At 48.5% G+C, this 71,578-nt stretch overlaps 1 long non-coding RNA gene and 2 pseudogenes across 3 annotated transcripts; all 3 read right to left on the minus strand.

Annotated features, from left to right (window-relative positions):
- Window positions 1–1,288: 1,288 nt before the first annotated feature.
- Window positions 1,289–23,846, minus strand: LOC146398867 (uncharacterized). 2 transcript variants are annotated; one of them, XR_014818265.1, is made up of 5 exons: window positions 23,663–23,811; window positions 3,990–4,169; window positions 3,371–3,662; window positions 2,583–2,713; window positions 1,289–1,870 (listed from the first exon to the last, which is right to left on the minus strand). It is a non-coding gene; the product is annotated as an uncharacterized LOC146398867 (long non-coding RNA). The 2 variants fall into 2 exon arrangements; XR_014818266.1 differs by lacking the exons at window positions 1,289–1,870; window positions 2,583–2,713; window positions 3,371–3,662; window positions 3,990–4,169 and adding exons at window positions 13,381–13,976; window positions 14,854–14,961 and having other exon boundaries at window positions 23,663–23,846.
- Window positions 23,847–30,001: 6,155 nt separating this feature from the next.
- Window positions 30,002–31,570, minus strand: LOC102167680 (large ribosomal subunit protein uL1 pseudogene; annotated as a pseudogene).
- Window positions 31,571–57,589: 26,019 nt separating this feature from the next.
- On the minus strand, window positions 57,590–58,450 carry LOC146398868 (small ribosomal subunit protein eS6 pseudogene; annotated as a pseudogene). Its single transcript, XR_014818267.1, has one exon. The product of XR_014818267.1 is annotated as a small ribosomal subunit protein eS6 pseudogene (transcript).
- Between the last annotated feature and the right edge of the window lie 13,128 nt (window positions 58,451–71,578).

Genomic DNA, 71,578 nt, shown 5'->3' on the forward strand with positions numbered 1-71,578 from the left:
CAGAGATTGAACCCACAACTTCATGGTTCCTAGTCGGATTCATTTCTGCTGCGCCACGACGGGAACTCCTAAAATTAAATGTCTTTTTAAAAGAAAAGAAGCCATAATGAGATGGCTCTCGGACTGTGCGCAGAGAGGGCCACTGAGCAGAGGTGGGGACATCAGGGGCAGCCCCAGATGTGTGCAGAGACTCAGCACCCCGAGTTGGAAAGGGAAAGGCGTGAAGAACACTCATTCTGAGATGCACGGGGGGGGGGCCCCCGGGTAACCTCTGCCGTCACCCTTGTGTGGGACATGAAGAGAAACAGACACTGCGTTTTTAAGAGGCCACCACCTCCCCTCTGGCAACACAGGATGTTTGCACATCCCGGGAGGGGAGGCCACTGTCCTCGGATCGCACCCTCTGCTGACCGTCAACGCCCCATCAGCCGTGATTTCACCCGATTAATAGATAACCACAGAAGAAGAGAAATCCTTCCACAACCTGCCCATTGCCTCAATTTCCAAATTCCTTTACACTGAAAAGGAGCCAGGTTCTCCACCCCGCTATAGGGTCAAACCACTCCACAAGGTGAGCAAAAAATACAGCAAAAGCAGCCCCCGTGTCTCTCCCCCCCCCCCCCCCCCCCGTTACCTGCTTTACATAGTCTAAAAATATGTAGCTTATTAATGACTGATTTTCCAACCTCTTCAATAAGCCTTTTTATTAGCCTGACACTTCTTCACGTCCCTGTGTCAAACCCTCTCTCCCCGTGTGAGGTTCCTTTATGGTATTTAATATAAAGACAGGACCGTATTTCTCTCCCTCACAATAAGAGAACGGATTGTTTTAAGGGTTATACGGCCTCGGTGTGATAAAGACAGGAGGAACCTTACAAAATGATAAATATTTTCATTAAAAAACTTTAAAACTAAAAGTTCAAAGATATGTTCTCCTCTCTTATTTCTTGTCAAAACATGACTTAAGACCCAAAACTAATCTACTTTCAATTTTATTCCATATTTCAGCGCTGTCATAGTACTCAGCAGAGAGTTTTGGAATACGATCATTTTTTATTTTGTTGATGTTACCGACAGCTTTATTTCACAAAGCAATCTGATGCTATGTCTACCCGTGGCAGGGCACAGAGGTCAAATAGTCTATCCTTACAGGTACAGAGCTTATTAAACGGCGCGTCTATTAAACCCGATGGACAATATAAAGAAACATTCCAGCCAAATACTTTAAACATAGTTCAATGAAGATATGGCCCCAAAGGGTAGTAAATAATTTAAACGGAGCCCGATAAGAAATTTGTTATGGTTTTTACTAGCATCTCCAAAATTATATTTCAAACAAAGTGCTTCAAGAATAGAAACACAAAAGCTGCAGAGAACAGCCTGCGTTCCACGGCAAATGTTCACGCAAATCCAGACATTAATACATCAACAGCAGTTCCATGGTCAAGTTCATTTACAATAATCTAGGCGTAAATATTATGTAATCGTGAGTTGAGATAACCGCTTTTTAAAAAATAATCTTCCTGTCATTTTTATTGCTGTTTTGGAAAACAGCTGATTTTTAAATTCTATGTACGGTAACATTAATGCGTGGTGAAAGGTCATCGTAGATAGAATTTTTTTTTCTTTTTCTTGTTTTTTTCTTTTTTGGGCCGCACCTGCAGCGTATGGAAGTTCCCAGGCTAGGGGTTGAATCAGAGCCACAGCCACAGCAATGCCACATCCTAGCCATGTTTTCAACCTATACCACGGCCCACGGCAACGCTGGATTCTTAACCCACTGAGCGAGGCCAGGGATGGAACTGGTGTCCCCACGGATACTCTTCAGGTTCATTACTGCTGAGCCACAACGGAAACACCAACTTCACTTCTAAGAGGAAAAACTGCATCAGAAAAGTAGAATCAAAATAACGTGGAGGAGTTCCTTGGTGGCTCAGTGGGTTAAGGATCTGTCACTGCTGTGGTGCTGGTTCGATCCCTGGCCAGGAAACTTCTGCATGCTGCAGGCGCAACCATAAATACATACATACACAAAGTGGAATATTATATTATTTTTATTTTATTATATATGTATAACTATATTGTATTATGTTATAAATATAATAATAATGTGGAAAATATTTGTCTAGTTATTACAAACTATTAAAAGATTACATAATACTTGATATGAGAATCTAAATGAGACACAAAGGTTTAGAAAAAGAGTTGTGATGATTCAGGATTTTCTTTTTTTCCCTGATATGGTATCTGGTAACCCCCCCCCTTTTTTTTTTTTTTTGGTCTTTTTAGAGCCGCACCTGCGGCATATGGAGGTTCCCAGGCTAGGGGTCCAATTGGAGCCGTAGCTGCCGGCCTACACCACAGCAACACGGGATCCGAGCTGCGTCTGCGACCTACACCACAGCTCATGGCAATGCCGGATCCTTAACCCACTGAGCAAGGCCAGGGATCAAACCCTCATCCTCAGGGTTCCTAGTCGGATTGGTTAACCACTGAGCCACGACAGGAACTCCAAGAACTCATTTCTTATCTTCATATGCAAGCTGTGGGGTTTCTACCAAGATGACAAACAGAATCAGTACCTTTTAAAAGGTGTGTCATCAATAGTGTTTCTTAATCTTGCTACTGGCTCCCTGGGCTCGCCCCAGACAAAGGGTCCCTAGTCTGTTACCCGGAATGAGACGACTTGATCCAGCATCATTAGCAGACTCGCCTGGTACGATAATGAATACGATACACACACATAAAACATGAGTTGTGAAAGTTGACAATTACCTTCTCCCAGAGCATCACTCCGAAGCCACTGTCCTTGCTTCTGCACGCGGTAAATCATCTACCTCAATGTGTTTGCACCCCATCATTTTTTAAAGTCACAATCTTTGGAGTGTCAACTTGTCAAGGGTCAAAGGGAAGAGCAGGCAAGATTCCCAAATCAATCTGCTTGTAGAAACTGTCTCATTTCATTTCAAATTACCTGCTGTGGTTGAAGCCGACTATGGACAAACCGCCTTCCTCCATAAACCATGACAGCCCAGGTCGAACTCCAGCCATCACTCAGGAGGGGCCAGTGAGGCCGCTTCTGTCATTAACTACTTTTAAACGGCCGTGCGGGGTTAAGCGATTTTGCAGGGCAGCCGCAGGTATAAATACTGTTTGGACAGTTTAATGTCAAGAGACAATTCCTCTGAGATTAAAACTGTGTAACCCCATAGAACAGGTGTCGATACGAGCATTCAGGTCCCAGGATGGTTACCGCGAGCCATGCCTGGATACGTGTTTCGTGTAAGGGACCCCACAGGATGCCCCAGATGGTACCATCCCCCTCTCATAGCCCCCCCCCCACCCCGGACAGTATTCTGAGGATACTAACAGTGACTCCAGGCACTCAGAGGGCCGCCCCTCCACCGGTGTTCTTGGAGGGTTTACGTTTGTCCTTGAGAGGCGGACTGGAAAATAAGGGCGCCCTGCTGCTGTGGGCAGGCACCTGCCTGCCGGCGCCTCCAGGGCCTCACAGTCAATTGGAATCTCACATGTCTAAGGCTGGCCATAAAATCAGGGCGGTTGGTACAGCAACTGGTGCACGAGAGAGCCACGATCGAAGAAATAAGGCTGACACGATGATCCTTCAGAGAGCTCGTTTCTTGAGGCCAACGCTGTAATATCTAAAGATGATGATAATTAATACTTACCCAGGGCAAAAATAAATAAATAAAAAACAAACAAATAAATAAGGAGTTCCCATTGTGGCACAGTGGAAACAAATCCAACTAGGAACCATGAGGTTTCGGGTTCGATCCCTGGCCTTGCTCCATGGATTAAGGATCTGGTGTTGCCGTGAGCTGTGGTGTAGCTCACAGACACGACTCAGATCCTGTGTTGCTGTGGCTGTGGCGTGGGCTGGCAGCTGTAGCTCCGATTTGACCCCTAGCCTGGGAACCTCCATATGCCACCGGTGCAGCCCTAAAAAGCAAAAACATAAAAGAAAATACTTATCCAGGGCTTAGGACATACTGGGCATGAGCTAAGAGCTTTGCATGCATGGCCTCCTTTAAATCGCACAATCTGGGAGCTCCCCAGGGGTTTAGAGGGTTAAGGATCTCGCATCATCTCTGCTGTAGCTCAGATCACTGCTAAGGCATGGGTTCAATCCCAGGCCTGGGAACCTCTTCCTGTCAACAAAGAAAAAAAGAAAAGAGATCACACAGCTGAATGAAAAATCTATTTTCTTTTTACAGGAGACCCGTGGACCAGAGCTGGTGATAATTAGCCCCAGGTCACACAGCTAGCGATAATGAAGAATGGAACAAATTCCGGGTCTCATGCAGGGACTAGGACAGTCAACCATGATGCTAGAGCACCTCTGTCAAAACAATGGCCCCTGCAAGAAGTTCCACTTGCTGGACTTAGGAAGCAATTATATCTACGCCGGCTCAGCTCTCTTCTCAGGCATCAGCTCCGCGCAAAACTGAGTCATTAAAAGAAGATGTTGCTAAGTTACGCAGAGAGCCCCAGTGAATTAAATCCAACTGGTATACGAATAACATGAAGACATTCCGGGGGCATGCGGGCATGGATAGTTTTAAGAAAATCCGTTCAAACACCCTCAGTGTCCATGTGTTTTCTCTAAAAGTGGTCCACCTGGGTCAACATCACACCACGTTTAATTTTCTAGCCCAATTTTCTAGCCAATTTTAATTGTCTTGCAGCACTTCACAGCTGCAAGTCTCCAGCCTCACTTCAAAAGGCACACCCAAAAAAAAAAAAAAAAAAAAAAAAAAGAATAATTTAGGAGTTCCCGTTGTGGTGCAATGGTTAACAAATCCGACTAGGAACCATGAGGTTGCGGGTTTGGTCCCTGCCCTTGCTCAGTGGGTTAACGATCCGGCGTTGCCGTGAGCTGTGGTGTAGGTTGCAGACGCGGCTCGGATCCTGCATTGCTGTGGCTCTGGCGTAGGCTGGCAGCTACAACTCCGATTCAACCCCTAGCCTGGGAACCTCCATATGCCCAAGAAATGGCAAAAAGACAAAAAAAAAAAAAAACAAAACAAACAAAAGGCACACCCTCCTCCACATTGCACATCTACTCTACTCCTATACCTCAAGCAAAAGTTTTAAAATGAAAAAGAAAAGAATGAATACAGGAGTTCCCATTGTGGCCCAGCGGTTAACGAATCCAACTAGGAACGATGAGTTTGCGGGTTCGATCCCTGGCCTCTCTCAGTGGGTTAAGGATCCGGCGTTGCCATGAGCTGTGGTGTAGGTCACAGACTAGGCTCAGATCCTGTGTTGCTGTGGCTCTGGCACAGGCCAGCAGCTATAGCTCTGATTGGACCCCTAGCCTGGGAACCTCCATATGCCGCAGAATGTATATTATAATATATAATTATATATAATATGATATGATATATTATATTATATATAATTATATGATATATTATATATAGATATATTATAGTATATAATATATCTTATTATATATATTATATTATGTTATCTTATGATATTGTTACATTATCATATATAATGTATATATATTATAAGATATAAGATAATATAATAATATATCTAAAATACTTGGTATAAGAATTGCCACTGTAGCTCAGTGGTAACGAATCCAATTAGTATCCATGAAGATGCAGGTTTGATCCCTGGCCTTGCCCGGTAGGTTAAGGATCTGATAATGTTGCTGTGAGCTGTGGTGTAGGTCTCAGATGCGGCTGGCTCGAATCTGGCATTGCTATGGCTGTGGTGTAGGCCGGCAGCTACAGCTCTATTGTAACCCCTAGCCTGGGAACCTCCATATGCCATGGTGCAGCCCCAAAAAGACATATATAAAATAAAATAAAATAAAATACTCAATACAGGAGCTCCCTGGTGGCTCAGCAGGTTAAGAACCTGGCATTGTCACTGCTTGGGTTCTATCCCTGCCCCCAGGAATTTCAGCATGCCTTGGGCATAGTCAAAAATCAATCAATTAATTAAAATAAGATAAAATACACAAGGCGTTCCCTCTGTGGCACAGTGGGTTAAGAATCTGACTGCAGTAGCTCGGCTCACTGCAGAGGCCTGGGTTCCATTCCCGGCTCAGCACGGGTTAAGGATCTAGGATTGCTGCAGCTGAGGCTCAGATTTCAACCCCTGGTCCGGCAACTTCCTAAAAGAAAAAAAAAAAAAGATGCATATCAGAGACCAACATTTGTCATGGGTGGAACAGGGAGCTGCCCAGGTCTGAGGGGCTCTGCTGTCAATGTCACGTCACACACATTACTTCATTTAACCTCCGAGGTTAGTCTCCTCCTGCGGTGAGGACTCAGAGACACTGGAACTGGTGCAGGCGCTTCAGCCCTGGAGCCTAAGTGTCCATCCTCCAACCCAGGGGACTCGTCCCCAGAGCTGGTGCTCAGAGACATGCAAAGTGAAATGAACTGACCATCGCTAGTGATGATAAGCCACAACAAACTAGCCCCATCTCTGAATCCTCACACACACGGCGTTTGTTAAACCTACAAGTAAGGAGACCAGGTCTATGGAACTCCTATGGAAGTGATATTTTTAACACAGGATCGAGTGTGTTTTAGATAATAGATCAACAAAATAAGAACAATGCCGATTTTATTGTTTTATTATTATTAGTTCCATGCTTGCCAGCCAGAGTTAGCCCAGGGTTATTAACTTGCAAAGCCCCTGGTGGGGGAGGCTGGGGGCTCCTCTTGCCTATGGAGGGGGCAGGAGCTGAGCTTCCAGATGCGGGACTGGAAAGTCAATGCTGGGACCTGAGAGAAGCCCACAGGGGGCAGCTGCAGCTGGAAAGGACCCTTCCCCCCCAACCCCTGCAACCCAGGGATGTGGTCTCTAACCTCGTGGCTCCCCCCACCCCAATTGGGGGAGGGGCACCTTCCCACAACAAGGCTGCTTCTCCTTCCTCCTCCCCCACCTCCTGCAGGGGTCCCCCCAGCCAACCTGGAGCTCCCTCTCCAATCCCTCTGCAAATTCCCACACCGCCTCTGGGCATCTTCAACACACAGTTTCGCCTCCAGGTCTCTGAAAACAGGCAGAAGCCAAAACTCAGCTGTTGGGCTCTGCTGGGTCTCCCCACCTACCCCCTGATGACCCCGCCCTCTGCGGGCCAGGCACGGCTGCAGGGTGGTGAGGACACAGGACAGCCACACCCGAGGCTTGCAGAAAGTTGGCTTTCCTCTTCCTGCCCCTCCCCGTCCAAGGTCAGATCCTGGACACGACTTTCAGAGCATCCCCTCCCACGGCCCCCGGGGACCCTTCATGAACATCCTCGCCAGGCACTTCTGTTTCTGTTTCTTTCTCTTTTTTTTTTTAACCTTCTTAAACGTTTTATTTTTTTCCAATTCTTTTTTTCTTTTTAGGGCCACACCTTTGGCATATGGAGGTTCCCAGGCTAGGGGTCAAATTGGAGCTACAGCTGCCAGCCTACACCACAGCCACAGCAACGTGGGATCCGAGCTGTGTCTGCAACCTACATACACCACAGCTCACGGCAATGCCAGATCCTTAACCCACTGAGTTAGGCCAGGTATCAAACCTGTGTCCTCATGAATGCTAATCAGATTCATTTCCCCTGAGCCACAACGGGAACTCTGCACTTTTTTTTCCCCAATTTTTTCATGCACTTTTTTTTTTTTTTGTCTTTTTTGCCATTTTTGGGGGCCGAACCCGCAGCATATGGAGGTTCCCAGGCTAGGAGCCCAATCGGAGCTGACCTACACCAGAGCCACAGCAACCCGGGATCCAAGCCAAGTCTGCAGCCTACACCACAGCTCACGGCAATGCCGGATCCTCAACCCACTGAGCGAGGCCAGGGATGGAACCTGCAACCTCATGGTTCCTCGTCGGATTCGTTAACCACTGCGCCACAATGGGAACTCCTATGCACGTTTTTTTTATTAAAGCATCATTGATGGCACTTCTGTTTCCAGTCTCTCCTTTCCCCTGCCTTTCCTCTTCAGCCTAAAAATCGGACTCCAGTGTTTTCCTTCTCTTCAGTTGTGGAGCGTCCTCTCAGGCTGCCCCGCCCCAGCAACCTTCCAGGCTCTCCCAACTCGTTACTCTGAACACTACTGAAGAAGTGAGTCTCCCACCCTCACCTGCACTCTCCCCCCCACCCCCCCCAATGCACTGGCAATATCCACCCACCCAGAGATGGTCATTCAGGATGCCCTCCAGCGTCACCTGACTTCCCTACGTTGGCGATGCCTCTGTCTACCAGTGGGCACCTTTCACCACTCTCCCTTCCCTGGCGCCACCCCTTTTAGACCCCCTCCTGGACCCCCCTCCTCCCACCGCATGAGCAGCAGTGTCCACCTGGGCGCCCCTAGGCCATCAGATCTGGCTCTGGACACAGGCTCCCCTTGACCTACAAGCTCTTATCCCCTCGGATGCACCCCCAGACTAGAATCACTCAGACAGTGGGTCATGTCCTATCAGCCTTTGACTTAAGTAAACTCACTCAGTACGTTTGGCTTTTTGGTGGCACCAAGGCATATGGAGATGCCTGGGTCAGGGATGGAATCCTTGCCCACAGCAAGGACTATGCCAGGTCCTCAGCCTGCTGTGCCACCAGGGAATTCTAGCCACCAGGGAACTCCTCACTCAATATGTTTTTAAGAAAAAAAGAGAACAATATAAATGGCCCAATCAGGGAGTTCCCATCAGGCTCAGTGGTAACGAACCCAACTATTGTCCATAAGGACTCGGGGTCGATCCCTGGTCTCACTCAGTGGGTTAAGGATCCAGTGTTGCTGTGGCTGTGGTGTAGGCTGGCAGCTGCAGCTCTGGGAACTTCCATGTGCCACAGATGAGGCCCTAAAAAAAGCAGGAAAAAAAAAAAAAAAAAGGCCTAGGTGTTTCCACCAACCAAGCACCCGTGACTTTGGTTCCCTGGGCATCCCACTCCCTACATGCCTCTGGACAGGGCATCTTGTGTTTCCATGGAAACCCCTGGCCCTGAACGCAAGCCAGTGACTTCATCTCAAGTTCAACTCAAACTCTGGGGAAGCTGTACCAGTGGTGGACTTGGGCGTCGCCCTCCAACCCAGAGCCTTCTCAAGGGCTTTCAAGTATAATCAATGCCCTCTCACCTCATACCTTAACCTGATCTTAGCGCTGTAAGGTCTAAAGTCCGAGAGAAGGTGGAACTGAAGTATACCCCGAATTATTCCCTGGAAAGTCTCGTGAATGGTCCATAACACACATACCACTGTCCCGAGACATACAATCCTGTACAATAACGTGTATCTTAACAGCGATGTCCCAGGTGTCAAAAAGAGTCTGCAACTTCCTTTGTGGTTGACCAGTTCACATTCAGAGTCCCTATTGTAGGAACAATGCAGAGGCGAATTTGCAGGTGCAAATGACATTATACTGAGCAAAGCTTCCTGGCTCTCTGCAGGGCTCAAAAAAGCTCCACAGAGAAGACGGGCTGGAGCTGACACCTCTTAAGTGCCCAGTCAGAGAGTCTGAAAGGACAGAACGAGCATAATTTGGACCGAAAATACCCAGTAGGCTCTGAACCGTGCAGGCGTGAAGGGGGAGGCGTGGGTGAGGAGCTGCAGAGGGTGGGAGTGGGGTAGCTCAGAGGTGGGCAGAGGTGGTCTGAACAGGTGGGCAGGGCCTACCTGTATAGAGACCCTCCCCCCACCCCCACCCTGCCCCGCTCTGCCCCGCCCCGCAGGGCCGGGGCAGAGCCTAAGGTCCTATGCGCAAAGCTGAGGACTAGAAATTGACTCTGGAACCTCTGGGAAGCTCTTGCAGGGGAACAAGGACGGAGGTGACAGGGTAGGATGGGCACTTCCAGGTCTGGAAAGAGCCTCGATGCAGGAGTGGACACAGACAAAGAAAGCCTTTAGGGGCTTGGTGAGAGGTGACCGCTCCTTAGAGCTGAAATAAAGACACAGCTATTTGAGCCTCAAGGTAGTTTGAAGGGAAATAGTCTTAAATTTAAATATATCCAGTTGAGACCACTCTCTCTCGCCCTTTGAGACAGACCAAGTCCTATCAATGGAATGTGCGTCTTCTAGGCTCCTCTCGCCTTCTGATAGGTCACACTCCCTCTCTATAAATCTGCTTCTTATCTATAATTCATTCATTTATTCATTCATTTAATTAAATCAAAATATAGTCAGTAATTTGATGATTTGCTGCTTTGCAGAGATTAAAATCAGAAAGTATTGGGGAGTTCCCATCGTGGCTCAGAGGAAAAGAACCCGACTAGCATCCGTGAGGACGCAGGTTCGATCTCTGGCCTCGCTCAGTGGGTTAAGGATCCGGATTGCCGTGAGCTGTGGTGTAGGTCACAGACGACTCGGCTCGGATCTGGCGTTGCTGTGGCTGTGGTGTAGGCCAGTGGCTACAGCTCCGATTTGACCCCTCGCCTGGGAACCTCCATATGCCGCTGGTTCAGCCCTAAAAAGACATTAATTAATTAATTAATTAATTAAATGGCTGTGTCAGTGGAATGGATAAAGAAGAGGTGGTACATATATACAATGAGCTATTAATCAACCATAAAGAAAAAAGAATGAAATAATGCCATTCGCAGCAACCTGGATGCAACTAGAGATTCTCATACTAAGTGAAGGAAGCCAGAAATGACAAATCTCATAGGATATTACTTATATGCACAATTTAATTTTAAAATGATAAAAATGAACTCATTTACAAAACAGAAAGAGACTCATAGATTTTGAAATCAAACTTAGGGCTACCCAAGGGGAAACATAGGAGAGGACGATAAATTAGGAGTTGGGGATTGACAAATACATACCCCTGTGTATAAAAGAACCAATGGATAGCACAGGGAACTCTACCCGATATTCTGTAATAACTTACATGAGAAAAGAATCTGAAAAAGAATGGCTATCTGTATACATGTACCTGAATCACTATGGTGTACACCTGAAACTAACACAACATTGTATACCAACTATACTCCAATAAAATTCAAAAAAAATTTTTTTAAATCTTAGGAGGTGGGAGTTCTCATCATGGCTCAGTGGTTAATGAATCTGACTAGGAACCATGAGGTTGCAGGTTCAATCCCTGGCCTCGCTCAATAGGTTAAGGATCCGGTATTGTGGTGAGCTGTGGTGTAGGTCGCAGACGTGGTTCAGATCTGGTGTTGCTGTGGCTGTGGCTGTGGCGTAGGCTGGTGGCTACAGCTCCAATTAGACCCCTAGCCTGGGAACCTCCATATGCCATGGGTGCAGCCCTAGAAAAGACAAAAAATTAAAATTAAAAAAAATAAAAATAAAAAAATAAATTTTAGAGGAGTTCCCATCATGGCTCAGTGGAAACAAATCTGACTACCATCCATGAGGACACAGGTTCAATCCCTGGCCTCGATCAGTGGGTTAAGGATCCGGTATTATCATGAGCTGTGGTGTAGGTCAGAGATGTGGCTCAGATCCCTAGTTGCTGTGGCTGTGGCATAAGCTGGAAGCTACAGCTCCGATTTGACCCCTAGCCTGGGAATTTCCATATGTCGTGGGTGTGGCCCTAAAAAGACAAAATAAAGAAATAAATAAAAAATGTTAAAGGCTATGTCCACATTAAGTAAAACAGATGGAGTAGGAGATCCTGCAAGTACAGGGACCTGCTGGCCATGGTAGGGACCTTCCCAGATGGATCTGGGTAGAAAGAGCATCTCTTCATCATCGACCTCAGGGAAGCAGGCAGAGTATGCTGTCCCTGGTGGGAAAAGTGGTACCCATTTCCTGTGGAAAGACAGTGAGGTGAAACAGCAGAACGTGTTCCTGAAGATTTCTGATGAGGATGGTGGCGAAGGGGAATAGCAGCCTTGTTTCCAAGGAGAAACTCCTCCCAGCCCAGCAGTACCACCATGCTGGCTGTTAAAATACTGAAACACTTGAGGCGTTCCCCGATGGCTCAGCGGGTTAAGGATCCCGTGTTGTCACTGCTGGGGCCCTGGTTACCACTGCGGCACGTGTTCGATCCCTGGCACAGGAATGTCCACATGCTGTGGGTACAGCCCAAAATTAGTTTGATTGATTAATTAATTAAAATACTAGAAGGGCAGTTGATAAGTCCCCTCCCGGGGCCAATGGCTCTTCACCTTAAGCCTGGGACCCTGAGACCAGCCCATGTCCGCAACCAGAGCCTTGAGTCTGACCCCTGGGGCTCCCGGGACCTGCTGCCTCCAGTGCAGACCCACGTCCTCAATGCCAACAGGTTGATGCCTGCGCCATAGAGATTGTCCAGTGGATCTTTGCCCCAAGTGAGAGCAGACCTCTCGTGGAGAAGCAGCCTTGAACAATTTCCCACGATCCAGGGAGCACCGGGGAGGGGAGCCACCAGGGAGGAGCTGGGGGCCAGAGCCACCCCTCCAGGACTGGGCCAGCCCCTCCTGTGTGCTAAATGTGCGAGGCACCACATCCACCGAAAGCTGGACCAGGAAAGTCACCTGGGACATCATCAGTGTGATGCTGGGACATCATCAGCATTACCTGCAATCATTTTATTATTTTATTTTATTTTATTTTATCTTTTAGGGAGGCACCTGCAGCATATGGAGGTTCCCAGGCTAGGGGTCCAGTCGGAGCTGTAGCCACCAGCCTAAGCCAGAGCCACAGCAACTCGGGATCCAAGGCACGTCTTCGACCTACACCCCAATTCACAGCAACACCACATCCTTGACCCACTGAGCGAGGCCAGGGATCGAACCCATGTCCTCATGGTTGCTAGTCGGGTTCATTAACCACTGAGCCACGACGGGAACTCCCGTAGTCATGTTATTCCTCTTGCACCTGTCCTAGGGACCACGACGGTTAGGCAGAAGTAAACAAAGTAGAAGATGAGAGCTGCTGAGATCTGCCCTCGGATTACTCTGCATCCACCCAAATCACGGAAGGATTAGCGAGCTTCCATCTGACCCAGAAAGGATAAAACCAAATGGACGGTGGCCGTAGAATCAATTTATAACCATCCTCTTAAGAGATGCTGGATTTGGTCAAAGGCTGAATGTTGAGGGAAAAAGCCAACTATGGCAGGAAGTAAATAAATGTAAGTGGTTTGTGTTTGCTTATTCATTTAGCAAACTCTTCTGAGCCCATCGTGGCGCCAAAGAAACCTCTTACGCTTTTTTGTTTTAATGGTTACACCTGCAGCATATGGAAGCTGCCGGGCCAGGGACTGAATCCAAGCCATATCTGTGACCTACGCCACAGCTGCGGCAACACTGGATCCTTTAACCCATTATGACAGCTGAGGCGCGAACCCGCCCCTCCACAGCAACCCAAGCCCCGATAGTCAGGTTCCTAAGCCCACTGCAATGCAGTGGGAACTCCGAAACCTCTTATACTTTTAATATTCAGTCTAGAAACATAAACATTCTTTAATACATATCATAATTTATTTTGGAATATCAATTTTGCAGTAATTTTTTTTTTAAGAGGGGCATTTAAAAGGCAAGAGAGGGAGTTCCCATCATGGCTCAGTGGTTAGCAAATTCGACTAGGAACCATGAGGTTGCAGGTTCGATCCCTGGCCTTGCTCAGTGGGTTAAGGACCCGGCGCTGTGGTGTAGGTCGCAGACGCAGCTCGGATCCAGCATTGCTGTGGCTGTGGCATAGGCCGGCGGCTACAGCTCCGATTGGACCCCTAGCCTGGGAACCTCCATATGCAGCGGGAGTGGCCCTAGAAAAGGCAAAAAAGGACAAAAATAAATAATAAATAAAAAGAAAAGGCAAGAGAAGGAGTCCGAATTGTGGCTCAGTGGATTAAGAATCCAACTAGTATCCAAGAGAACGTGGGTTGGATCCCTGGCCTTGCTCAGTGGATTAATGATCTGGCGTTGCCGTGAGCTGTGGTGCAGGTCACAGATGCGGCTTGGATCCTGTGTTGCTGGGGCTGTGGCTGTGGTGTGGGCGGCAGCTGTAGCTCTGTTTCGGCCACTAGCCCAGGAACTTCCACATGCCCCGGGTATAGACCTAAAACGAAAAAGAAAAAGAGTTTAGATTGGTGAATTTTGTCATATGTACTGTACCACAATTTAAAAAAAAAAAAAAAGTAAGAGAATACCACCTGGTCTGGTGCCCACAGCTCTCAGAGAATCTCAGCATCGTCCCTGCCAAAGCAGCAGCCTCCCCAATAAAGTGCAGCCCCTCCCAAAGCCATGGCCTCCCCCAAAAAGCATCAGCCCCCCCCCAAATCAGCTGACCCCCCCCCAAGCAGCGGCCTCTCATTCCTCGTCCCACAAACAGTACTACTTCCTCTTCAGCTGGGCTTTTTTTTTTAAAAAGAACTCTCTGATTAGGCTTTGACTCTTCAATCTTTAACTTCTTTAGTCACACTGCAAAGACTTCTGCAAAATATTTATGTTCCTGATACTCGACATAAAGAAACTAAGGACAAATGACTTTTTCCTTAAAAAATAAGGCATGGAAGTTCCCGTTGTGGTGCAGTGGAAATGAATCTGGCTAGGAATCATGAGGCTGTGGGTTCGATCCCTGGCCTTGCTCAGTGGGTTAAGGATCCGGCGTTGCCATGAGCTGTGGTGTAGGTTGCAGACGCAGCTCAGATCTGGTGTTGCTGTGGCTGTGGTGGAGGCCAGGGGCTACCACTCCGATTCGACCCCTAGCCTGGGAACCTCCATATGCTGCAGGTGCGGTCCTTAAAAAAATAAATAAAATAAGGCAAAGTTTAGCTCTGCCTTTCCATGCAAGCTTGTCATGAGGTCCAAGCCAGAGAGGCTTTGGGTAAAAGACCATTTGACCTAAAGGCTGTGGGGCTGGCCAGCTCTGGGGAGGGGAATGCAAAGAGCCAAAAGGATGGGGTGTGTCCGTGGAGCCCAATACTGAAACCCACATTGAGTTTCCCCACTTTTCATGCCGGGTTGCCTGCACACGTGCGCGTAGTAAAACAGCCACCACCGCATTTGTTCACTGCCAGGAATAGAAACAGCTCATTTCTTGTCTGTGGAAAATACGGAAAATTCTCTCACACACACAGAAAAAGGAAAAAAAAGATACAATTGTAGATTTCCTATAGATTTCTGAGTCAAAAACAACATCTCAGGCTGCTATTTTAAAACCAAATTAGAGAACTTTTTAAGACAGGAAACGGTCTGAACAATGACACCTTATTTCCTGAAAATGACAAGTCATTTCTACACATTCCCACGTCGATTTCACCAGAGCCTCCGGGCAGCAGCCCCCACACCAGAGTCCCACGCCATGTACATTTGCATATGCATGTGTATTTGCATATGCATATACATTTGCATGTGCATAAATATTTGTACATGCAGGCACTGCATGCTGAGGTCCTAATATTTTGAGTGTGATGGAAAGGATTAAAGGAGCTAAAATACAGGAAACATTAACCCTGGAGAAAGGTTTATAGGATCCAGTTTGATTTTTACTGAGATGTCACTGTAACTAATAGCCAAAAGGCTCTCAGAAAACTCCAACCTAATTTCGTATTAATTTCATAATTATTAATTTCTACAAAGCTTTCCTAATAAAGTCTTTACAGAGCCTGGAAACATGGGGTTACCCTCACCTCTTCCAGCCTGGAAACAGCAGCAAATTGACACAAGCCACAGACCTTCCCGTAGCTACTCAAGTGGCTGGAATTTTTTTCCCCCTTTTGGAATACTATGATTTTATTTTGTTTCAAAAAACAAATGATTCTTCTAAAACCTCCCAGGGCTGGCCCATATTGGTGTTCTTGTGGGTTGTTTTTAAAATTGAAGTATCATTGATTTACATCGTTTCAAATCAGAGTTCCCATCATGGCTCCATGGAAACAAATCTGACTGGCATCCGTGAGGACCCAGGTTCAATCCCTGGCCTCGCTCAGTGGGTTAAAGATCCAGCGTTGCAGTGAGCTGTGGTGTAGGTTGCAGACTCGGCTCGGATCCCATGTTGCTGTGGCTGTGGTGTAGGCCAGTGGTCACAGCTCTGATTCAACCCCTAGCCTGGGACCCTCCATAAGCCTCAGATGTAGTCCTAAAAAGCGAAAGAAAGAAAGAAAGAAAGAAAGAAAGAAAGAAAGAAAGAAAGAAAGAAAGAAAGAAAGAAAGAAAGAAAGGGAAATAAATGATCAGTCTAAGATACCAATTTTCTCTTTAGCATGTACCTGAGGGCGTGACCAAAAAGCCATTATAAAAAAGTACCCACATGGCTTTCCGATCATGAAGATGCCATGAGCTTGGCCTGTCCCCATGGAAGCCTGAGCTCAGGACGAAATTGCCTGCATTCAAATTCCAAGTTCCTTGCTTTACAGCTGTGTTACGTTGGGCCAGTTCCTTCCCCTCTCTGAGTCTCTGTATTTTCATCGGTAAAATAGGAGAACAATAAAAGTATCTACCCTTTGAAGAGAAGGTTTTAATAAGATTAAAACAGCAGCAGTGCAGCTAAAAGCACAGGGGAGGCTTGTCCTGGACATTTAACCACGCTGGCAGCTGTTACTCCTCTGAGCCTGCTCCTTGGCTAACATGGTTTTAACAGCTGAGCCAGGGGACAGGAAATGGAAACTGTGGCGGAAGAGGAAAAGGGGGGGCCTCTGTGGGTGTTTTAGATGCACTTACGACACGAGGAGCAGGAGGCAGAGAGGCACAGGGCAGAGATCAGAGCTTGAGGCTTGTCAAGTGACATGTGAGCCCGAAATGAAAAGGATGAGAAAATCCTCTTCTAAGGAGCAGGTGTCCATTTGTCAAAACCTGTTCACATGCCTGCCTTGTGCCCATCCTGCCAAAGGTCAAGGTTCAGCCCCCTGGATGCACGTGGCTTCTTCCCATTGAGAGATATCACGTGCCACTTTTTTTTTTAATTAATTTATTTTTGCTTTTGAGGGCTGCATCCGTGGCATAAGGAAGTTCCCAGGCTAGGGGTCAAACTGGAGCTACAGCTGCTGGCCACAACCACAGCCACAGCAATGCAGGATCCTTAACCCACTGAGAGAGGCCAGGGATAAAACCCAAATCTTCATGGATACTGGTTGGGTTTGTCACTGCTGAGCCGCAATGGGAACTCCCCACCTTTTTCTTTTTTTGTCTTTTTGCTATTTCTTTGGGCCGCTCCCATGGCATATGGAGGTTCCCAGGCTAGGGGTCCAATCGGAGCTGTAGCCGCCGGCCTACGCCAGAGCCACAGCAACGCAGGATCCGAGCTGCGTCTGCAACCTACGCCACAGCTCACAGCAACGCCGGATCCTTAACCCACTGAGCAAGGGCAGGAACCGAACCCGCAACCTCATGGTTCCTAGTCGGATTCGTTAACCACTGCGCCACGACGGGGACCTCCCTGTTTTTTGTTTTTGGCTTCATCGCAGCACAGAGAAGTTCCCAGGCCAGGGTTGGAACCGCAGCAGCCACCTGAGCCCCCGCAGTGACAACACTGGATCCTTAACCTGCTAGGCCATAAGAGGGACTCCATCACATGCCACCTTGACAGAGAGGTGCAGGGCTGAGGGGTTAATGCAGTCACCACTACTGGGCCCACTTGTCCCCAACGCTCTGGACACACTTCCACCAACTTTGGGGATCAGTCAGAGCTGAACCCTTCAATGTATTTGGTGGATTCATAGATGCTCAAGAAACACTTGTCACGGAGTTCCGTCGTGGTGCAGTGGAAATGAATCTGACCAGCACCCATGAAGATGCAGGTTCCATCCCTGGCCTCGCTCAGTGGGTTAAGGATCCGGCGTTGCCGTGAACTGTGGTGTAGGTCGCAGATCCCATGTTGCTGTGGCCGTGGTGTAGGCCAGCGGCTGTAGCTCCGATTTGACCCCTAGTCTGGGAACCCCCATAGGACATGTGTGCACCCAAAAAAGACCAAAAAAAAAAAAATTTCTTCAACGTCTACTGTTTGTCAGCCAAGTGCTGTAAGGACACACGGGGACAGAAAGCAGGCAGAATCCCTGCCTTAGGGTCACCTGTTCTGAGCAAGAGAACCAGATATTAAGCAAGATCATTTCAGGGTAAGTACTTGGTATAGAGGAAATGAGCCGGAGGGTGAAATAGACCGGGGAGGCCACTTGAGGGAGGCCAGGGGCTCTGCGTGTTCCCACGTGTGATCACACGCAACCCTCGGACCGCCCAGCGGAAAGGGGAGAAGTGCTATTTAGGTCACTCAGGCAGCACACCCCGGGTCTCACTACTGGGAGCTGGAAAAACCAGGTCACAAACCAGGACCTCTGTCTGCAGTCCTGTCCTGCGTGGAGCAGTGGGAGAGGAGACTCACCAGGTAAGAGTCAGGCGTTCCAGGTCCAAATCCTAGTTCAGACCAAATCCAGGAGTGCCCCAGGGGTTTAGCCGACTAAGGATCTGGCATTGTCCCTGCTGTGGCTCTAGTCACTGCTATGGCATGGGTTCGAGCCCTGGCCTGGGAACTTCCACATGCCACGGGCTTGGCCAAAACAAACAAACAAACAAACAAAAAACAAAACAAAAAAACAAGTCTTAACTCCTTGGAGCCTGTTTCAAAGATGGCACACGAGGATGCTGCAAGCATCACCTCAGGACCCGCAGGCACCATCACTGAGCTGGGTACACTTCAGGTGTTAGTTCAGTGGATGCTTTGGGTGTTAGTTCAGGTGTTAGTTCAGTGGAGGCTTTGGGTCCATTAATTCCCATTACCTGCAGCACGTGGTCCTCAGTGAAGACTCAGCCTCTTGTGCATGCAGCCTCCCCACCCCCACCCCTCTGGGCACCCTCGACACTTAATTTTTTTTTTTTTTCTCTTTTTAGGGCCGCACTCGCAGCATATGGAGGTTGCCAGGATAGGTGTCAAATCAGAGCTGTAGCCACTGGCCTATGCCACAGCCACGGCAACGCCGGAGCCTTAACCCACTGAGCGAGGCCAGGGATCAAACCTGCGTCCTCATGGATACTAGTCGGATTTGTTTCTGCTGAGCCACAACGGGAACTCCAAATTACTTATTTTATATTTGCCTTATTTTCTTCATTTTTAAGCTTAATTTTAAGCTTAACTCCCTGCACTTAATTTTTATGACAATTAACCTAAGGGCTCAGAGCATGAGCTTTGCAAATTAAGCTTGAGGGATGGGTGGGGGCAAGGGGGGAGGGAATGCCAGCCCAAGGAGATTGGTTTTGTTTTGTTTGGGCCGCATCCATGGCATGTGGAAATTTCCAGGCTAGAGTTCGAACCGTAGCCACAGTTGTGACCTGGGCCACAGTTGCAGCAAAGCTAGGTCCTAAACCTGCTGCACCACAAAAGAACTTTCCAAAAGAGGGTTAATGCTACAAATTCAATTTCGCAGACACAACAAAGCAGCCAAATCTGGGGACTGTCATGCCTAGTCCAAGATCTGCCTATATCCTTGGGAAAGGCCTTATGACAAAGTTTTCATTTGAAAGTGATAAACAGGAGTTCCCGTCGTGGCGCAGTGGTTAACGAATCCGACTAGGAACCATGAGGTCGCGGGTTCGGTCCCTGCCCTTGCTCAGTGGGTTAACGATCCGGCGTTGCCGTGAGCTGTGGTGTAGGTTGCAGACGCGGCTCGGATCCCGAGTTGCTGTGGCTCTGGTGTAGGCCGGTGGCTACAGCTCCGATTCAACCCCTAGCCTGGGAACCTCCATATGCCGTAGGAGCGGCCCAAGAAATAGCAACAACAACAACAACAGACAAAAAGACAAAAAAAAAAAAAAAAAAAAAGAAAGTGATAAACAGAAAAAAAAAATCTCTTAGAGTCCAGTGTCAGTGTCAATCCTATCCTTGTCTCACGACTGTCTACATTAATCTTATATTTAGCAAAACCCAAGAAGTGACGTGTCTGGCAGCTTTTCTACAATAAACATTGCAAAGGATTTTTCAACTAAATTAAAAAGTTAGAGCCCTGCTTGGCACGAGTCTCCAGAATTGCTCATGGTTCTACTGAGAGAAAGAGCAGGTTAAGCCAGGAGTTCCCGTCATGGCCCAGCAGAAACAAATCTGACTAGCATCCATGAGGATGTGGGTTCGATCCCTGGCCTCGCTCAGTGGGTTAAGGGTCTGGTGTTGCCATGAGCTGGGGTGTAGGTCATAGACACAGCTAGGATCCTGCATTGCTGTGGCTGTGGTGTAGGCCAGCAGCTGTAGCTCCGATTAGACCCCTAGCCTGGGAACTTCCATGTGCTGTGAGTGCAGCCCTAAAAACCAAAGGAAAAAAAAAAAAAATAGACTATGGACATGGCACACATTCGGCAAAGAGCATAAGGTATGAGATTGGGGGAGGGGGCGCTAAGAGGAAATGCAAAGAAATGAAATATTAGGAGTGGCCAAAAGAGCTTTTTCTGGAAAATAATGAGTGTGACAATGGTACAGCTATTCAAAGAGCATTTGGGAGTTCCCTGGTGGTCTAGTCATTAGGATTTGACCTGGGTTTGATTCCCTGATCTAGGAACTGAGATTCCCACTCAAGCTGCTGCACGCCGAAGCAAGAAAAAACACACAACAAAACACTGAGCATGGAATGCTATGGAAATCTCTAAAGAACCGAAGTTTTCTATCAAGTCACAGGGTATCAGGCGAGGAGGTGACATTCCCCAGTGCGGATAAGAGACTATTCATGAGGAAGCCCCCAGGGAAGGGCAGGGTAGGGGGCTGGTTCCCAGGCCCGAGGGGATAGGAAGGGAGCGGTCACTGGCGCCTGAGAGGGTCACAGGACACGCTGAGAGGAGAAGGGACCTTGACACAGGTACACAAGGACACAGCCAAGCTGAGGGGACGCCCCAGAAGGGAACTGAAGAGATAAACCTCAGACCTCATGCCCCAGCCTCCCTGCATCCACTGAAGCTCCCACTGGCCAAACCCAACTGGAAGCCAGAGAGCCTGGTGGTCAGTGGTCCATGCATGTCAGATGCCCAGGGTGGGGTGGGGTGGAGGGGTGAGGGCAGTGGGAACAGAGGGCAGACAAAACTTCAGCACACAGGGCATTCTGTTTCTCTGCATGCATTTTCCATTTATGCATCTCGGGGGCACCCAGTAAAACATTAACCTTGAGTTCCCTGGTGGCTCAGCGGGTTAAGGATCCTATGTTGTTGTCACTGCTGTGGCTCAGGTCACTGCTGTGCCTGGGGTTCCATCTCTGGCCCTGGAACTTCCACCTGCTGCAGGCAGATGGGAGTCCATTAACCTTGAAGGGCACTGGCCACCCTGAGTAATGAATCTAGGCCTCGTGGCTGGTGCTTAGAAAAACTGCCGAACCATGAGCAGCAACATAGGCAGACTCCTTTATCAAACTACAAATATTTCTAAAATCTCTGTCACTGTGTCTCAATTCTAATATATTCCCAACGTAATATATTCTATTCTTTTTTTTTTTTTTTCCTGTCTTTTTAGGGCTGCACCCACTGCATATGGAGGGTCCCACGCTAGGGGTCTAATCAGAGCTATAGCTGCAAAGCCTATGCCAGAGCCACAGCAACGCGGGATCCAAGCTGCGTCTGCAACTTACATCACAGCTCATGGCAATGCCAGATCCTTAACCCACTGAGCAAGGCCAGAGATAGAACCGGCAACCTCATGGTCCCTAATCGGATTGTCAACCACTGAGCCACGACAGGAACTCCCCCATTTTCCATTCTTTACAGCTCAACTCATCTCTTACTTTCCCCACCCTGAGAATGTTCTGCCCCCTTCCATTTCCCAGAATCACTCATTCTCCTTTCTGCTTGAGTCCCGAATCTGCAAAGAAGGTGGTGCCCAGAAAAAAGTGAGGGACTAGGTGTTCCAGAAGAATGGCCCACCCATCTTTGCAGGCCAGTTCTGTACGTGGCATCTGCACCTGCAAACTTGTGCCTGGACTTACCATCCCCTCTCCATGTAATCAGAACCCCAAGAGAGAACACCTGTACCTGGAAGTCCAGCCCCGGGGCCCTGTCCTCACACTCAGCTGAAAATCTCACCTCTTACTTGGCTGAGAAAGTGGAAGCCATGAGAAGAGAACAGCCCGAGTCGCCCCCATCACCTTACAAACCTCGCACTCAGCCCAATGGGCTCTGCCCCCCTCCCCCCACCTACCCCCCCACCCCACTACTGTGGACTGTCGAGCCCCTCCCTCAAGGCAAGCTCCCCTCAAGAATGGGGCTGACCGTTCCCTGCATGGCTGATGTAAGGGGCTGTCAGCGTTCCTTGGCTCACGGTGGCTTCAGTCCCCTGTCTGCCTGGCTGGCCACGCAGCCTCCTTCCTCTGTGTCCTCGTCTCAAATCTCCTTCCACCAAGGACACTCGTCACTGGATTCAGGGCTCGCCTGAAGAATCTCCTCATCTCAAGATGCTTAACTTCTGGAGTTTCCGTCGTGGCTCAGAGGTTAACGAATCCGAGTAGGAACCATGAGGTTTTCGGGTTCGACCCCAGGCCTCGCCCAGTGGGTTAAGGATCCGGCGTTGCCGTGAGCTGTGGTGTAGGTTGCAGACGCGGCTCGGATCCCTCATTGCTGTGGCTGTGGTGTAGGCCGGCGGCTACACTTCCGATTAGATCCCTAGCCTGGGAACCTCCATATGCTGCAGGGGTGGCCCTAAAAAAGAAAAAGAAAAAAAAAAAAAAGATTCTTAACTTCTTCATATCAGCAAAGACCCTTTTTCCGAATAAAGGGAACATTCATAGGTTGCTCCAGATCATTCATGAATGACCTTAACTTGGCTACATGGTCACTGCCTGCCAGCAAATAAATGTGCAAGTCCTGACCTACTGGAAAAGCACCACTGAAACAGTTGACTGGGGGCAAGGACCCTCTCAGATGCTAAAGCCATGGGTGAAAGTTCCCTGGAAGGAAAGATATTCACACAAACCCTAAGAAGTATCACCAGCAATTACTTCCTAATTACAGAAGGTACAGCTCTGTGAAGCTGGGGAGCCAGCTGAATAGTTTTTTTCTTTTTCCTTTTTGGCCGCACCTGCAGCATGCAGAGGTTCCCCAGCCAGGGATGGAGCCCGTGCCACAGCAGTGACAGTGCCGGATCCCCAACCCGATGCACTACCAGGAAACGCCAAGACTTACTTTATAACTGGGGTGGTGGGCCAGAGTGGGGAGAATAATGAGAATATTCAAAAAGGAGAACAAAAGGAGTTCCCAGTGGCTCAGCGGGTTAAGGGTCCAACCCTGTCACTGCTATGGCTTGGGTCCAAATCCTGGCCGGCGGAACCTCTGCATGCTGCCAGCATGGCCAAAGGAAAAAAAAAAAAGGCAAACAAAAAAATACATTCATATTAAGTATTAATAGAGGAGTTCCCATGGTGGCTCAGTGGTTAAGAAGTCTGACTAGGAACCATGAGGTTTTGGGTTTGATCCCTGGCCTCGCTCAGTGGGTTAAGGATCCTGCGTTGCCGTGAGCTGTGGTGTACATCGCAGATGCGGCTTGGATCCTGTGTTGCTGTGGCTGTGGCGTAGGCCGGCAGCTGCAGCTCCGATTGGACCCCTTGCCTGGGAACCTCCATGTTCCGCGGGTGCGGCCCTGGAAAAGACAAAAAAAAAAAGAAAGATTCAAAAAGAAAAGTATTAATACAGGTTAGATTATGTGAGAATTTCTGACTTTTGTTAACATTCTTAATTCGTTACAATCCATATGCATTGATCACCTGTACACACCCCCAAATCCCCCATCTGAAAAAAATAAATAAAAGGAATGATGGACTATTTAACGGGGTGGGGGGGGAGCGGAATACTCACCTCACGTTCACCCTCACTCCCAGCATGACTCCTATCCACCTCACCTGGTGGTTTGGGGGAGTCCTCCTGTAATCTTTCATCAGCCACAAGGAACAGGCCTGGTTGGCGGCTGACCGCCTCCCTCCCTCTCTCTCTCCCTCTCTCTGACTTCTGCCCGGGCCTGGGGAACTGCCTTCCAGACACTGAGACCCCGCCCCTAGCTGGGCGGGGCTGTCCATCAAAACCCAACCCCACCCACCCGTCCCGCCCCTCCGATCCACCCGCCCTTCTCTGTAATCTTTTTCATCGCCCCTGACTAGGCTCTGTGCTTCCCTGAACCCAAGGCTATTTCATTTCATGCCAAAAATACTCACCCTGAGGTCATTCCTACGGACAAGCTCAGGGGACGCTCTACACCCTCTGAACTTATTGCAAAATTGCGTGCGTGCAGATGTGTGCCTTGTTCTGGGAAAGCAGACCCACAATTTCACCAGAGTCTCAAATCTCCCGTGACCCAGAAGAGAGCAAGAAACACCATTTAATTCTCATTTGGTCTTAACATGCTACCCATTCCACTGTAACTTCCAGGATTTACCCAGTGCCTCGTGCCCTTGGTGTTGGAGAAGAGACCAGCTTTTCTCTTTTCAGCAGGCTGCTGGATTCAACTCAGTGGAGTCCACGTGCTGGCCCTGACCAAGTGGAAAGGGGACATTTTTTAAAAGACGGGAAAGAAAACATTAACTCAGAGTTTCAGGATGGCTCGGCGGGTTAAGGATCCAGTATTGTCACTGCTGTGGCATGGATACAATCCACGTGCAAAAAAAAAAAAAAAAAAGAGAGAGAGAGAGAGAGAGAAGGAAGGAGGGAAGTTAGGGAGAGAGGAAGGAAGGAAGGAAGGGAGCCTAACTCCTCCAGTTTAAAGATCCTATCACAACCCAAACCAGAATAAAAGTGAAAGTGAACTTCGCACGCATTTCTGAGCCTCCCACGAGGCTGGGATTGAGGACCAGGCTGCATTGCATCCTGTCTCCTGACTCACTTCTGACTTCAGTAACCGTTCCTCTCAGACCCACTGCACCTCACTTCCTGCTTGTGCAACTTGGAAAAGTTCTTGCCCCTTATCTGGGGAATGAGGAGGATGGAAAGGCAGCAGATGACGCCGGATGCTTCTCGGACACATCACCAGCATCCCCGCTAATCTCCTCATCCCAGAGTCTGTGGTTGCATGTCCTGAGGGGCTGCCCCCCCTGAGGTCTAAAATATGCCCAGAGGTGCTCAGAGTTAGCAGGGATTGGTAGAACCCTGGGCAGGTACACAGCCTAACCATACCCCCGAGGTGCATTTCTCAGCACTCTTAACCCATGTTCCCATTTGATAAACATTAGGAATCTCACTCCCCTTTTGTTTATTTCTTTATGTCATTTTTGACACACACACCCCCCCTCGGTTCATGGAGTTCCCAGGCCAGGGATCAAGCCACAGTCACAACCTAAGCCTCAGCTCTGGTAGTACCGATCCTTAACCCACTGTGCCAGGCTGGGGATCAAACCCGAGTCCCAGTGCTCCCAAGACTCCACCGATCCTATTGCACCATAGCGGGAGCTCCCCACCCCCTAGAGTTTGTATGATGAAAACAAGGGTCTGGCATTCCCGGGTGGTGGGTTAAGGATGCTTAAGGATCCGACATGGGCACTGCAGCAGCTCAGGTCGCTGCTGTGGCGCAGGTTCCATCCCTGGCCCAGGAACTTCTACATGCCTCAAAAAAAAAAAAAAAAAAAAAAAAAAAATAGAAAAATGAAAAGAGGGATCTGGGTTTTTTCCCCTTTTACAGCACAGGCGCCTACAATAAATACTACTCAGTGAAAAGGAATGAACTAGGGATTTGTAACAGCTTGGCTGAACCAAATGTATTGTTCTACCAGCTGGAAGAAGCCAGACCAAAAAGAAGAAGAGGAGGTGAGATATGAGTTCCTCTCATACCAGCCCCCACCCTCCACCCCACAGGCGCCTCTGGGTGGGGGAGGGAGCGGAGCTGGAGGGTTCCTTCTTGACGGTGATGTTTGACCAAACTTGCCACACATGTGCATTTACTGTATGTGAATTCCACATCAATGAGGCAGTTTGGAAAAATTCTATCATGCCCCTGAATTTCCTAGAGAAGATTGAACATTGAACATTGTCCACCCTGCCCCATAAAACTTGTTCTACAAGTGAGTTCAGGAGTTCCCATTGTGGCTCAGTGGTAACAAACCTAAATAGTATCCATGAGGATGTGGGTTCGATTCCTGGCCTCGCTCAATGGGTTAAGGATCCAGCGTTGCCGTGAGCTGAGGTGTAGGTCGCAGACGCAGCTCAGATCCAGGGTCACTGTGGCTGTGGGGTAGGCCAGCAGCTACAGCTCTGATTTGACCCCTTGCCTGGGCACTTCTATATGCTGCACAAAAGACAAAAAAAAAAAAAAAAAAGAGAGAGAGAAAAAAGGTAAGTTTGTGGACACCTTGGGCTGTTTGTGAGTCCTTCCAGAGCCCCCAAGACTCAGCACAGAGAGCAAGCACTTAATCTCAGTACTCTTCTGCAGACCGCCCCCCCAAACACACACACATGCCCATTTTGGTCCTAATGGGACCTCCCGCCTCTCCCCCTTTTCACTCCTTCAGAGGCTGAGCGCATTTCCTCCTTGGGTCCCACTCACCACTTCGTACTGAATTTTTTTGGAGTTCCTGGACCAGGGATCAAATCCCAGCCAAAGTCGCAACCTCCCTCTCTCCCAACTGGGGCCACTGCTGATCCTTTAACCCGCTGCGCCGGGCTGGGAATTGAACCTGCCTCCTGGTGCTGGTAGAGGCACCACTGATCCTGTTGCACCACAGTGGGAACTCCTGTACCGACTTTATCTGTTCAGGCTTCTGGTTTCCCACCCACACCCTCCTCTCCCACCAGACTGTACACCTAGAGAGATTCCTTTTTGCCTTTTTTTTTTTTTTCTTTTTTAGGACCGCACCTGCAGCATATGAAAGTTCCCAGGTCTAATCCGAGCTGCAGCTGCTGGCCTTCACGGCCACAGCAATGAGGGATCTGAGCCATATTTGCAACCTACACCACAGGTTGCAGCAATGCCAGATCCTTAACCCACTGAACGAGGCCAGGGATTGATCCCACATCCTCCTGGATACTACTCAGGTTCTTAACCACTGAGCCACAACGGAAACTCCTAAAAGGATTCTTTTTTTTTTTTTTTTTGCTTTTTAGGGCCATACCTGCAGCATATGGAGGTTCCCAGGCTAAGGATCGAGTCAGAGCTAGAGCTGCTGGCCTACACCACAGCCACAGCAACACTAGATCTGAGCCATGTCTGCAACCTACACCACAGTTCATGGCAATGCTGGACCCTTAACCCACTGAGTAAGGCCAGGGATCAAACCTATATCCTCATGGATACTAGTCAGGTCAGTTAACCGCTGAGCCACGAGGGAACTCCCCCTGAAGGGATTCTTAACCTTTTTTGTGCCCTGGTTTCTTTTGAAAGCCTTGTGAAACTTCCTGTAAAAGACACAGACATCTGCAGGAAACTAATTAGAAAATAGTTATCAAAAATAAATAGTGAAGTATAAATTTGATGTACTTAATAACATAAGTGCCTTTATATTCAATGATAAGATCTAGGGGTAGGTCAAGTAACAACCATTATGGCCTCACTTAGTGGGTTAAGGATCCAGCATTGCCATGAGCTGTGGTGTAGGTCACAGACAAGGCTTGGTTCCAGCGTTGCTGTGGCTGTGGGGCAGACTGGCAGCTGCAGCTCCAATTCGACCCCTGGCCTGGGAACCTCCATATGTCCCAGCTGCAGCCCTAAAAAGAAAAAATTAAAATTAAAAATAACCAGCGTTATTTCAGAGCAGTGATAAGTATGCACAACACTTTGGGAGAGCTGCAGATGGCTGTAACACAACATGAAAATACGTGTGATTTCCTGATGACAAGCACAGGCACAGCTAATGCGACTGGTTTTCCACTACCATTCATCTCTGAAGGAAATACTACATGTGGAGTTCCCGCATGTGGCTCAGCAGAAACAAAGCTGACTAGCATCCATGAGGACTCAGATCCGATCCCTGGCCTCGCTCAGTGGGTTAAGGATCCAGCATTGCCATGAGCTGTGGTGTAGGTCGCAGACGCAGCTTGGATCTTATGTTGCTATGGCTGTGGTGTAGGCCGGCAGCTATAGCTCCAATTCGACCCCTGGCCTGGGAACCTCCATATGCCTTGGGTGCAGCCCTAAAAAGACAAAAAAAAAAAAAAAGAAATAGTACATTGCAGCTGGCGGTTGCTGAAGATATAATCTCTTCTCCATCCAAGTTCACCAAGCCCCTGAACTCCAGCCAAGGACAGGGATCCACGTCTGCCTGCGTAAGAACTGGTAGTTTGAGAGGCCCTGAAGGATTTGTCTTTGTGTTCTCAACAGTCTTAGCACACGGGGGAATTTGAGATCCAGCTACAAAACACTGTCGTAAGAACAACAACATTGAGTGTGAATTCAGAAACAAAGATACTTTCTCCTGCTCAGAACTGTTAGCGTTACTCCTGGATACTTACGCCCAGTAGATCCTGGAAAACTATTCACTGACTGCAGAGGGGCTTCAACGCATCTATGTGCAGCCACATCATTCTCCGGCCACCTGCTAACAAAGTCTTTCAGTCTCCAAGCATTCACAGAAAACCAGGAAAAGAGAATAGGGAATCCATTCCCTCGCCACGACCTTGTCACCTGCAATAAGACCTTCAAAAGGAGCAATATAAGAAATACCCTCTTTGGAGTTCCCTGGTGGCTCAGTGGGTGAAGAATCTGGCATTGTGGAGTTCCCATCATGGCTCAGTGGAAACGAATCTGACTAGTATCCATGAGGATGCAGATTTGATCCCTGGCCTCGCTCAGTGGGTTAAGGATCTGGCATTGCCGTGGGCTGTGGTGTAGGTGGCAGATGCAGCTCGGATCTGGCGTTGCTGTGGCTGTGGTGTAGGTCACAGATGTGGCTGGGATCCCACGTTGCTATGGCTGTGGTTGTAGGCTGGCAGCTACACCTCCAGTCCGACCCCTAGTCTAGGAACCTCCATATACCTCGGGTCCAGCCCTAAAAAGACAAAAAAAAAAAAAAAAAAAAAAATCCAGCATTGTCACTGCAGTGGCTCAGGTCACTGCCATGGTGCTGGTTCAATCCCTGGCTCATGAACTTCCACGTGCCATGGGTTTGTCAGAATAAATAGATAAATAAATTCCCTTTGCGCAGTCTTCTTCCTCCCACTGCTGCAGAAAATAAGGCAAGATGCTTGTTCCAACCACACCTCTTACTATTACTAAATACTTCCTTTCTTCTTAGTTGTTGCACTTGTTGTTGAGAGAGCTTCTCCTAAGAGTGTAAATCAAACTACTGAAATGGGTTCAAGTGAATTAGAAGGACAGTGCGGCACCGAGGGGGGACCCCAGTGCACAGGGAGTATTTACAGGACCCCTAGTCCCAGGCTGCACAATGGACCTTCACCCCAGAGCCCAGAGGGCATGTGGAGCCCTGGCCGGGCTGGGGGGGACAGGGGGTGCTCCTCGGCCTCCCCGCTTTGACTCATTTTCTTCAGCACTTGAGGCGGGTCAGTTCCTTAACTTCCAGCATCCTTCGGATAAACCAAAGTGAATCCAAATATTTACCTTAATCCCTCTTTTTCCTCCTGCCCCCCGCCCAAATGGAGGGGCTGCTCTTACCCCAGTCCAATTCAAGGCTGCGAGTAAGCATGTTGCCCCTCCCCAGCCATCCCTGCCCCCCAAGATTGAACACGAGCTGCAGAAGGAAGCGCTTTGGGAAGCAGAGTGTCCGAAGCGGCTCTGGGCTGGATGGACAGCAGGTGCATACCCACGGGCCTCCTGCAGAGCCCGGGCACCTGCTCTGTGTCCCAGGAGGACCTGCTCTGTGGTCCCAGGAGGCGTCCTCTCCATCCTCCAGTTGTTCTTTGGGACATATGGCGGGGACAGTCCTCTACCCTCCACCCTCCGTCTTTTTTTTTTTTTTTTTTTGTCTTTTTGTCCTTTTTAGGGGCCGCACCTGTGGCATATGGAGGTTCCCAGGCTAGGGGGTCCAATCGGAGCTGTAGCTGCCAGCCTAGGCCAGAGCCTCAGCAATGCAGGATCCGAGCCATGTCTGCAACCTACACCACCACTCACGGCAATGCTGGATCCTACCCACTGAGCGAGGCCGGGGATCGAACCCGCGACCTCTTGGGTCCTGGTCGGATTCGTTAACTACTGAGCCACAATCAGGAACTCCAATCCTCAGTCTTCTCCCCAGCTTTTGACCTTCCCATCCACGAACATGCTCAAACGGATGGCATCTTAGAGGAGCAGCAACAACCTTCATACGGCTCCTCCCCAAAGTTACCCAACCTCTGCCCTGTTATCTGTTCCGACTTCTGAAGATCGTGGCCCAAGGTCAATGTCTTCACTTCCTCCCTCTCACCTCCCTGAACTCTGGGACAGCAATGAATTTATGAAAACGTAGGGGGGTGGGGGTGCCAGGTTGATGACTTCATTAGGCAGACTGGTCCCTGAGGATGGAGGGTGGCTTTGCCGCCTGGCCCGCATAATCCCGGGAGATGTCTGACATCCCCTCCTCGTGGAAGCAGCACCCCCCACCCCAGCTCTCATCCTCCCTACCTCCCTCCCAATTTCTTTGGCATTTTCCTTACATGCTGATAATTCTTTTTTTTTTTTTTTTGGACTGGGGGGTCTTTTCTAGGGCCGCACCTGCGGCATATGGAGATTCCCAGGCTAGGGGTCTAATCAGAGCGGTAGCCACCAGCCTACACGGCAACGCCGGATCCTTAACCCACTGAGCAAGGCCAGGGATCAAACCCACAACCTCATGCTTCCTAGTCAGATTCTTTAGCCACTGAGCTGCGACGGGAACTCCCTTTATTTTTTTTTTTAGGGCCTCACCCACAGCATGTGGAGATTCCCAGGCAAGGGGTTGAATCAGAGCTCAGCTGCCGGCCTACAGCACAGCCACAGCGATGCCAGATCCGAGCCTCATCTGTGACCTACACCACAGCTCGAGGCAATGACAGATCCTTAACCCACTGAGCGAGGCCAGGGATCAAACCCACATTCTCATGGATACTAGTCAGATTCGTTTCCACTGGGCCACAACGGAAACTCCTTCCATGCAGAAAATTCTAATTTTCCTTTTTTTTTTTTTTTTAACGGTGGCAGATGGTTTATTGGGCTGATTCTCTGTACAGGCACTGACTTGCCCATGGCACTCATAACGTACAATGCCTGGACATTCTACCAATTTTTCTTAAGCAAAGACACCAGGAAGTTGGCAGCTCAGTGGATGCTGGACATATGAGCTCATCGCCTGTCATGTTCACGTGGCCAGCAGCCACTGCCAGACACAGCACCTTCTAGACGGTGGACTTGAAGTCATCAGCTTTGGCCACCGTATTCTCCTTGTGGGTCCGCAAGGAAGGGAACTGGCCAGCCTGATTCAGACCTGGGCCCAGGATTCGTGGGATCTGCTTAATGACAGACTCTGAAGCCAAAATGGCATCATACGTCTTGGCCAGCTTCTCGACGGGTTTCTTATTCTTGTTGAGTTTCTTCAGGGTCGCGATGTCCATAAGGAGGACATCCACAGCCTCGGCCTGTCCCCAGAGCACATGGAGAACTTGGGGTGGGGAGTAAACTTAAGCCTGACGGCGTCCGAGACTCGTTTGTCCCTTTGAGGGTCATAGCTCCTCAGGCTGATCTGAAGCTCCACCGTCTCCAAAACCTCCCGGTTCCTGCATAGCCTTGTACAGGGCGTCTTGGGAGACTTTGCTGCTCATGGTGTCTGGCGCAGTGATAACTGGACAAGAGTAATTCTTCTTTAGTCTCTGGTCTCACTCAATCTCACCATTCCTTTTACGAGATCTAATCCATTGCGTTTCAAGCTCTTGCGCTCATGAATTGCCTAAAATAAAAACTGCATGCTCGTAGTAAGGTCAAACTTTTTTTTGTCTTTCATCTTTTTAGGGCCACACCAGAGGCATATGGAGGTTCCCAGGCTAGGGGTCCAATCGGAGCTCCAGCTGCCGGCCTACACCAGAGCCACAGCAACTCGGGATCTGAGCCTCGTCTGCAACCTGCACCCCAGCTCACGGCAACGCCAGATCCATAACCCACTGAGCAAGGCCAGGGATTGAATCCGAAACCTCATCGTTCCTAGTTGGATTCGTTTCCACTGCACCACAATGGGAACTCCAAGCAAGGTCAAATTTGATATTCACTATTTTTTTTTTTTTGCTGAGGCATGAATGGCTTGATGTGGGATCTCAGTTCCCAGAACAGGCTTTGAAGCTGAGCCACAGCAGTGAAAGCACCAATTCCCAACCACTAGACCACAAGGAAACTTCTGACATCGACATTTTTCTTTTGTCTTTTTAGGGCTGCACCCACAGCATATGGAGGTTCCCAGGCCAGGAGTCGAATCGGAGCCACAGCTGCCAGCCTACGCCACAGCCACAACAACGCAGGATCCAAGCTGTGTCTGCGACCCGCACCACAGCTCAAGTCAAGCTAGATCCTTAACCCACTGAGCGAGGCCAGGAATTGAACCTGTGTCCTTAGGAATGCTAGTCAGATTCATTTCTGCTGAGCCACGACAGGAACTCCTGACATCTACATTTTTAACGCAAGTTTAAATAGTTGCAAAGCATCTAGTTTATAGCGTTTGGCACATGCACAGATTTTTTTTTTTTTTTTGACCGCACCCACAGAAGTTCTGGGACCAGGGATTGAACTTGAGCCACAGCAGTGCCAACGCTGGATCCTTAACCTGAAGAGCCACCAGGGAACTCCCAGATCTTCTTTAATAGAATCTGAAGTTGTACATCCTTCTTTTTCCTGTTTTGATTCCCATTTCCATTCCACTTACCTTATAGATTTTTTTAACAGCTTTATTGATTATAAGTCACACAGCCTACAATTCATCCTACATTCGTTGAAGTGTATAATTCAGTGGCTTTTAGCATATTCATAGGGTTGTGCTATCCCCATAGTGGATTTTTTTTTTTTTTTAGGGCCATAGCCCCAGGATATGGAGGTTCCCAGGCTAGGGGTCCAATCAGAGTTGCAGCTACCAGCCTACACCACAGCCACAGCAACACTGGATCCAAGCCACATCTGTGACCTACACCACAGTTCATGGCAACGCCGGATCCTTAACCCACTGAGGCCAGCGATCAAACCCTCATCCCCATGGATAATGGTCAGGTTCTTAAGCCGCTGAGCCGAAGTGGGAACTCTCCCCCCACAGGTGACTTTAAAACACTTGCATCACCCCAAAAGGAACTCCATCCCCACTGGCAATCACTCCCTGTCCCTTGCTCCCCCACCACAGCCTTGAGCAACCACTAACCTATCTTTTGTCTGTAGGTTTGCTTACCCTGGTCATTTCAGACACAGCCAGTCATACAATATGTGGGGTTCATGCCTTGCTCCTTCCATGCAGCATGTTTCCAAGGCTTATCCTGTAGCATGATCCATGCTCATCTTTTTGACCGGCCAGCACGGTGCCATTATATGGCTAGAGCATACTCTTCCGGCCATTTGTCACTTGGTGGGCATTTAGCTGGTTTTTACCATAAATAATGCTGTTGTAGACATTTATATACAAGGTTTTTTGTGGTACAGCTTTTAAACCAAATATACTTTATGCTTCAACGTCTTTTATCAATAGGCTTTTTTTTTTTTTTTTTTTTTTTTTTTTTTTTTTTTTGTCTTTTTGCCTTTTCTAGGGCTGCTTCCGTGGCATATGGAAGTTCCCAGACTAGGGGTCCAATCGGAGCTATCGCTGCCAGCCTCAGCCACCACCACGCCAGATCTGAGCCGCATCTGCGACCTACACCACAGCTCACGGCAATGCCAGATCCTTAACCCACTGAGCAAGGCCAGGGATTGAACCCGCAACCTCATGGTTCTTAGTCAGATTCGTTAACCACTGTGCCATGACAGGAACTCCTCAATAGCCTTTTTATATATCTCATCCACAAAGTCCAAACACAGTTCAAAATTAAAATTTCAGGAGTTCCTGGAGTTCCCATCATGGCTCAGTGGCTAATAAACAGGACTAGTATTCATGAGGACACGGGTTCGATCTCTGGCCCCGCTCCGTGGGTCAAGGATCCCGCCTTGCCATGAGCTGTGGTGTAGGTCACAGGAGTGGCTTGGATCTGATGTTGCTGTGGCTGTGGTGTAGGCTGGCAGCAACAGCTCCGATTTGACTCCTAGCCTGGGAACCTCCATATGCCACAGGTACAGCCCTAAAAAGACAAATGACAAAAAATTAAAATAAAATATATATTGCAAAATTTCAGGAGTTCCTGTTGTGGCTCAGTGGAAACGAACCTGACCAGTACCCATGGGGATGTGCATTCGATCCCTGGGCTTTTCAGTGGATTAAGGATCCATTATTGCTGAGAGCTGTGGTGTTGGTCGCAGATGAGACTCTGATGTTGTTGTGGCTGTGTAGGCTGGCACCTGCAGCTCCGATTTGACCCCTAGCCTGGGAACCTCCATATGTCACGGGTACAGGCCTAAAAAAAAAAAAAAAAAAAAAGTGAAAAATAAAAATAAATAAATAAATAAGTGAAGAAATGAAGTATTCTACTTAGAGCAATGTTACTCAAATCTTTGAAATCTGTACATGTCACAGCCTCAGAATCACTTTGTTATCTCTCATCGAAAATTACATTTAAGGAGTTCCCTGGTGGCTTGGCAGGATAAGGATCTGGCATTGTCACTGCTGGGGCTCGGGTTCCATCCCTGGCCCTCAAAGCTCTGTATGATGGGGACGAGGCCAAAAAAAAAAAAAAAAAAAAAAAAAAAAAATCACATTTAAGTCTCCCCCAAGCATGGTGAAAACAGAGGCCCGGAGTTCCCACCATGGCTCAGTGGTTGATGAACCGAACTAGTACCCATGAGGACGCAGGTTGCATCCCCGGCCTCGCTCAGCTGGGTGGGGATCTGACGTTGCTGTGGCTGTGGTGTAGGCTTGCAGCTACAACTCTAACTGGACCCCTCGCCTGGGAACCTCTATATGCCACGGGTGCAGCCCTAAAAAGATTTAAAAAAATAAAAAGGCAAAACAAACAAACAACTCCCCTAGGAAAAGAAAGAGAGCAGAGGCCCAAAGTGCCTGACTAGTCTGAGGGGTGTAGCCGGGTCCAACCCCACCCTCAGGTACCCCCCACCCTAGAAATTCCATTTCATTCACAGGCAGCTTAGAGGCTCCGTTGGTCCTCTGGCCCCTCCCCCAAGGCTTTCCCCGCCCCAGTTCCCAAGCATTCTCATTCCCCCACCACCACCACCACACACACACACACACACACACACATACACAGCCGCCGGAGCAATAAGCCACAGAAGCAATCCCACCTGGTCTCTGCCTAGCGGAAATCCTGTCGTCTGCATGTCAGGCACCTCCTCTGGGAGGCAGCATGAAGCCCCTTCTCCAGCTGTTTCCTCTGCCTTGAAACCCCTCCCTCCTGAGGCCCGCATGGTGAAGCCACGCAACACCTGCAGGAGTTCCCGCTGTGGCCCGGTGGGTTAAGGATCTGACTGTAGCAGCTCAGGTCGCTGTGAAAGTTCAGGTTCCATCCCCAGCCCAGCGAAGCATATGAAAGCATCTGGCGCAGATGCTGCAGCTCAGATTCAATCCCTGGCCTGGGAACTTCCATATGCCGCAGGTGCGGCTATAAAAAGAAAAAATAAACTTCACATCTTTGTTCACATCTCATTTTTCCAAAGCCCTGAGCTGAGGTGGGGCTCGGATGCAGGCCCCTGACCCCGAGCAGCCCTCTGCTTCACGGGTGTCTCAGGATGCCCTGCGGTGGGACCAGTCACACATGGGCCTCTGAGGCCACGAGAGGAAAACGCCCACCTCATGAAGAAAACATTCTCCTGTCACCTGTCCCAGTCCACAGGCTCCACATACCTGACTCAGAACCTTGTCTGCCAGGGAGTTCCCTGGTTGTCTAGCGGTTAAGACTCAGCACTTTCACAGCTGTGTCCAGGGTTCAGTTCCTGCTCTGGGAGCTAAGATCCCACATGGAGCTGCTAAAAGCTGCAGCCCAAAGAAAAACAAAATAGGGAGTTCCCATTGTGGCTCAGTGGGATAAGAACCCAACTAGTATCCAAGAGGATGCGGGTTCGATCCCTGGCTTCGCTCAGTGGGTTAAGGATCTGGTGTTCCCATGACTGTGGTGTAGGTCGCATAGGCGGCTTGGATCTGGCATTGCTGTGGCTGTGGCATAGGCCGGCGGCTACAGTTACAATTCAGCCCCTAGCCTGGGAACCTCCATATGCTGCAGGTGTGGCCCTACAAAGAAAAGAAAGGAAGGAAGGAAGGAAAGAAAGAGAGAGAGAGAGGGAGTTCCCTTTATGGCTCAGTGGTTAACAAACCTGACTAGGATCCATGAGGACACAGGTTCGATCCCTGGCCTTTCTCAGTGGGTTAAGGACCTGGTGTTGCCGTAGCCGTGGTGTAAGTCGCAGTCGCAGCCCGATTCCTGAGTTGCTGTGGCTGTGGTGTAGGCCAGCGGCTACAGCTCTGATTGGACCCCTCGCCTGGGAACCTCCACATGCCGCAGGAGCAGCCCTAGAAAAGGCAAAAAAAAAAGAAAGAAAGAAAAAAAGAAATACAAAGTATTCCAACTTTTATCTTTATTTATAGTCCGTATTCCCATCAAGAGGTCTATAACCTCTCTGATTCTAAGGAAACTCTAGCTTCCGGCCACTTCCTCTATTAAATACAGTTGTAGCAACATCTCACTGTCTGTTCAATAACTACGTGATCAAAATAGGAAAGCAGACTTCCTGAACGTTCCCCTAAAGTTAGACATCAACTCTCAATCCCTGTTTTATTACCGTATTTCTTTTTTTTTATTATTAATGCTTCAGAAGAAAATTAATGTCGAGGCTCTCGAGCATGCCAAGCTTCAGAAGGACGGCAAAGACTTCGTTTCCCCCTTTTTCTAAATAATGCAAGACAGCCGCTTTACCATTCCTATGTATTTTCACTTTCTAAGCACGGGAAGGAAGATTTAAAGAATGTCCCCAACACATTACCAAGCAGAAAGAGGACTTGTGGGACTAGCAGAAATCCCTGAAAACAAGTTGAAAAGGTAATAATAAGTGACTCTGGAGCTAGGCATTATCCCCTACCAGTCTGTTTATTCGTATTTAAATCAGCGACATACCAGCTCACAGGGTGATTTTCTGCAGGACGTTTCCAGGGTGCAAAATGTTTGACCCAGCAAAGACCAGGTGACTCAGCATATATTCGAACTGCAGACCTCAGGTTTAGGGAGTGAGAGGCTTCCTCTCTTCTTGCAAATAGTGCTGAGAAGGTACTAGGGAGGGATTTTTTTTTTTGCTTTTTTTAAGGTCAAAGAATTGAAACATGTGCCTCTCTAAGTCTCCCAAAAAAGAAAGGGGGAAAAAAAAAAAAAGACAAATACAGAATGGAAAAAAAGAGAAATCAGATTTTCATAAAAACAATTCTAATCTGCTAAAAAAAAAAAAAAAGACTGTTGGACTTAACTATATTAGCATTTAAATTGCCCCAGTGGGACCAGGACAGGGGGTGAGGGGAGAGGTGGCTCACAGAGGCCGAAAAGCTGGGGCAGCCTATAAGGTTTGCCCCTCTCTTTCTCCTGTTGATTACCTGGAGCTGGTTTTTTCTCCACCAGCAGGATGCACAGACCATGGTGAGAATAAAACAAGCCTGGAGAAATCAAATCTTGTTTACAAAAAGGCAAAGAAACTCATTTTCTTTTAAAATGTACAAAGACTATAAAGCTGAGAAATTGAGAATTCGGAGCCCTGCGCTTTCCTAGTTGTGTATGTGCTAATGGTTCCCAAACCTTGCAGATTTTCAAAACCACAAGGGAGGTTTTTATAAAAGTAGCTTTATAGTCTCCTTCCCGCCCCGTGGTTTTTTCGTTTGTTTTTTGGGTTTTTTTTGTTTGTTTGTTTGTTTTTTAGGAGTGTACCTGTGGCCTATGGAGGTTCCTAGGCTAGGGGTTGAATCAGAGCTGCAGCTGCCAGCCTACACCACACCACAACGCCAGATCCGAGCCTTGTCTTCCACCTACACCACAGCTCATGGCAACGCCAGATCCTTCACCCACTGAGCAGGGCCAGGGATCGAACCTGCGTCCTCATGGACGTGAGTCAGATTTGTTTCCGCGGAGCCACGACGGGAACTCCCAAAGACTACTTTAAAACTTAGGAGGGTGCATCTTCTTAGGTGAGAACTGTTTAAATATTAGTGAAACTCTTTTTCTTTGTTGGGGGAGGAGGGTCTCTTTTGGGCCACACCCAGGGCATACAGAAATTCCTGGATCGAACCCCAGGCCACAGAGGTTGACAACTGGGATCCTTAATCTGCTGAGCCACGAGGGAACTCCTATACCAGAGACATTCTTAACTTTTTGTTTTGTTTTGTTTTTTGTTTTTTAGGGCCACACCCATGGCCTATGGAGCTTCCCAGGCTAAGGGCTGAATCGGAGCTACAGCTGCCAGCCTACACCACAGCCACAGCAGCACCAGATCTGAGCTGCCTCTGCGACCTACACCACAGTTCACAGCAATGTCAGATCCTTAACCCGCGGAGTGAGGCCAGGGATCGAACCTGCATCTTCATGGATGCTAGTCAGATTTGTTTCTGCTGCGCCATGACAGGAACTGCTTAACTGTCAAAATTCCCAATGAAACTCTAACTTTCAAAAGTTATTTTAGGACGTGACCTTGCCTCCCAGTTCCTGTTTACAGTGATGAACCACACTTATCTTTGTTCAAAACAGTCTCCTTGGCCAGGCCCCGGGCTGGTTAATTCCCTTCCATTCGCTTGGATCGGTGTTACAGCGAGCTCTGGAGCACTTACAACCATCCCCATTTTTACAGATGAGGAAGTAGAGGCTCCCAGAAGCAAACCGTGCCAGTGAGAAAGCCCAGATTTAAGCCCAGGGCTCTTGCTGGAGTGGTGGTTGGCTGGTTATCGGGAGGAATTGACATGTGAGATTCGGATCCGTGGAATCCTCAGACCCTCCGGCCTGGTGGCATCATCACACATTTGGTCAACGCTGGCTGCCCTGGGCATCGGGCCAGCTGCCAGGCAGTCACGGAGAGAGCCAGTGGTTCCTCGCCTTGGAAGGGCCTTGCCAGCCCCTGCATGGCGTGGACCAGGGCAACAAGGGAGGATGCAGGGGCTCTCCAGGGCTTTGTTCAATCCTCGGTCTCCCAGGGTGCACTCTGGGCGTGGGCACAGTTGTGTCAGCCCCTCTGATGCAGAAAAGCACCCACCCAGGTTCTGGGCGCAGGGCCCTGAGGTGCAAGCTGGGAGGGGCTGCCTGGGGCCCCCTTTGAAAGGCTGCACAGAGGATGTGGCTTAGAGCTGAATGTTGAAAAGGATGAAAAGATTTCGCTCAACAAAGAGGCGGAAGGGTGTTCTAGGCCCTAAGTGGCCAGTGCCAAGCCTGCCTTGTCGCCCTGTCTGGCAGGAGGGGTGAGGTGACAGGAGGAAGGAGGGGGAGTCTGGGAAGAGACCTGGAGGGGATTCATGCTCCCCACGGACTTTAGACTTGAGCAAAGACGCAGAAGGAACCCGCAGTGGTTTTTATGAGCAGAGTCGCAGGAGTGCATTTGTATTTCAGAGAGAACATGTGGGGGCGTGGGGGGGGGCAGCATCAGGGCACAGGTTCTGAGATCAGGTGGGAGCCTGGTGCCATTAGTGGGGCCAGATCTGCCCAAACTGGATCCTGATCCTGAGATCAAAGGAGAGACCTCACTGCCGAAATGCCTGAGGTCAGGCTGAGGTGGAGGGGGTCCTTGAAGGCTGGTCCCAGGCCCCCAGCCTGGATCCTGAACAAGTGTGGGGGCTGATCGGCCCCAGGCTTTAGGGGAAGTGAGGGGGGAGGAGGAGAGAGCCCAGGTTTTCTCCAAGGTTTCCAGGCGAGCGGATGGAGGCACACGTGGTCCCCAGGCTGTGCGCACAGCGGGGACCACAGCGAGGACCTGGCCTGAAAGAGAAGGCGAGAGCCGAGCTGTGAACTTGGCTGTGAACTTGGCCAGCTCAGGATGCCCACGAGGGTTTGTTTTCTTAGCGGTTAGTTGCAAATACAGATGGAACAAGGGGTCCAGTCTGGAAGAACAGATTCCTGAGTCATTCGGGATCCTGTTGGCAGCCTCGGGAATGGAGTTTCAGGGAACAGGAATTCCTAAGGCATGTGGATGGGTAACAAAAGCAGCAAACAGAGAGCCAGTCAGCACAGATGCACTGAGGGCCGGGACCTGCCCATCGCCGCCCTGGAACCCAGGAGCCAGAGCTGAGGTTACGCGCACGTGGCCTGAGAGCTTCCAAACTGGAGGCTCCTTCCAAGCCTTTTGTGTATTACCCCTTTAATTCTTCCAGCAACTCACTGTTTTTATCCCCAACTTAAAAATAAAGGAGCCACAGATGTGGTGGGTAACCAGCCCACACAGCTAGTGAGCAGGTGGAGAATCCCTTGACCTGGCAGTTGAGCTCCAGACAGAGTCTGTTCTCTGATCTCTTCCTGCACAAACTGTCTCCCTCTGGGGCAAAGGCTGGGGGAGCATGCGAGTCAGAGAATGAAGAAACAAGGACAGGACAGCACGGAGGGTGAGAGCACAAAGGCTGTGTCTAGGAGTTCCCGTTGTGGCGCATCAGAAACGAATCCAACTAGGACCCGTGAGGTTGGGGATTCGATCCCTGGCCTCACTCAGTGGGTTAAGGATCCATTGTTGCCATGAGCTGTGGCGTAGGTCGCAGACGTGGCTCAGATCTGGCGTTGCTGTGGCTGCGGTGTAGGCTGGCAGCAACAGCCCTGATTGGACCCCTAGCCTCGGAACCTCCATATGCTGCGGGTGCAGCCCTAAAAAGACAAAAGACAAAAGACAAAAAAAAAAAAAAAAAAGGCTGTGTCTAGAAATAGCAGTGGTTGCCGTTTGCTATACTATACTATTATTTAAAGCATGGCAGCTTCAGAGAGATGTGGTCAGAAGCCCTAAATTTAAATGTCGACTCGCTAGGGACAAGTAATGACCTCTATGAAACTCAGTTTTGTTTTTTTTGTTTTTTTTTTGTTTTTTTCCATCTGCAAGATAAATCTAACCCAAAACTCAAAGATTAATCCTGAAGATAAAGGGACAACACTCACATGAAAATATACTTCATTCGCTCTATACAATGTTATCTCTGCAGCTGGTGATGCTGGAGAAAGGTCCCCCAGAGCTGATAACACACCATCACTTCTTCATAAAAAGCTGAAGCTGAAGCTCAGGGGAAATGAATCTGACTAGTATCCATGAGGATGAGGGTTCAATCCCTGGCCTCGCTCAGGGGGTTATGGATCCGGCCTTGCCATGAGCTGTGGTGTAAGTCGCAGATGCGGCTTGAATCTGGAGTTGCAGTGGCTGTGGCACAGGCTGGTGGCTACAGCGCCAATTGGACCCCTAGCCTGGGAACCTCTATATGCCGGGGGTATGTCCCTAAAAAATAAAATAAAATAGGTGCCTCAGTCGATTCCCTTAACACACACACTTTTGTAAGGTCCCTAGAGAATTCACTTGGTGTCTTGGTTTGTTTATGACACTTATACAAACCCAAAGGCAATTCCCAGGACTCAACCGAAGTTAGTCTCCCCTTGGAAAGGCAGGTGCCTAAATTTCCGTACACATTTCTAAAAGGCCTGGGGAGTCTGATCTCTGGTAATCGATCCACCACTCTAGTAAGAGGACTTGGGAACAGTCTCCTTGCAGTAAACAACATTGATGAAGAGAGCAAACAAGGACCCACGTTTCCACTGTTCAAATAAAAAATTTCCAACTTAAACCTCTATTTTGAAATCAAACTCCCCGGTCTTACATAAACGGCCAGGTATCCAAAGAATGCATTTGTCTGGATTCAAGTGTGCTGCCTGCCATGTTTCACATTTACACGTTTGCCTAGTGCCTCCCTCCCCTTTCCTGATGTGTTTTGCAACCGATGAAAATGTCAATAGTCTCAGCTCTTCTGTAAAGAAGGAAACACACAACAGTGGGTCACTGGTCAGGGTGACTCACGGACAGAGTCAATAGGCGACCCATGAGCCTGCAGCCTGGCATTCCCAGTTCCTAACAGCACCCGCTTCCACTAACCCCCGGAAGGTACCCCCCCTCGTCCCCCAAGACGAGGCTTCTTGGAGGCCTGGGGACCAAAGAGTCCCCAAAGTGTTCTCCTCGAAAAGTCATCAAGCACCACAGTTTGGGGCATTTACCTTAACTTCTCTATTCTGATCTATGGACGTTTCCTGTCTAGAAAATGGACATATTCAGAAGCTCTTCTGTCTCCAGCGTTGAATAACTGATGCCTCTAAATTCCTCATGCCCTAAGGGACAGGTTGTGTTTGCTTGTTTTTTGTCTTCTTAGGGCCACACCCGCAGCATAGGGAGGTTCCCAGGCTAGAGGTGGAATCAGAGCTCCAGCTGCCGGCCTACACCACAGCCTTGCAACTCGGGATCCGAGTAGCATCTTCCGCCTACAGCACAGCTCACGACAATGCCAGATCCTTAACCCACTCAGCGAGGCCAGGGGTTGAACCTGCAATCCTGATGGATGCTAGTCGTGTTTGTTAACCACTGAGCCACGACAGGAACTCCCTAAGGGACCCTTCTTTTGATCCAACACAGCACCAGGGTAAACAAATCTAGAGATAAGCCACTGGACCATATTTCCTTAAAAAGTAATTAGAGTAGCGAAAGAACAGGGTATAAAGTATGGACATACCTCCTTTCATTGTTTTTTGCTTTGCAGACAATGTGTTTTTTACAAATGAAAGGTTTGTGGCAGCTCTGCTGTCAGAGGATGATTAGCCTTTCTTTATCAATCAAGTCTTCTTTGTTGTTGTTTTTAGTTTGGGTTTTTTTTTTTTTGGACCACAGGCATACAGAAATTCCTGGGCCAGGGATCGAACCCGTGCCACAGCTATAATCAGAGCCACAGCAGTGACAACATTGGAACCTTAGCCCATGGGGCCACAGAGAACTCCCCATAAAGTATTTTTTAATTAAAAAAAAAAAAAAAAGGAGTCCCGTCGTGGCGCAGTGGTTAACGAATCCAACTAGGAACCATGAGGTTGTGGGTTCGATCCCTGCCCTTGCTCAGTGGGTTAACGATCAGGCCTTGTCATGAGCTGTGGTGTAGGTCGCAGACATGGCTCGGATCCTGCGTTGCTGTGGCTCTGGCGTAGGCTGGTGGCTACAGCTCCGATTCGACCCCTAGCCCGGGAACCTCCATATGCCTCGGGAGCGGCCAAAGAAAAGGCAAAAAGACAAAAAAAAAAAAGGTAGCCAGTAGTCAGAACTAAAAGCTGGTGTGCTTGGTTCCAGGCTTCAATCTTTAGAATGTCTGAAACTAAGGGATTCCACCCTTTAACATTTGCTTTTGGTTTTTTTTAGGGCCACATCTGCAGCATGTGGAGGTTCCCAGGCTGGGGGTCAAATTGGAGCTGGAGCTGTAGGCCTACGCCACAGTCACAGCCACACAGGATCCAAGGCACTTCTTCGACCTACACCACAGCTCACAGCAATGCTGAATCCTTAACCCACTGAACAAGGCCAGGGGTGGAACACAATTCCTCATGGATACTAGCAGGTTCATTACCGCTGAACCACACAGGAACTCCTAATATTATTTACTTGTTTTTTTGTTTTGTTTTGTTTTTGTTTTTTGGTCTTTCTCTCTTTTTTAGGGCTGAACCTGCGGCATGTCAAATCGGAGCTGTTGCTGCCAGCCTACACCACAGCCACAGCAATGCAGGATCCAAGCCAAATCTGCGACCTACACCACGGCTCACAGAAATGCTGGATCCTTAAGCCACTGAGCAAGGCCAGGGATCGAACCAGCAACCTCATGGTTCCTAGCAAGATTCGTTTCTGCTGCACCACGACAGCAACTTCACTAGGCTGTATTGCTGCCTTATTTTATTTCCCTTAAAAAAGTAATTGTTGGAGTTCCTGTTGTAGCACATTGGAAACAAATCTGACTAGCATCCATGAGGATGCAGGTTCCATCCCTGGCCTTGCTCATTGGGTTAAGGATCTGGCGTTGCCATGAGCTGTGGTGTAGGTCGCAGATGAGGCTCTGATCTGACGTTGTTGGCACTGTGGTGTAGGCCAGAGGGTACAGCTCCTATTCCACCCCTAGCCTGGGAACCCTCCACATGCTGAGGCTTCAGCCCTAAACAAACAAACAAACAAAAAGTAATTGTTTACCTATCAATGAGTGGGAACACTGAAATAGCAAAGGAAGCTACCATTCATTATCAGCAGGTCCTTTCCTGAAGCAACAAAATCAATCAAAAACAACCTATAAAAATAATGTCATGTCTGATACAAGTTCAAGCCGTCATCATATTCGTTAATTAAAATGCCATAAATCTTTCTTTCCTGCTGCCACGATATTCTTAAACTGGCGTACAAAGCGCCAAAACACACGTCAACCACAACATGCACAAATCCACCAGTCCATCTCGGTCCATTAGTCTTGCCAAGGTCAGTACCGAGTATTCCTGAAATTTTCCCTGGTAGAATGAATAGATGTTTTGTAAGGATTATCTATTCAGGCAGAAAAATCGGGGTGGGGGTGGGGTGGGGGGCTGCGAATGAAAACAAGAAACAATTAGCTATTCAGCTGGCACAGAGCACATTCCAAGTAAGAAATCCTTTGTTTGTTTTTATTTTGTTTTTGTGTGTGTAGCCTACCTTGGGACTCCCACACCTGAAAAGAAATACATCTTGTAAGATTTTTCTAGAGCTTTTCCACAGCCCTCTGTGGACCCGCTGAAGTCAGTCCGCTTTGGCTGTCCTAGGCAGCCGAGGGCTGGAGCCCGGAGCGGTCTATTTGCATTTCAACACCCTTCTTTTGTTTTCAGCCCCTCCGGAGGCTTAACCCGTCCAAACAGCAGGTAAGGTAGTTAGTTCATTCGAAAGGCCCTAGAAAACTCCAATGAGGGAACTTGGGCACACAATGCGCTTATTTTAGCTAAAAACTGCCTCCTACTTGGGGAGCCCTAGGAAGCCCAAGCTGGAGCATCGTGTTAAAAATTGACCTTAGGGAGTTCCCCTTGCGGCGCAGTGGTTAACGAATCCGACTAGGAACCATGAGGTTGCGGGTTCGATCCCTGGCCTTGCTCAGTGGGTTAAGGTTTGGCGTTGCCGTGAGCTGTGGTGTAGGTCGAAGACCCTGCTCAGATCTGGCGTGGCTGTGGCTGTGGTGTAGGCTGGCAGCTACAGCTCCGATTCAACTCCTAGCCTGGGAACCTCCATATGCTGCAGATGTGGGCCTAAAAAGCAAAAAAAAAAAAAAAAAAGAAAAGAAAAGAAAAAGAAAAAAATTGACCTAATTCTCTCTGTGACCTAGAGGGAAAGAGTGATGGAGATGCCGAGGTGGGAGAGGAAGACAGCGGCCTGGGACCCAGCTCTGCCTCCAGGAATCTCTCCTGAATAAATTAAATCCTCCTGAATAATAATAAATAATAATAATAATAAATAAAATCCCTCCTGCTTAGCCGTTAATGTTCGGATGCGGATAGGAAATGTCCACATGCCAGTAGCGCATCTGGTTCTCTGGGCAACAGCAAAGCTAAAAGAGAAATGCGGGCTGGGTGGGAGGAACTGGAAGAAGGGGTGGGGATCCGGCCATCCCAGGCCCTGGGGACTCTCACCCCAGAGGGTCTGGGTCTGTAGTCCGGCCCCGCCCACTAGGATGACTGCACGGTCAGGTGACCGGAAGGCCGCTTTTGGAAAGTTTGCAGTTCCACCAGGTTTTAGCAGAGAAGTATTTGCAAGACTGAACCAAAGGCCTCAGGAGCCAGGTTGAACGTCAGTGTTTGGGAAAAGACAATCATTTTTGGTTTTTGTCTTCTTAAGGCCACGTGCAAGGTATATGGAAGTTCCCAGGCCAGGGGTTGAATCAGAGCTGCAGCTGCCGGGCTACACCACAGCCACAGCAGCAGGGTATTCCAGCTGCGTCTGCCGTCTACACCACAGCTCACATCAATGCTGGATTCTTAACCCACTGAGCGAGGCCTGGGATCCAACTGGCAACCTCATGGTTCCCAGTCGGATTCGTTTCTGCTGCGCCACGTAGGGAACTCCCTGGGGTGTTTTATTTATTTATTTATTTATTTATTTTTGATTTGTGAAAATTAGCGTTTAAAAACTTTTTCTTTTATGGAAAGGAAGGCCAAGTTTTTTATTTGCTAGTTTTCAGAACCTGCTTTTTAAAAAAATACAATGATTTTTATTTTTTTCCATTATAGCTGATTTACAGTATTTCTGGGGTGTTCTATTTATTAATTTATTTATTTTTTGGCTGCACACGTGGCACATGGAAGTTCCCAGGCCAGAGATCAAACCTGCACCACAGCAGTGACCTGAGCTACTGCAGTGATAGTGCTGGATCCTTAACCTGCTGCACCACCAGGGAACTCCAACGCCATGCTCTTGGGATCTTGGTTACCAGACCTGCTTACGTGGAAGCCACACAGAGAGTATAACCTTTGAATGCTGGCAAGTCAGCCTAGAGGGAAGATACAGCCGCCTAGACTTCAAAGGCCTGGCGTGTCACCACCGTCTGTGAAGGTACCGAGCCAGGCATGCAGCTCTTGGATTTGCATCTCTCTCCCAGCCTGGATCTCCAGTTCCACCTGTTCTCAGAAACGGTGGCGCCCTAGTCTGGATCCCTCCACTTTCTTTCCATTCACGGGTCCTCTGCTTCCTGTTTTTTTGTTGTTGTTTTTTTTTGTCTTTTTTTGCTATTTCTTGGGCCGCTCCCACGGCATGTGGAGATTCCCAGGCTAGGGGTCCAGTCGGAGCTGTAGCCACCGGCCTACACCAGAGCCACAGCAACTCAGGATCCGAGCCGCGTCTGCAACATACACCGCAGCTCACCGAAACGTCGGATCGTTAACCCACTGAGCAAGGGCAGGGATCGAACCTGCAACCTCATGGTTCCTAGTCGGATTCGTTAACCACTGCGCCATGACGGGAACTCCTGCTTCCTGGTTTTTTACTTTCCCTATATTCAATTTCAAGTCTACAATCTGTTATAATATCCCTTAAGCTCCCTTCCCCTCGGTATTGCCTAGAAATCCATCCAGGAAGCCGTTGGCCCTGGAGGAGCCTGGCCATCTCCACGCCCCCACCTTTTTGGTTTAGGGCCGCACATGTGGCATCTGGAGGTTCCCAGGCTAGGGCTTGAACCAGAACTACAGCTGCTCGCCTACACCACAGCCACAGCAACGCCAGAGCCAAGCTGCATCTGAGACCTACACCACAGCTCATGGCAACGCCAGATCCTTAACCCACTGAGCGAGGCCAGGGATCAAACCTGTGTCCTCATGGATACTAGTCGGGTTCATTTCTGCTGAGCCACATCGGGAACTCCCTGGCCATCTCCCCTTGAGCGGCCAACTGTGCTGGAAAACCCCAAAAGGGAGGTGGGTTTACAGTCACCAGAGTCAAAGGGTCAGATGTTTCTCCTTTCAACCCACTGGCCACCATCCTTAACCTTCCAGCGCACCTGTCTGGCCCCTCACCTCTTTTGAGCTGAGCGCACCACGACCTTCTTCTTCCACCCCCCACCCCCACCTTCCCTTCCGGTTCAGGATGCCCGGGACCCCCAACCCTGGGCTTTGTGTTCTCTCCCCACAGTCATCCACAACTCCCCCCCCCAACCCCCGAGATGGAGAATAATCACCTCCATCTCAAGTCACACATCCACTCCATGAGGAAAGCCTACTGGTTCTGCCTTCAAAATATATTCCCGCCAGCCGTTTTTCATCACCAGCGCTGCTCCCATCTCATCCAAGACGCACCCAGACCATTAAAGCCCCGGCTCTCACCGCTTCCCCCTGTCGGTCCATTCTCAGCACAGAGCCTCCAGTGATCCTCCCCACCCCCCCCCTTTTGTTCTGCTTTTTTTTAGGGCTGTACCTTCGGCGTATGGAGGCTCCCAGGCTAGGGGGCCAACAGGAGCTACAGCTGCCGGCCTACGCCAGAGCCACAGCAACTCGGGATCCGAGCCTTGTCTGCGACCTACACCACAGCTCACGGCAATGCCAGATCCTTAACCCACTGACTACGGCCCGGGATCGAACCAGCATCCTCATGGATATTAGTCAGATTCACCTCAGCTGCACCACCAGAGGAACTCACTGGCGATCCTCTGAAATCAAAACTCAGCCTGTTCCTCTGCCTGAAACCTGCCAGTGGGCAAACCTCTCCACTGACTCAGAGTAAAGCCGGAGTCCCGGCACCGCCCAGGAGACTCTCAGCATTGCCCAGAAGGACCTTCCAGGTCCCGGAAGTCACGCTCCATTCCTCTGAATATAGCGCACTGGTAGCCACTCCATGCGCTCACTAAGCCCTTGAAACTACAACTGAGGATATAAAACTTCTTTTTTTTTTTTTTTTTTTTTTAGGGCCGCACCTGCAGCATATGGACATTCCCAGGTTAGGGGTGGTATCGCAGTTGCACGTCTTCACCACAGCCATAGCAACACGGGATCCTTAACCCACTGAACAAGGTCAGGGAACGAACCCGCATTCTCATGGATACTAGTCAGGTTCTTAACCCACCCAGCTGCCATGGGAACCCCTAAATTTTTAATTTTTAAAAAAACAATTAATTTACATTAAAATAGCCCCCAGGGGCCACCATCCTGGAAACCATAGCTGTATGTGAACCCCGACCCCCTTCCTGACACTTCCTGGAACAGTAAAATCTCCCTTGCGGGGCCACTCCTCGGCTCAAAAATCACCCTGGCTTCCCTTCTCCCTGGAAGTAAAAGCCAAAGAATGTCCTTATCGTAACTGACAAGGCTTTTAAGACCTGGCCACCCCACCCATGCCCTTCCTTATCCCACCCGCTCCAGCCACAACGCCGGCCTATGCATTGGATGCTCCCAAGGCCGCTGCTAACTCGGGGCCTTGGCTGACACTGTTCTCCCAGCAGGGAGCTTGTCCCAAGCTCAGGGCCCCCCCCCGATCCAGCACTTGCTTCAGGACAGGCCCCCCGCCCCCGTCTGCCCAGGAGAAGGGCGATCCCACCCTGCAGGACCTGAACGCCCCACCCAGAGCCCACCCTCCGCGCTTCTTCAGAGCGCTATCTCCTTCTGATAAATCATGTTTGTTTACTCCTTAATCATCTGCTTCCCCCGTCCCCCCAGCGGGGCAGGGCCTTGGCCTGTTTTGTGCACAGCAGGATTCCTAATACCTGCAGCAGGCCTGGCACTCAGTTAAAAAAAAAAAAAAAAAAAAAAAAAGCTGAATTTGAGCAAAGAATGTGGAATGTGGGTGGCTTTATGGAGCTCAAGACTGCTTCCAGCAGCGTCAGCCCTTGCTCAGGGCCTGCAGCTATGTCCCCAGGGAGAGGCGAGTTCTGGGTTCCTCTGAATATAGTGCCCTGGCCTGCAGGAGGGCAGCTGGTGCTTTAACCGCACTGGTTCTAATCTCCGGCAAAACGCCTTTTTTCCCGGGGCAGGAAGAGGGAGGCCAGGGCACTGCTTAAGTCCAGCGGGAGTGACCTTCCCCTTGTCTCTCAAGGTGCGCTCTCCACAATCCACAGAAAACCCTGCTAAGGGCGGCTGCCAAGAGAGGCATTCCGGTGACCACAGAGCTTTGTGATTAGATCTCGGGCCGATCTTAGGCCTTCTTGGGAGGAAATGAGAATGATTACTTTTATAACAAGTCTAAATGAAAAGCCATTCAGTATCTGCTCAGGGGAACTGAATCCTACTCCTGCTTTTACCCACCTCCCTCCTCTAAATGGCCCGAGGCTTTCTTACTAAGCTGCCTTTAGATTGGCCAAAGGCTACGCTAAAGACAACGTTGTTGGCCTTCATGGTTGAAGATATTGCTAGGGAGAGCCCAATTTTTTTTTTTTTTTTTTTTTTTTTTGGTCTTCTTAGGGCTGCACCTGCAGCCTATGGAAGTTCCCAGGCTAAGGGTCACATCAGAGCTGAAGCCGCCGGTCTACACCACAGCCACAGCAATGAGGGATCCAAGCCTCATCTGCCACCTACACCGCAGGCCACGGCAACGCTGGATCCTTAACCCACTGAGCGAGAACAGGGATGGAACCTGCATCCTCATGGATACTCGTCAGGTTCGTTACCAATGAGCTGCATCGGGAACTCCCGAGAGCGCTATTTTTCATGCTCACATTTTTGCTGTCAGCAAACCAAGTCATGACCAGTCAATTCCAGACCAGTCCCACAGCCTGGGTCAACTTCCTCTTAACCTGCTGGACAGGAGTGAGTGCTATTTTTTTTTTTTCCTCTCGGTTTTATGTTAGCATGTTAATGAGGCGCAGGGAAGACCTAAGGAAATTCAAGCCATCCATCCTCACGCGACACACCCCGAAGCCAAAGCCGGGGTGGGCACGGAAAACTGGAAACATCGTGTGTGTGTGTGTGTGTGTGTGTGTGTGTGTGTGTGTGTGTGTGTCTCACACCCTGATGGTAGCAGGGGTGAGTGGGGAAACTACATCCTGGGCTACAAAAATGAAGATATGATTGGTGTCACCCACTGGACCGAGAACCTGACAATTTTTAGGGACTTTGGGACGCTTTGTTTCCAAGAGGCTTGCTTGTCAGAGGGGAAAACCCAGGTCATGCATTTTCCTGCAGTGCACAGGGACTGTGATGCAAGCAGGTGCCTTGCTGCCCTGCAGTCCCTGTGTTTTCAGCCAAGCCTAACGGTGATCCTCTAATCGGTGGAGGGGTGGGGGAGAGAATTTCCACGGGGGCCCTGCCTCTGACTCTTCTGATGCTATTCACGGTCATGAATTGCAAATCACTTTACAAAATTACTTCTCTCAAAATACCCAGACACCTGGCCACAGGCTGCGAACCTTATGCTAAATTGGGCACCTTGATCAAGCTCATCCTGTGACTTCGACCACGCGGCTGCCTTTGACCACAGCCACCGATATCTCTGCCAAGAGAAACAGGAACGACTCTGGGAACCGAGTACGAACTTGGGATGGGTCCAAACTTTTCCAAAGTGATGCCTCTGCCGCTGGCAAGATCCCACGGCCAGGACATTTTTCTCCACATGTCAGCTCTGTGTAATGAGAGCAATTAGAAGCACCTCAGATGTGCCCAGAACTCTGTCTGCCTAATATGGGCATAATCATTAACTCCCTCCCTGAAATGCAAGCACTGGCTCATGGCTGAGGATTCACCTTTAACGTTGTGCAAAGCAAAAGGTCAAACCTTTTGTAAAGCGGTTGAACAATGTGTATCAAAGAGTCATGACAAGGTCTGTTCCTTTTGACACAGTCATTTGCAAGATGCGGGACTCTTATCTTCAGAAGTGATCCGATGTTCAGAACCAAACCTGAGTCAATCTAAACGCCCAGGAGTAGCCCATGTGCTCATCATGATACATCTTCCTGGTGAAACGGTACAGAGCTGTTAACAGGAAGTGTGAAGTGTGTCACAAAACAGGGGAAGGGCTGAGGTCATTGTCACAGTCAGACACGGGGACATGGAAGCCCCTTGGCTCAGGTCCCCAGTTGAGCAGGGATGGGGGTGGGGGGGCAGTCTATATCTAGAGAGGACGCAGTTGGGGGAAATCAGTGGGTCCCCCTCCACCCCCTTCGGCCACCTCCTATTCCAGAGGAAGCAAGTAAGCCCCTCCCAGATGAGACTTTGGATACTGGACCCAAAGGCAGAAGAGCACACCGCTGCTGGGAGACCACTGTTCTGTTGTTTGTTTTTCTTGGACCCACCCACAGCTCTCTGCAGATGGATGGGGCTGTGAGGGTGGCCCCCAAAAGGGGCTAATCATCCCCCATTGTCCTGCGCAGGACCAAGTCTTAACATCGACGACACAGGCGTCCACACGGCCAGGAGTGTTTTCACGCGAAAGGGGACAGAGTGTGTATTTGTCATAAGGAGCATTAAAAAGGGGACAGGAATCCTAGTTCTAGAGAATCTGTGGCATTGTGTTGAGGTCCAAACGTTCCCAAGAACTCAGAAACCTGTCTAGAGAAGAACTGCTGTTGCAAAGCTAATGCTTAGTGACCTCGGACATGGTCATCTTGGTGTGTCCGGGAAAAAGAAGAAATGAAAACAGCCCCCATTTTCACGACTGATATATGTGAATTAAACTGTTTCTAATGCATGCTTTTTTGTTTGTTTGTTTTTTTTAGGACCGCACCCGCAGCATGTGGAGGTTTCCAGGCTAGGGGTCTAATCGGAGCTGTAGCTGCCAGCCTACACCACAGCCACAGCAACGGCAGATCCTTAACCCACTGAGAAAGGCCAGGGACCGAACCTGAAACCTCATGGGTCCTAGTTGGATTCTTTTCCACTGCGCCATGACAGGAACTCCTCTAATGAATGCTTTTGTAGATAATTCCTTTTTTTTTGCTTTTTAGGGCTGCCCGCTTGGGATATGGAGTTTCCCAGGCTCGGGGTCGAGTCAGAGCTGCAGCCGATGGTCTACACCACAGCCACAGCAACAAGGGATTTGAGCCTCGAGCTGCGCCTGTGATCTACACCACAGCTCACAGCAACACCGGATCTTTAACCCAATGAGCAAGGCCAGGGATGGGACCTGCATCCTCACGGATCCCAGTCGGGTTAGTAACAGCGACACCTTTCTGTCGCTAATTCTTCAGAGGGAACAGTTTTAATTCTGCAGGATCTGTTCTTCTTGATCAAGCTCTTCCCAAACCATCACACCTATGTTGCTCCAAAACTGTTGTGACCTTGGGTCAAGGAGACACTGGCGAGGCTGCTCAGCAGAAAATGTGCCTCTCACACTAAAACAGCCACTTGAGCAAGAATGTGGAAATGATTTATCTCATGGTGTTTAGAGCTGGATCTTTCCTCCAGCGGGGTCAGGACCATAGATCCGTCGGGGACAAGGGTTATATGCTCCTCAAGGAGGAAGAGTGAGCTAATGGCCAAGTGGTGAGTATGTAACAAACTGAAATCACCCTAATCAAAGCGAAGGTACACACAGCCCAAAGAATACAGCCACTGACAGTGGAAAGTTTTAAGTGCTAAGAGCAGCAGGACAGGAGTTCCCATCATAGCTCAATGGTTAACAAATCCGACTAGGAACTATGAGGTTGCAGGTTCGATCCCTGCACTTGCTCAGTGGGTTAAGGATCCAGTGTTGCCATGAGCTGTGGTGTAGGTTGCAGACGCGGCTCGGATCCAGCGGTGCTATGGCTCTGGCATAGGCCAGCGGCTATAGCTCCGATTTGACCCCTAAACTGGGAACCTCCATATGCCTCAGGAGCAGCCCCAGAAAAGGCAAAAGGCAAAAGGGGGCAAAAAGCAAAAGGCAAAAAAAAAAAAAAAAAAAAAAGAGCAGCAGGACATAAGGTATGTTTATTTACATCATGTAAAGATTGTCTTCTGGAGTTCCTGTCGTGGCTCAGTGGTTAACGAATCTGACTAGGAACCATGTGGTTGCAGGTTTGATCCCTGGCCTCCGCTCAGTGGGTTAAGGATCCGAGTTGCCGTGAGCTGTGGTGTAGGTCATAGACGTGGCTCAGGTCCCAAGATGCTGCGGCTGTGGTGTAGGCTGGCAGCTGTAGCTCCGATTAGACCCCTAGCATGGGAACCTCCATCTGCCATGGGTGCGGCCCTAAAAAGACACAAAAATAAAAGCAAGTCAGAAAAGAGACTCCACCTAAAGGATGTTCACTGCAAACATGCTATATTGAAAAATTATGTGTTAAGGAGTTCCCTGGTGGCTCAGTGGGATTACTGCTATGGTGCAGGTTTGATCCCTGGCCTGGGAACTTACTTTTTTTTTTCTTTCCTTCTTCTCTTTCTTTCTTTCTTTCTTTCTTTCTTTTTCTTTCTTTCTTTCTTTCTTTTCTTCTTTCTTTCCTTCTTTCTTTCTTTTTTTTTGCTTTTTAGGGCTGCACTGGCAGCATATGAAAGTTCCCAGGCTAGGGGTCAAATCAGAGCTGCAGCTGCCAGCCTACACCACAACCACAGCAACTCAGGATCCGAGCCCCATCTGTGACCTACACCACAGCTCATGGCAATGGTGGATTGTTAACCCAGGGAGCGAGGGCAGGGATCCAACCCTCATTCTCATGGATACTAGCTGGGTTCGATTTCCACTGAGTCACAGTGGAAACTCCACCCGGGAAAAAAAATTGGGGTAATTAATTTGAACCCGATGGCTAAAATACTGATAGAACAAAACTGGGCCTAAAAAGATCGTCTCAGTAGACTCAGTCAGGCTCAAGTTTCATCAGATTCTTGGTCAAGGTTTAAAAGCTTTTGAGCACACCCACCTCATCCCTCCGGAATCTCCTCCCCCTTGCAGAGGCTGCTCCTGGGACTGCCAGAGACACCAGCCAAGGGTGTTCTTCGCTCTCCCTAGAGACCCGGGCCCCCTCCCCCTCCTCCCCTGGTCGGGGTCCTTCCCGGTAGCACTTATCACAGTTATCTTGCTTCTCTTCTCCCCCTGCTACTCCACCAGAATGTGACTTCCCAGGAGAGCGGGAACCCTGCTGTCTAGTTTATCAGTGTGTCCAGCACGGGACACAGGGCCCGGGACCCAGGAGATAGGCAAATTCTATGAATGAGGGGCTACAACAATACAGACAAAGGTTGCGGTGGAGCGATTCTCACGGGCTCCAGGGAGGAGCCCATGCAAAGGATGCTCTCAGCCTGCTTGCTAGGCTGCCCTATGCCAATCCAGGGTTCTGTTTTTTTTTTTGTTTGTTTTGTTTTGTTTTTGTGTGTGTGTCTTTTTGCCATTTCTTGGGCCGCTCCCGCGGCATATGGAGATTCCCAGGCTAGGGGTCCAATCGGAGCCATAGCCACCAGCCTACACCAGAGCCACAGCAACTCGGGATCCGAGCTGCGTCTGCAACCTACACCACAGCTCACGGCAACGCCAGATCCTTAACCCACTGAGCAAGGCCAGGGATCGAACCCGCAACCTCATGGTTCCTAGTCGGATTCGCTAACCACTGCGCCACGACAGGAACTCCCAGGGTTCTGTTTTTAAGGAGGATTTGGGAACAGACTTTCTAAGCAATTGACTTTGTTCACTGTGAATGAACAACCCAAGCCTCCCCCTTTCGGACAGATTCTAAGAAAGACCGTAACCGGTCAAAGTTCAAACCGCTCTCAAATTTAAGGTATGCCCATGTTCCCTTAAAAAACTTAAAGAAATTAAAAAAAAATTTTTTTTGTGCTTTTTAGGGGCTTCCCCCTGCGGCATAATGGGGTTCGCAGGCTAGGGGTTGAATCGGAGCCACGGCTGCCGGCCTGTGCCAGAGCCACAGCAACGTGGGATCCGAGCCGTGTCTGTGACCTACACCACAGCTCACAGCAACACCAGATCCTTAACTCACTGAGGGAGGCCAGGGACTGAACCTACTTTGCATTTTCATGGATACTAGCTGGGCTCGTAACCTGCTGAGCCACAACAGAAACTCCCGAAACTAATTTCCAATTGCATTCACAGTATCTATGCTATTTGGGGTTTTGTCCTTTTTTGCTTTATGCATACATTTCCATGTTGCCAAACACTCCACTTTTATAATTCTTTTCTTCTTGGCCACACCCGAGGCATATGGAAGTTCTCAGGCCAGGCGTCAAAACCACGCCACAGCAGTGATGCAAGCTGCTAACAATGCCAGATCCTTAACCCATTGAGGGAGGCCAGGGATCGAACCCTCAACCTCATGGATCCTAGTTGGGTTCATTAACCGTTGAGCTGCCAGGGAACCCAACACACTTATGATTTTTCATGGCTAATGTTCCATCAGATAAAATTCCATACTTTTAAAAAATGCTCCTTCTGTGGGTCACGAGGCACCACTCTCGTGTGTGGGAGACCATCAAAAATACCACTAAAGAGGAGTTCCCTCTGTGGAGCAGTGGGGTAAAGATCTGGCACTGTCTCTACGGGGGTGGGGGTTCGAGCCCTGGCCCAGAAATGTCCGTGTGCTGCAGGTACAGCAAAACCCAAAAACGACAGCAACAAAAACAACCCCTATAGATACATGTTACTGGATTCTACATTCTTGGACTGGAATCACCAAGTCGAAGACCATGAACGTTTTCACATCTTGACTACATTTCAACCCAGATTTAAGTGTGTTCTCAGAAGCATGAGTAATAGGGCTGTTCTGGGAAATGCATCATGAGCATTAAAATGCTATGGTTTTGTTTATGTCAAGGAAAGAATTGGACAGACAGGAAAGAAGTCATATCCAGTGACTGGTCCCTCCCTCCCAGGAGTTTATGGGAAGTTGGGGTCCTCTAAGACAACTGAAGAGATGGGTCCCCAGAACCCCTTACTTCTCCTGAGTGACATTTTGGACTAATTACTCATAAAACCCTGGGGGTTTTGGGTTTTTTTTTTTTGCTTTTTAGGGCCACACCTGCAGCATATGGAAGATCCCAGGCTAGGGGTTGAATCGGAGCTGCATCTGCCAGTCTCTATCACAGCCACAGCAGCATGGGACCTGAGCCGTGTCTATGTCGACACCCCAGCTTGCGGCAACACTGGATCCTTAACCCCCTGAGTGGGACCAGGGATCGAACCTGAATGCTCATGGATACCAGTCGGGTTCATTTCCGCGGAGCCACAGAGGGAACTCCTCATAAAACCGATTAAATACACATTCCGTCCAGAAACCAGCTTTAGAGATGCTAGCTCTACACTCTGATGGCAGCAGCATTTCCTGCTCTGTCCACCACTGTAGTACCAGGACCACAAACTGCCTGGCAGGTACCAGTATGTCTTGTTGAATGGCAAAACAAACGAACAAGCAAAAAACCATCTGTGTAAGTTGGGGAAAATTCTTGCTTTTCCAGTCAGGGAAGCTTCACTTCCTTATGGATCTACCTGCTAAGTGGTACATCTCTAGGTCAGAATCCATTTCACAGAACGAAGATGAAAGAAGAACACGGAGGAGTGAGCCCTCCAGGGGAGGCTGGGTTGGGACCCAACACCCACCTGAGCCCCGGCCCTCCCAGCGGCACTGAACTTGACACAGGCTACACCTTGATACACATCCACACTCTATGCTGAACGTGCTACATTTTTCTACCCCCTAAAGGACCGAGGTCTATGCAAGAATATGAAATAAATGTAATAGGAAGAAATAAAGTGTGAAACAGCCAGGCTGCGAATCAGAAGTGGTTCTCTTTCAAGATGGACAGAGGGAATCACAGAATAAAAAGGCAGAACAGCGATGGCAGAGGCAGCAGCAGGGGCCCCTCAGCAAACCTCACCACAGGTGACTTAGATCCCAAAGGGAGGCACAGGGCTTTCCAGGGTCACCATGGAATCGGAACCATCTAGCCAAGGGAGAGAGGAAAAGAAAACCCACAAAGAGACTACACAACAAACAGCTTTTTTCAACTGCCTTACTATTTGTTTGTGGCTTCTAGTTACTAGAAGTTGGCCAAGAGTGGCTGTGGGCTTTGGCATATATCATCTTTAAAACAGCGTGCTGAGATTTCCTAGAAAGGTTTTTTTTTTTCTTTCTTTTTTTTTTTTTTTAAGTGGTCTTTTTAAGGCTGCATCTGTAGCATATGGAGGTTCCCATACTAGGGGTCGAATCAGGCTACAACTGCCAGTCTACACCACAGCCACAGCAACATCAGATCCGAGCCGCAGCTGCAACCTACACCACAGCTCACGGCAACGCCGGATCCTTAACCCACTTAGCGAAGCCAGGGATTGAACCTGAGTCCTCATGGTTACTAGTCAGATTCGTTTCTGCTGAGCCACCACAGGAACTCCCCTAGAAAGACTTCTAAAGGAACAGTTCTTGGGGATGTAAGAAGACCTCTCACTTTTCTTTTTTTCTTTTCTTTTTTTTTTTTTAAGATTTGATGTTATTTATTGGTTATTCTCAAAACATCTCATTTTTGACTGGACTCAGACTTAGAGGTAGATGCTCTCAGAGAGGATAGCCTCCGTCTCTTGGCAATCTGTTCCTGACGTTTTTCTTTGGCCTCCTTCATTCTCTTGGCCAAAAGTTTAGCATATTCTGCAGCCTCTTCCTTATTTTTCTTGGTACGTTGTTTCTTCAGAGCAATACGGCGACGTTTGTGTTGCAGAACACGTGGAGTAACAAGACGCTGAATCTTGGGTGCTTTGGTCCTAGGTTTCTTTCCTTCTTTGTTTAGGGGCTTTCTCACTACATACTGACGGACATCGTCTTCCTTAGAGAGATTGAAAAGTTTGCGGATCCTGCTAGCTCTTTTAGGCCCCAGGGGGCGAGGCACAGTGGTATCAGTGAGTCCAGGAATATCCTTCTCCTCTTTTTTTACGATGACCAAATTGAGAACACTTAGATTGGCATCCACAATGCAACCCCGAACTGATTTGCGCTTTCTTTCTCCAGTCCTCCTTGGTCTGTAACAGGAATGCCCCTTACTCAGTAGCAGGCGGACTCGGCCATGGGTCAAGACACCCTGCTTCATGGGGAATCCTTGTTTGTCGTTCCCACCACTGATTCGGACCACATAACCCTTCCATTCTTCACCCAGAGCGTCAGCAGCAACTTCTGTGGCCATGCGTTTCTCATAAAATGTACGAAGTTTTCGCTCATCGTCCACTTCAATGAGTTTTTGGCAGCCAGTGGCCGGGAAAGAGATGTTCAACTTCATCCTCAAGCGGTCGACCGCCTCCGAGGCGCCACGAAAAAGAGCTCACTTTTCTCAATTCCACAGTCAGCTCTACCCAGTTACAACTCACAAAGTTCGGGATAAATGGTCTCAGTGACGTGTCATTGCCTACACACAAGGTATTCAAACGTGGCTTTTGGTAACTAGTGAATGCTAACAGCTGCATCAAAAACAGATAAATGTGAAGGAGTTCCCGTTGTGGCTCAGCAGGTTAAGAACCTGACGAGCATCCATGAGGATTTGGGTTTGATCCCTGACTTTGCTCAGCGGGTTAAGGATCTGGAGTGCTGCAAGCTGAGGTATAGGTTGCAGATGGGGCTCAGATCTGGCGTTGTCGTGGGCTGTGGCGCAGATCGCAGATGGCTTGGATCCTGTGTTGCTTTGGCTGTGGTGGCTTAATTTTTAAAAAAAGATAAATGTGATGTTGCAGCTCTAGCAGTGACAAGAAAGGGTAAAATTCCAGACTAAAAAATTCCAGACTAAAGCTAGCAGGGTATGGAGGAAACCACCACCCCAAGGGCAAGAGTAAAGCCAGGAGTTTTAAGGGTCGCTTCTGCTAAAGAAGTTCCCAGGCTAGGGGTCGAACTGGAGCCGCATCTGCGACCTACACCTCAGCCACGACAACACGGGATCCAAGCCGCATCTCTAACCTACACCGCAGCTCGTGGCAACGCCCGATCCTTAACCCACTGAGCGAGGCCATCGATCGAATCCACATCCTCATGGATAATAGTCGGGTTCTTAACCCGCTGAACCATAACGGGAACTCCAACACTCACTTATTTTATTTTATTGTCACTTATTTTAAAACAGGTAATAATATTCCAACTAAAGCAACCATGGATCAATATGCTCTATGACTTTATGTCAAGTATGCTTTTTGTTTCTAGTACCACTGACACTGTGACACTTAGGCCACCTCATATTTGTTTTTTTTTTTTTTTTTTTGAAGAGCTTTAATTTTTACCCATACCTGTGTCAGTGGGGACAAATTAGAACACACAAATAAGCAAAGACTTGGGGAAAAAACACCCACAACCCCATCCCCCATACATGACAGTGTGTTACAGGTCCAGACTTTTCCTATGCATTCATTCTTATGAAAAGAAAAAAGGAGGAGTTCCTGTCGTGGCTCAGTGGTTAGCAAATTGACTAGGAACCATGAGGTTGCAGGTTCGATCCCTGGCCTCGCTCAGTGGGTTAAGGATCCGGCATTGCCGTGAGCTGTAGTGTAGGTTGCAGACGCGGCTCGGATCCCACGTTGCTGTGGCTCTGGTGTAGGCCGGTGGCTACATTTCCGATTAGACCCCCAGCCTGGGAACCTCCATATGCCGCAGGAGCGGCCCTAGAAAAGGCAAAAAGACAAAAAAAAAAAAAAAAAAAAAAAAAAAAGAAGAAAAAAGGAATCATCCTGCGGTTTATGTTACAACTTCTTTTTTTCACCAAATCAAAATGGAGCATCTTTCCATTTGTATAAAATCACTTTTAATGATCACACACTAGACGTAGAATGGGTTAGGCAGCTTGTCTGGACGCATACATTTTTCACTGTTAAACGCAGTGCCGGGGAATTGTCCTGCCATGCAGTGGGTTAGGGATCCAGCGCTGTCACTGTGGCAGCTTGGGTCAGTGCTGTGCCATGGGTTCAGTCCTTGGCCCGGGAACTTCCACATGCCATGCGTGTGGCCAAAAAAAATTAAATAAAAATAAACGGTGCTGGGATGAACACTGTTGTTCATCTTACACACATCACACAACAGTCCCAAAGAAAAACATCCCTAGGAGTTCCCATGGTGTCTCAGTGGAAAGGAATCTGACTAGGAACCCTGAGGTTTCAGGTTCAATCCCTGGCCTTGCTCAGTGGGTTAAGGATCCGGCGTTGCCGTGAGCTGTGGTGTAGGTTGCAGACTCGGCTCAGATCTGGTGTTGCTGTGGCTGTGGTGTAGGCCAGTGGTTGTAGCTCTGATTTGACCCCTGGGAATCTCCATATGCCGCGAGAGCAGCCTTAAAAAAGGCAAAAAGATTTAAAAAAAAAAAAAAGCATCCCTAGAATTGTAACCCGTGGCTCAAATGCTCTATGACTATTTGAAGACTTTTGCTGTAAACTGACCTCTAGTAAAGTTGTATTAATTTAAACGACCGACCAACAGTATATGAAAGTTCAGTCCATTTCAATGGGATGTTACCTTTGTACCAGTATCTTTAATTTCCATGATAGGCAACATCAATCAACAAAAGAAAAATGGCCAATAAACATGAAGAAAACCACCTTGGAAACATCACAACGCTGCACATTAAAAGGATTACATTTCCCCTCTTCCCAAACGGCCGTATTTCTCAGAAAGAACTATCTGGAGTTGGCCGGAGCGAGTCTACCTGGTGCTCTGGCACAGGGCAGCTGAGCAAGCGCACAGGTGAATTTGGCACTATCAAGCCTTGAGAGTTCGCAAACTTTTTAGCCTGGATTCTACATGCAGACTTTATCACAGTAAAATAGGCAGAGCCAGGTATAAAGAATTACCCACAAAGGCATTCAGAGCTTTATGCATTTCATCAGCAGCGCAGTGAAACCTGCCAACAACCAGTTAACGGGGAAGCAACAAACTAAAAGGGGATTTTTCAAAACTACATGGAAAAATTAAAATGATGTGTGCAACGGGAAAATCGAAAGGAAAAACGACAAAAATGTTCATTAAATGCTTGTGTTAGATGCTTTCTCTTTTTTTCTGTATCTTCTGATTTCTCGGCAATACACATGATCAGAAAACAAAAGAAACATACAAATATATGCAGTCATTGAACCCGATTTCTTTCAGTCAAGTAAAAATGCTACCAAGTCCTCTTTAAGGTCTGGAGTTTTATCTTCAGCATCTTGGCTCATACTGCTAACAGACATTGTTCACCTAAAGGGCTCTAACTTATTTATTTATTTTTATTTTTTTGGCTTTTCAGTGGCATAGGGAGGTTCCCAGGCTAGGGGTCGAATTGGAGTTGTAGCTGCTGGCCTACACCACAGCTCACTGCAACGCTGGATCCTTAACCCACTGAGCGAGGCCAGAGATGGAACCTGCGTCCTCATGGATGCTAGTCTGATTGGCTTCCACTGAGCCACTAGAGGAACTCTTAAAGGGCTCTTTAAAATATGTTTGCAGCTAAAGGCTGTCCCGTAAGCTTCTGGAGAGTTCATGAAAGGGTTTAAAATTTGCCTTTCTTTGGCATAATTTATATGAGCTTTTAAGAACATAGTAACTTGCTGGAGTTCTCGCGGTGGCTCAGTGGTTAACAAATCCGACAAGGAACCATGAGGTTGTGGGTTTGATCAGTGGGTTAAGGATCCAGCGTTGCTGTGAGCTGTGGTGTAGGTCACAGACGTAGCTCGGATCCCGTATTGCTGTGGCTGTGGTGTAGGCCAGTAGCTACAACTCCAATTGGACCCCTAGCCTGGGAACCTCCATATGCCACGGGAAGCGGCCCTAGAAAAGGCAGAAAGACCCCCCACCCCCCAAAAAAAGAACACAGTAACTTGCAGTTCAAGGCCCACCATGGCATGCATGGCGATAAAAGAGGTTTCCTCAGAATAAAGACAACTGAGAGTGACAGAAGGTGGCTAAAAGTCAAAGAACGAGTCGCTTAGTCTCTATTCCATCGCCCTGTGTAGGGGGCACTTGGAAATAGAGCAAAGGACATGGAACAGGACGAGGCTTTCTGAATTATTTTATTCAGAACCTGCCCTAAAGATTGATGTAAGCCTAGAGTCACAAACTGAAGCCCGGTTTGTCCCCTCTGGGGACGGATGCTCTTCACCTTTTAGAACAGTGTTTTTTAAGTGACGGGTTGGTTTTTAGTGGGTCCTATCCAGCACCTTTGAAAAACCAAGTCAAATATATCAGAGGAAGGGGGAAAACAGATGTCTCGTACTGGGCTGGTATCAGAGGCGATGCAGAATGTATTTTTGAGGAGTTCCCGCTGTGGCGAGGTGGGTTAAGGATCTGACTGCAGCAGCTCAGGTGGCCTCGGAGGCTTGGGTTCGATCCCCAAACTAGTGCAGTGCGTTAAGGATCCTGCATTGCTGCAGCTGTGGCACGGGTCAAAGCTGCAGCTCGGATGTGATCCCTGGCCTGGGAACTTCCATATGGTGCGGCTCTGGCCATAAAATGGAAACAAAAAAACCTCAAAAAACCTGGGGAGGGGAGAAAGGAAGTTGACAGTCTGACCAGGAGTCTGGGGGTGGCTTGAACCTGGGTAGCAGAGATGAGAATATGTTCTGGGGGGGGTCCCTGTCAATCTACTGACTGGGAGAATTAAGAAGGACCGGGGTTTGGAGCTGGGCGGGGTCCTCTCCTTTCTAACAACTTCCTACTCGCTTCCTCTCCTGGAAAAAGGCATTTGGCCGCAGCCCTCATCACATGCCTCCTGGCTGACACCGACTCACCGTCTAACCACCTACCAGGAACACTTGGGCAGTGGCGCCTCTTCTTGCCAAGCGCTGACACCTTTCTGGAATCCCTCCAGATCCCAGTGGATCCCGTGTTGCTGTGACTGTGGCTGTGGCTGGCCACTTGGAGCTCCAATTCCACCCCTAGCCTGGGAACCTCCATAAGCCGAAAGTACAGCCCTCAAAAAAAAAAAAAAAAAAAAAAAAAGCCAAGGAAAAAAAACCCAAAAAAACGCAAGTTACCTTAAATCTCTCAGTTCATCCTCTAAGCCAGCCCTAGCTTCAGAAAAGACAACTCAATAGACTCTAATTCAAAAACCACAATATTTATAAACAGAGTTTTTACTCTTGAATATATATCATTTCCTTTTTTTTTTTTTTTGGTCTAAATTAGTTATTCTGAAAACAAACTGCCTGGATTATTAAAAAAAAACAACTTGACATCATTACACAATTCCCATTTCTAAGAACATTAAATTCACGTTTATCTGCTTATTATATATAATAAGTATATATATATACATATATATATATATATATTTTTTTTTTTGGTCTTTTTAGGGCTGCACCCTCGGCATATGGAAGTTCCCAGGCTAGGGTTCAAATCAGAGCTGCAGCTGCCAACCTACACCACAGCCACAGCAACACCAGATCCAAGCCCCACCTGCGACTACACCACAGCTCACAGCAATGCCCGATCCTTAACCCAATGAACAAGGCCAGGGATCAAGCCCACGTCCTCATGGATGCTAGTCAGATTCGTTTCCACTGTGCCATGATGGGGACTCCTTACTTATTACATTTATTCAGCAGGAATGCTGTGACGGGATAACAAGAAGAGTTAGGCATTTCTATGAATTGTTACATTTTGGGGAAACAAAATGAGGGAGGTGGGAATATACGAGATTTTCTTCAGAGTCATCATGCCCATGGAAACGACAAAAATAATCTGAACATACAGACAGAAAATAATCCTTTTTTTTTTTTTTTGCCTTTTTGGGGCCGCACCCGTGGCATATGGAGGTTCCCAAGCTAGGGATCTAATCAGAGCTATTGCTGCCGGCCTACCCCACAGCCACAGCCACACCAGATCCGAGCCACGTCTTTGACACCACAGCTCAGGGCAATGCTGGATCCTCAACCCACTGAGCGAGGCCAGGGATCGAACCTGCAACCTCATGGTTCCTAGTCAGATTCATTTCCGCTGTGCCCCAACAGGAACTCTATAGTCCACTTTTTCAAGTTCTAAAATTTCCTCGGCCCCAGAAAACTTTCCTAGTGTGCAAATTCCATTACGAGCCCTAGAAACTAGACAGGCAGAAAATTGCCAACAAATGGCTGGGCACAGTAGCATCAACACTGCCTAACCAGGGAATCACAAGTAGGACACGGGGAGAGTCTATAAAAGAGAACGGGTAAAAATAGAAAGCCTTCACTCCTATATGTTCAGCTGGCCCAGTTCTGCCAGTCACCCTTTCTCACGGAAGGCCAGAGGCCTTACCTGTCACAGAGCAACTTCCTGTCCCCGCGATGGCAGTCACAGCCGCCCTGAGACTAGGCAGGCAAGTACTTTTACACGGATAGGAAGAGGTGACATAGAAAGGAAAAGTAGTCACTGCTGTCTGGCTCTGTGGGCTGGATCTGAGTGGTGAGCCCCGGGGAAGGGGCAGGGGTCTGAGTTGAGCCACAGCTGCACCCCTGCTCCTGCTCTGGGCGTTTCCCTGGTAAAGTGCCCTGACCCACCCTGCTCCTCTGTAAAGGGAGGCTGTTATCATCCTGCCGTCCAGGGTTGTCAGGAGAATCGCAGGAGGCAAAGTGTTGCAAAGCTCTTCCACACAGCTCTTGCAATAAATGCTAACATCCAACCCCCACGAGAGCCAGTGGCAGTCCAGGAACAAGCCATGTTCTCCAGGACGTGTCTTTGGGGTCTGAGTACCCGCAATCCCACTATTAGAGGGCACATGACAGCCAGGGGTCCTCCCGGCTCGTACAGCTCCAAAATCAGATATTCCAACCCGGGGAGTGGCTTCAAGTCACAGCCATAGCAACTCCAGATCTGATCTGTGTCTGCAACCTACACCACAACTTACGGCAACACCGGATCCTTAACCCACTGAGAGAGGCCAGGGATCGAAACTGTGTCCTCATGGATGCTAGTCACATTCATTTCTGCTCAGCCATGATGGGAACTCCTGTACTCATCTCTTAAACAGCAATTGGTCAGGCCCCCTAAGTATTCCAGAAGCTCCTGCCATCTGTCCCCAGTCACCCCACAAGAGTGGCATCACCTAGGGCAGCTTCTCCACAGCGCAGGGGGACACTGTGCTGCTGGATGGCGCTTTGCTGTGAGGGTGCCCTGGGCACTGTGGGCTGTTGAGCAAGATCCCTGCTCCCTTCCCCTTCCATGCGAGGCGCACAGCCTGGCTCCCTCTGACACCCAGAACCATCTCCAGAAAAGGCCACTGGGCCCTGGAGGGGAAAACTGCCTGGGCTCAGACCCAGGCCAAGGGTGTCGGGGTGTCTCTATCCCTCAGACCCCATCGCAGTGCGTGAGCACCCCTGGGCAGGTTAAAGAGAGGTCTACTGGAACCGCTAACAACACAGGGCGCAGTTTCAGCCTGGCCCTGGGGTGGGTGCAACACGCACCACTTCGTAGATGACCGGGATTAAGTAACTTTACTTCTATCCAGTGTGGAGCCCGTGTGGACTACGGACTCGGGGTGATGGTCACCAGTGATGCTCTCGTACTCAGGGCTGGAGAGCAGCACCCAGCACCTCCTCCCAACATGCCGCCTGCCTCCCTGGGGTCCTTGTTCCAATGTCACTTCTCCCAGGCCTTTTCTCTCCGACAAGTGCACCCCCCCCCCAACTCACGCTCACTTTCCGGTCCCTCCACCTCTCTTCCCAGCACCTACCCCACCCCATCATCTATGACCCAGCTCCCACTAGAATTTAAGGGCACTTAACTTGGTTCCTTTTCACCTCTGTCACCCAGAGTAGTACCTAGTGCCCAGGTGTTCACTCCGTTGGATTGATTTTTTTTTTTTTTTTTGTCTTTTCTAGAGCCGCACCCATGGCATATGTAGGTTCCCAGGCAAGGGGTCTAATTGGAGCTGTAGCCACCAGCCTACACCACAGCCACAGCAACTCAGGATCCGAGCCGTGTCTGCAACCTACACCACAGCTCATGGCAATGCCGGATCCTTAACCCACTGAGCAAGGCCAGGGATCAAACCTGCAACCTCATGGTTCCTAGTCGGATTCGTTAACCACTCATGAGAACTCCTGGATTGATTTTTAAAAACCAAACCAGTGACTGACAATATGTGGTGATGGATGCATAGGTGTGAACTCCTTGTGGTAATCACTTTGCAATTACACATACACCGAAGGCTAATGCAATGTTACATGTCAACTGGATCTCAATGCTAGAAATTTTTTAAAAGTGAGCAAAAGAGAAAAAACAAAACAAAACAAAACAGTAAGTTCCCGTTGTGGTTTAGTGGGTTATGAACCAACTAGTATCCATGAGATATGGGTTCAATCCCTGGCCTCACTCAGTGGGTTAAGGATCTGGCATTGCTGTGACCTGTGGTGTAGGTTGCAGACAAGGCTCAGGTCCCCCCATGTTGCTGTGGCTGTGGTGTAGGCCGGCAGTGGCAGCTCTAATTCGACCCCTAGCCTGGGAACTTCCATATGCCACAGTGCAGCCCTAAAAAGCAAAAAACAAAAACAAAACCCAAGAAACAAAACCAGCCAAATTTGAATTCAGGAGCTGTGGATATCAGATGGATTTTAATTTTCTTTTCTCATCTTTCTTTCTCTTTTTTTGTCTTTTTAGGGCCGCACTCCAGGCATATGGAGGTTCCCAGGCTAAGGGTTGAACTGCAGCTATACCTGCCAGCCTATACCACAGCCACAGCAATGCTGGATCCTTAACCCAGTGAGCAAGGCCAGGGGTCAAACGCACATCCTCCTGGTTCAGGTTCATTACCACGGAGCCAGGATGGGGATTCCTAGATTTTAATTTTCTAATCAAAGAAAGGAAAGCCAAAGGAGCGTACTGGAGCATTGGTGAATGCTTTAGGACAGCGCTTCTCAAATTGTCACATGCCTGGGGGATCTTGCTCAAAGGCAGCTCGTGATCAGCAGGTCTGGGCGGGGGTGGGGTGGGCACTGAGAGCCTGCAGGTCTAACACGCACCCAGGTAGGCTCACACTTTGAGCCGCCAGGCCTGAGACAACCAGAGAGCACGTCCAGGCAGGATCTAAATCAGCTCTGCCCTGGGACGCGAATCAGGGCTGTGAAGACGAATTAGAGGAGTTATTGGTCAGGGCACACACATCTCCAAGGCTGAGAAGAGGCATGGAAGGCTTTACGGAATGAAGAGTCTGCAAAGCCCAGTACTTCATGATTTCCTGTGTACGTGGCCTCTTTTTCACAATGCGATGATCATCTATATATATTTTGGTCTTTTTTGGGAAGTAATACACTGAAATGTTCCATATTTAAAAGAAATATCTTGCTTAACTCACGAGTCATAAATACAAAATACTGATGACTAACCTATCTGATTTCAATAATGGATTAGCAAAAAAGCAGATTCTTTCCCACAGTTATTCTGCTTCACTAAGTTTTTTTTTTTGCTTTTTAGGGCCGCACCCACAGCATTTGGAGGTTCCCAGGGTAGGGGTCCCATCGGAGCTATAGCTGCCGGCCACAGCCACAGCCGCACCAGATCCGAGCCCCATCTGCCACCTACACCACAACTCCCAGCAATGCCGCATCCTTAACCGACTGAGCAAGGCCTGGAATTGAACCTGTGTCCTCATGGATACCAGTCAGGTTAGTTAACTGCTGAGCCATGACGGCAATTCCCAAGACAAGATTTAATGCAGCACATACACAACCTCTGAAGTTAGTAGCTGGTAGATTACATGCAGCTGAAAATTGAGCTTATGATTTGCTGAATGGAGGAGGGGGACACTCCAAGTTCAAGGATAGCCATTTGTCCCTCCAGCCTGCTTGCGTTAACCAGGTAAATGGGGCCAGGATCAGGAGGAGCCCTGAGCAGTATCATTTGCAACTTAAAAAGTTATGTGTACCTATGGTCACACTAAAATGCTCAAGGGAGGTTTATTTACAAGAGGCAACTTTAAAATAAATCAGGAAAGATGCTCTTATCAAAACATCTTTTTATCTATTCCTAATTTAAAATCAAGTGACCCTGTATATAAGAGGGGGAAAAAGACTAAAATTCGATCACTTATAAATTAATAAGTTAATATAGTTCAGCTAACCTAACGGTTTCATAGGGAAAAAATGGCAGAAAGGAATCAAAGAATTTGAAGATATGTTTCCAAAGTATGGAAACTTTCTGATTTCTTTGTCCTAATCAAATACACCATAGTGATCATTTTATTATTATTATTATTTTTTAATTTTAAGGGCCACACCTGTGGCATATGGAAGTTTCCAGGCTAAAGGTTGAATCAGAGCTGCAGCTGCTGGCCACGGCCACAGCCATGGCAGTGGCAGATCCGAGACGCATCTGTGAACAACATCACAGCGCAAGGCAATGCCGGTTCCTTGACCCACCAAGCGAGGCCAGGAATCGAACCTGCATCCTCATGGATACTAGTCAGGTTCATTACTGCTGAGCCACAACGGAAACTCCCATAGAAATTATTTTCAAACAATAATTCATTTTACATGTTATTCGCTCAATATCTTCAACATTAATTTAATGTTCACCTTCCAACAGAAATTTCTAGAAATGCACAATAATTTTACTACTGAAAACTTTCTCTTCAAAAAAAAAAAAAGACCTTGATTCACATTTTGCTGTAAGCCTGTACTGGTGCCATCCAACACATGAAGTTTTGGAGTGGATTCCCTTGAAATACAGTGAGAAACCGTGTTTGAACAAAGAATTTCAAAAATAGTATCTGGGAGTTCCCGTTGTGGCACAGCAGAAACAAATCTGACTAGGAACCATGAGGTTGCGGGTTTGATCCCTGGCCTTGCTCAGTGGGTTAAGGATCTGGCGTTGCCATGAACTGTGGTGTAGGTTGCAGACGCAGCTCCAATGAGACCCCTACCCTGGGAACCTCCATATGCCACGGGTGTGACCTTAAAAGGACCAAAAAGAAAAAAAAAAAAGGTCAAAAATAGTATCTGTTTTGTGAAACTCAATTTTCTAGGTGTGTTTATCAGAAATGAGTTTTTTCAAAACCCAAGTCAAGTCAGGTTCAGGCAGTGGTTGCCTCCTATTGACGGGAGCTTCTGAGCTTCTGAGCTTTTCCCGTCTCTTCAGAATCTTAATAGCTCTGAACGCATTAATCTTATTTATGGCTGAGCAATGTCCCCACCATCTGCTCTTGCTAGTGTTCCATCAGAAAATGTAATTCTTTTTTAAAAAATATATTCAGCCTCAATAATTTGTGTTCGGAATGTTTTATTACAAAGCAGGTACAGGGAAAGCGGGGATAGTGAGAATAAACTTGATCGTCTAAATAATTGTTTCCACCTGGTTATAGACAAAAATCACCAACTGAATCATGAAAGGCAATTCGACAAATAGTTTACATTTCTGCTCGCACAGTCTGTTGCCAAAATTCCAACTGATATTTCAGAACTGAACATTTTTAACAAACTGTACTTTCAGACAGTGCAAAATGTTTTTGTATTTTAGTTCCAGATGGAATACTGGTTCAGCTGGGTGAATAACTGAATATAATCCAGCATGATCATTTCTTATTAAGTTATAAAACATATACACAACTGACCCTCCTTTTTATAGGCTATTTACACTAGCATTGTCAGTGAAAATACCACGATATCATGAATTAACACACCTCTTCTTGCCAAATATCAATTTGTTTTAGAGGTTTAATAAAACCAGAGTGAACAAAATGAAAAATTTTTTCTTCTGTTTAATTTTATGGCCGCACCTGAGGCAAATGGAAGTTCCCCAGGCCAGGGATCAAACCCGTGCCTCCGCCTCATCCTGAGCTGCTGCAGTCATATTCTTAACCCACCGTGCCACAGTGGAAACTCCAAAAAATGTCAATTTTTCAAAACTTCTTAAATTTATTTTTTATTTTTAAATTTAAAAAATTTTTAATTTTTGGTCTTTTTAGGGCCACACCCACCCGCAGCACATGGAGGTTTCCAGCCTAGGGGTGGAATTGGAGCTGCAGCTGCTGGTCTACACTACAACCACAGCAACGCTGGATCCGAGCCGTATCTGTGACCTACGCCACAGCTCATGGCAATGCCGGATCCTTAACCCACTGAGCGGGGGCAGGGATCAAACCCCCATCTTCGAGGTTACCACAGTTACTAGTTGGGTTTGCTACCACTGAGTCAGGACAGGAACTCATAAAACTTTTCTTTTTTTGGTCTTTTTAGGGAGCTGCACCTGAGGCATATGGAGGTTCCCAGGCGAGGGGTCAAATCGGAGCTGGAGCTGCCGGCCTACACCACAGCCACAGCAACGCGGGATCCGAGCCACGTCTGCGACCTACACCACAGCTCATGGCAACGCCCGATCCTTAACCCGCTACATGAGGCCAGGGATTGAACCTGGGTCCTCATGGATCCTAGTCAGATTTGTTTCCGATTGAGCCACCACGGGAACTCCCCTGAAACTTTTTTTTAAAGTATAGCTGATTTACAATGTTGTGCCATTGTCTGCTGTACAGCAAAGTGACCCAGTCTTGCGGACATTCTTTTTCTCATACTATCTTCCTTCATGTTTTATTCCAAGAGACTGGATAGAGCTGCCTGTGCTGTACAGCAGGACCTCATTGCTCATCCATTCTAACTGTAATGCTTGCATCTACCAACCCTGCACTCCCTGTCCATCCCCACATCTTGTCTGTGAGTCTGTTTCTGTTGCGCCAGCAGTGGCCCCATGGGAACCCAGGTCACTTGAACCTGACCCCCAGTCTTCCCCACGCACCTGGCTCTAACATCTAAGGTCTGAGGTCCTCTAACTACGAGACTCCACAACATGCCCCGTGATATTCGTCTCCTGGCTCCCTCTTCCCTCCTTCCTTCACGGTAGCCCCTGCTTCCCTCTCAAAGGCAGATAGGTCGCAACAGGGCTAATACTCTGTTTTGAACATGCTACGCTCTGCTCAACACTTACGGGGTTTTTTTACATTCAGACAAATCCTGAACAAACTATATGCTACATACATCTCGTCAAAAGCTGGTTTTTTTCCTCACTAAAAATGAAGCAATTTTTAAAAAATGTAATGGCTTCAGATTACTCTTGCAAATTTTCTAAACTGAACCTGTCAATTGCCAACATAAACACGTCTAAGACAAAGACACAGCTAACTATTCCAAATGTGACTCAGTATAGAAACACCTATGATAGCATAAAAACAAAAAGAAAATGCCACTATAAGCATTTGTAACTTCTGCAGGACTGTCTCCCAAATCCAGAGAAATGAAATTCCACAGGAACTTACCTAACAAACACTACCCTTAACAACATGAACCCAACTTTAAGATGTTCATTGAAGGTCTACTTATAGCCAAAGTGGAAGGCAGTACAAGATCAAGGTTTTAAAAAGGTTTTAATGCATTTATGCAGCGCTGTGCGCCTTGCTCCGTGTTCTATGTTGTGCTTGTCACTGAGTAAAATGTACCTGGTTGGTTTGACCAAATGCAAGCATTTTCAAGTACTTGTCAGTCCTGCACCT

The sequence above is a fragment of the Sus scrofa genome, chromosome 10, assembly GCF_054392235.1.
Source record: "Sus scrofa isolate SSC_HxYL_T2T_F1_AM1 chromosome 10, Sscrofa_HxYL_maternal_Yorkshire_Landrace_v2.0, whole genome shotgun sequence".
Classification (NCBI taxonomy): domain Eukaryota; kingdom Metazoa; phylum Chordata; class Mammalia; order Artiodactyla; family Suidae; genus Sus; species Sus scrofa.